Source organism: Papaver somniferum, chromosome 3 (genome assembly GCF_003573695.1).
Source record: "Papaver somniferum cultivar HN1 chromosome 3, ASM357369v1, whole genome shotgun sequence".
In the NCBI taxonomy this organism is placed as follows: domain Eukaryota; kingdom Viridiplantae; phylum Streptophyta; class Magnoliopsida; order Ranunculales; family Papaveraceae; genus Papaver; species Papaver somniferum.
Genome location: NC_039360.1, coordinates 5,551,923 through 5,620,918, shown reverse-complemented (window position 1 = coordinate 5,620,918; position 68,996 = coordinate 5,551,923). Strand labels below are relative to the sequence as shown.

At 34.8% G+C, this 68,996-nt stretch overlaps 4 protein-coding genes across 5 annotated transcripts; 3 read left to right on the top strand and 1 right to left on the bottom strand.

Moving 5' to 3' along the window:
• Nucleotides 1-9,842: 9,842 nt before the first annotated feature.
• Nucleotides 9,843-10,289, bottom strand: LOC113358949 (S-protein homolog 2-like). The gene has a single exon (XM_026602658.1). It carries the CDS (start codon nucleotides 10,287-10,289, stop codon nucleotides 9,843-9,845), a length of 447 nt encoding a protein of 148 aa, XP_026458443.1.
• A 21,081-nt stretch (nucleotides 10,290-31,370) lies between these two features.
• On the top strand, nucleotides 31,371-33,357 carry LOC113355205 (epoxide hydrolase A-like). 2 transcript variants are annotated; one of them, XM_026597997.1, is made up of 5 exons: nucleotides 31,371-31,721; nucleotides 31,812-31,994; nucleotides 32,181-32,416; nucleotides 32,528-32,775; nucleotides 33,080-33,357. In XM_026597997.1, the coding sequence occupies exons 1-4, from the start codon at nucleotides 31,434-31,436 to the stop codon at nucleotides 32,772-32,774; spliced, it is 954 nt and encodes a 317-aa protein (XP_026453782.1). In that variant the 5' UTR covers nucleotides 31,371-31,433; the 3' UTR covers nucleotide 32,775; nucleotides 33,080-33,357. The 2 variants fall into 2 exon arrangements, with proteins under 2 accessions (XP_026453782.1, XP_026453781.1); XM_026597996.1 differs by lacking the exon at nucleotides 33,080-33,357 and having other exon boundaries at nucleotides 32,528-32,935.
• On the top strand, nucleotides 33,318-34,878 carry LOC113355203 (epoxide hydrolase A-like). Its single transcript, XM_026597993.1, has 4 exons — nucleotides 33,318-33,748; nucleotides 33,850-34,032; nucleotides 34,162-34,397; nucleotides 34,493-34,878. Exons 1-4 carry the CDS (start codon nucleotides 33,461-33,463, stop codon nucleotides 34,785-34,787), a joined length of 1,002 nt encoding a protein of 333 aa, XP_026453778.1. The 5' UTR covers nucleotides 33,318-33,460; the 3' UTR covers nucleotides 34,788-34,878.
• A 184-nt stretch (nucleotides 34,879-35,062) lies between these two features.
• On the top strand, nucleotides 35,063-36,601 carry LOC113355204 (epoxide hydrolase A-like). The gene is made up of 4 exons (XM_026597994.1): nucleotides 35,063-35,367; nucleotides 35,468-35,650; nucleotides 35,737-35,972; nucleotides 36,059-36,601. Exons 1-4 carry the CDS (start codon nucleotides 35,080-35,082, stop codon nucleotides 36,351-36,353), a joined length of 1,002 nt encoding a protein of 333 aa, XP_026453779.1. The 5' UTR covers nucleotides 35,063-35,079; the 3' UTR covers nucleotides 36,354-36,601.
• The last annotated feature ends 32,395 nt before the right edge of the window (nucleotides 36,602-68,996 follow it).

The window sequence follows — 68,996 nt, the reverse complement described above, 5'->3', positions numbered from 1 at the left end:
AGCATGGGTCGAGTCTATTTGCATCAGAGGGTGAGTTAATTTTAGTTATTCTCGAAACCCTAATCCTGCTGATTTGGGGATTTTCAATTTAGGGTTTTGTTGTAAACTATAAATAGGAACTGATGTAGGATGTTAAAAGTTGTTATGGGTTAGCCGAGAAACCCCCTAATTGGGTCAATTTAATTCTCAATGTTAATTTAATTCCACTGTTAATTTTTAGGGTTCTTCTTTTGCAATTTTCATTCACTGTTTAGTAGTTTAAATGATCATGTTTAGTTCCATTGTAGTGTTAATTATGTTCTGAGTTCACTGCTGAGGCTCAGATGAAACCTTAGTGCACTAATGAATGATGAATTGCTAGGAAGGCCTGTTTTGCTTGAGTAATGGAAAGTAGTTGGTGCTCTGATATGCCTGTGGGGGCAAATCAGTGAGCAAGATGATTTTCTTCCCATTCTAGTTGGATGCTTAAGTTTTAAATCTAGAATTGCATTGTTTAGCTAGGACACAAGGTGGATTCTAAGCCTTAGCTTAGCCACAACTTCAAACTCCTCCCTGCCCTTGGCTAACAGCCTTGGTTTATTTGGTTTTGTTTCCTGTTAACTGCCACTGTTACCATTTGTTTCATTGCTGCTCCCTTGCCTTAGGCTAACTGCCTTTGTGCCTCATTGCCACTGATTTTTGCTTCTTTCCCATGATCATTGTTAGTTTGTTTCACTACCATCTTCATTGTCATTGTAAATGCCATCCTTGGCCCTGTGTGATTTTGTTTCCTGTCTGCCTAGAGCCTGCTTTACCTTGTCTGCCTGCACAGCTCCTGCTCTCCCTTTCCCTGCTGAGCATCTGCCTTTGCTTCAGCTGCCTTGTTCTCCCCCAGCTGCTACTACTTGCTACTGCTTTTGCTGCTGCTGTGCACTGCTTCTGCTGCTGCTGAAGCCACCACTGCTGCTGCTGCTTCTTCTCCAGCCCAGCCTTGTCTGCTGCTGTTGTGCACTGCTTCTGCTGCTGCTGTGCACTGCTTCTGCTGCTGCTGAAGCCACTACTGCTGCTGCTTCAGGTCCAGTTCACTTCTGGGCTACCAGTTCAGTTCATTTCAAAGACTGCTGAAGCCCAGAGTCATTACAAAAGCCCACTGTATCAGTTCACTACACTGTTACCAAGCCCAAATTCAAAATCAAAGGCCCAGTTCACTGTTACCAAGCCCAGTTCACAATTGAACTGTTAAGCCCAAGTTCACAGTTCATTCCAAAATCATTCAAAGGCCCAAGGCCTAAAGCACTTCACCATTACAAACAAACCCACTAAGCCCAAAGCACAATTAGAAGCCCAATAGCAATTTAGATCCCAAATAGCTAGAAACTCCAAAACACTCCCAATCTCTGTGGATCGACCCGTACTTGCACGAGCTACAACTGACGACCGTGCACTTGAGGTATTACTGTAGGCCCGTTTTCATTTCGCTTCAATTTTATACACTTTCCCGGGCCCACCATAATTCTGCGATTATTCTTTCAGAATTCATAACTTCTCAAAGCTTCTTACTGATAATATCTTTTTAAATACAACCTGTTCCATGGTCTGTCTAATCTATGACCAACATCTCTTTCTTATGGATCCATTAATCTATAAGCTCCTGTTCCAACTATATCCTTAATGATGTAAGGTCTATCCCATTTTTTCGCTAACTTTCCACCATTTTCTCGCTGATATATTGGTGTTTCTCGCAGAACTAAATCTCCTGGTTGAAATTCGCGTACTTTGACACGTTTATTATATTCTCGAGCTAATCTTCGCTGATAATTCTCCATATGTTGTAAAGCTTTTTCTCTTCTTTCTTCTAATTCATCAAGTTTCTTTAGAATTAAGCCCGCACTAAGATTTTTCTCCCAAGCTTCTCTTTTTGTTGTCGGAATAACAACTTCTGTTGGTAACAGCGCTTCAACTCCGTATATTAAACAAAAAGGTGACATTCCAGTAGCTTCTCTTCTAGTTGTATTATAAGCCCATACTGCATTATGTACTTGTTCGCACCATGATCTGTGATTTCCTTCCAATTTTTTCTTTAATATATCTGCAATTGTTTTATTTGTTGCTTCTACTTTCCCATTAGCTTGTGGATACAAAGGAGTGGACTTTCCACATTTTATCTTGAATGCATTAAGTAACATTTCTATATTCGGTCCTTCAAATTGTTTCCCGTTATCAGATACCACTGTGCAGTAATTCCAAATCTGCAAATGATATTTTCGAATATGAATGTAAAGATATATTTGTCGCGAATATGTTGTACTGCCTTCACTTATGTCCATTTTGTGAAATAATCTGTTGCGACTATTAAGTATCTTCTTTGTCCAGTTCCTGGTAAAAATGGCCCCACAATGTCTAAGCCCCATTTTCGAAAGGGCCACACACTGGTTGAAGATGACAATGGTGCTCCTGGTACATGTATTTTCTTTCCATGTCGCTGACAATCTTCGCAACGCCTTGATATTTTTTTTGCATCTTCATGCATGTACGGCCAATAATAACCTTGCATTTTTGCTCTATGTGCCAAAGATCTTCCTCCACTATGATTTCCAGCATCTCCACTATGTAACATTTTCAACACCTTTTCTCCTTCCTCTCGTGTCAAACATCTGAGTGATGGTCCACTAAAGGATTTTCGGTATAGCAACCCATCTCTTAATTTATAATTCGTTCCTCGGATTTTTAACTTGTGTGTTTCTAATCTATTTCTTGGTGTTTCTCCTTTCGCCAGATATGCATGAAGTTCCATTCTCCAGTCTGGGACATTGTTTATTTTCTCTTCTTTTTCATTATCTATTATCATCACATCTACATCTTCATCTTCTTTATTTATTGATGGTGACAGAAGTGTTTGTATTTTTATGCATCTCGCAGTTGGATCTGTCATCATGCTTGAGATAAAAGCAAAAGCGTCTGCGAGTCTATTGTCCTTTCTTGAAATATGCCTCCATTTTATCTTTGGGATTTTCGCTGATAATTCTTCAACCAGCTTCTTGTATTTCTTCAAGGATGGTTCATTTGTAGTATACTCTCCTTTTATTTGGTGAATAACTAGATGTGAATCACTAGTGATCCTGGCATTTTCTAGTTTCATTTCTATTGTGAATTGTAAGGCATGTATCACAGCTTCATATTCTGTTTCATTATTAGTGGATGCAAATTCTAATCTGAATGAAAAAGCCATCTTTATTCCTTCTGGAGAAACTAAAACAATTCCAACTCCATTTCCTTCTCCATTTGATGATCCATCTACCAATATTTCCCATCTATTTGGTTCTGTTAATAAATCTTTTGGATCTCCATGTTCTTCTTCTACATCCATCATTTCTTCTACTGCTTCATCTTCTTCTAAAGGAAATTCTGCCAAGAAATCCGCAACAACTTGTGATTTTGGTGAAGACAAAATTTCATATTTAATATCAAAGTGACCTACTTGTGCATTCCATCTCTCTACCCTTCCTGATCTTTTAGAATTCTTCATCATTGATTTAATTGAAACTTTTGTTAATACCTTTATCTTGTGTGCTTGAAAGTATATGCGGAGCTTAAATGATGCATAGACCAATGCTAAGATTAATTTTTCAATCTTTGAGTAATTCTTCTCAGCAGTATTAAAAGTTTTGCTAATGTAATAAATGGGTTTCTCCACTCCTGCGTCTACTCACAATAACACAACACTTAATGCATGCGACGTTGTCGCAAGGTAAATCTATAATTCTTCTCCTGGTTCTTCCTTTTGTAAAATAGTTGTATTCATAAGATGTTCTTTGATTCCTTGAAAAGCCTTTTCACATTCATCATTCCATTTAAATTTCGCACCCTTCTTGAGTATATCGAAAAAATATTTGCATTTGTCTGATGATCGCGAAATGAATCTCCCCAGCGAAGCTAGAAGCCCATTTAACTTATGTACATCTTTTATTGTTGCTGGTGTTGGCATGTCACGAACTGCTTGCACTTTTTCTGGATCAACCTGTATTCCTTCCTTTGATACAATGTAGCCTAAAAAAATTCCCGATGCAACTCCAATAGTACACTTCTCAGGATTCAATTTAATGTTATACTGCCGCATTTGTTCAAAAATCTCCCTCAAGTATTGTACATGGTCTTTAGATTCTTTACTCTTTACTAACATGTCGTCCACGTATACTTCTAATGTTTTATGTATCCATTTTGCGAACACCTTCTCTACCATTCTTTGATATGTTGCTCCCGCATTTCGCAAACCAAATGGAATTTTCGTGTAACAATATAAACCTCTTGGGTCAAAGAAAGCAGTATGTTCTTGATCTTCTTCAGCGAGAGGAATTTGGTTATACCCTTTGTACCCATCTGAAGATGATACCCTATCATTTCCCGCTGCAGATTCCACCATTTGAGGAATATCGGGTAACAGAAAACTATCTTTGGGGCAAGCTTTGTTCAAACTAGTGAAATCTATGCAAATCCTGATTCCCTTGTTTTTCTTTGGGACAATGACCATATTCGCTATCCATTCTGGGTATTTAGCTTCTCTTATAATTCCTGCCTCCAGCATTTTCTATAATTCTTCTTCTATTGGGAATGGTAAGTTGTTGCGATTTTTCTTATTCTCTGTTTAAACGGACTCACATTTTTGTTAATCTCCAATCTGTGGCAAGCAATTAACGGATCTATTCCTGGTATCTCATCCATGTTTCCTGCGAAAATATATTTATATTCTCGCAACAAGTTGACAGTTCTTTTCTTCTTCTTCTTCTATATCCATTTTAGTTCCAATTCTCAATATTAGAGGCTCCTCCACAGTCCCAACATTTATTTATTTTGTTGGTTCTGTGGCAGTGTAACTGGGTTTAGGTTCTCCCATTGCCGTTGGTTCTTTTATTGCTTTTATGGGTTCTTCCTCTTCTTCCGAGATTTCGCTGGGTATTCCTTTGCCTTCTTTTGCCCTTATCATATATACTCTAAATTCTTCTTCCTTCTTTGCTTCTTTTGCCAATTTTCTGCGAAATTGTTTCTTTTTTGCTTGTTCTTCATAATGTTTTACCTCAATTTGATGACATAATTTAGCATTGTCAATATCTCCTCTGATTTCACCTATTCCATTTGGAGTGGGGAATTTAATACATTGATGCAACGTTGATACCACAACTTTTATCGCATGTATCCATGATCTTCCTAATAACATATTATATGGCGATTCAATATCGACCACGCACAATGTTACATGTGTTTCGATTTCTTCAAGTGGAATTCATACCACTATCTCTCTTTTAGGTTTTGTTGTGGATTTTCCGAAGCCATGAACAAAATATGTTGAATTGGACATTTCTTCATCTTTAAATCCCATTCCCTGGAATGCGTGATAAAATATTATATTAACTGAACTTCCTGTATCAATTAAAGTTCTGTTCAACATCCATTCTCATGTGGATTTTATTGTTGTCTCCTTCTGTTTTCGTGTAACAGGCACTGTAATGACCAACGGAGATGTGTGGTTCAAATTTTCTTTTGGTATATCTTCCGCCATGAATGCAATTTTTTGCTTTTCCCAATCTTTCAAGGGTGATGTTTTTCTACCGCTATAACTTTCTTTCCTTCAAAATTTCGTTTATGTATTCTTTCTTTGATGTTTTCATGGAATTCATTAATCAATTTTTTGTTATCATATTACACTCCAATCTTTTCTCATTTCCATTAATTCTATTCATCTTTCTTCCAACTGATTCACTGATTTATTTAATCACTTTCTTGATTTGAATATTCTCAATCAATAATCTTTAACTTTCGATCTTCAGTCCCTGTTTCTAGCTCCATTATGTAGTTGCAGGAAATCCTACACTACACCCCTGATATGATTTCATTGTTGATCAACTCAATTTTAGGTTTGCACTCTTAATTTTATTGATTAATTTTTGAATGTTCTTACAAGAAAGATAAAGAAGTCAAGAATGATCTCTGCTCTGGACTTTCTCTCTCCTATTTACTTAATTCTTACTCAAAAAGATCTCTCTCTTCTTTACAACTCGAATGACTATTTATAAGGAAATACATAGTGGATGAAAGCTAATCCGTCTTTTATTTTCGGATATGGTTTGCGACATTCTCGCAACCTTACAAATATTAATTTTCGCAAACTCTATAATTTTCGCAGGACTATCATACCTTTCTCGTGTTCTTAGCTGACGTCATTTATTTTATTATTTCTGGAGTTCTTTCGACGCTTAAGTGATGTGTCATTGATAATTTCGCTGAAACATAGTTGTTGCGAGATTCTGATCCTACATTTGATATCAATACAAGTCATTCAAAGCATCACACATATTTTTATAAAATTCTCTAACATTTCATCTCATTTCAAACTTGTACAACTCGCATTAGATTTGAAAGGGTACATGCTTTTATGAGTTAGGTAAGATTACATACATGTTATTGAAAATTTTACCAAGTTTATAAGAAAATATAACATGCTCATATTCATCACTAACTCACTAATTTCTTAAAAAGCACGACAAAATCTCATATTTCAAATATTCAAAATTCAATTTATGTTATGATAAAATTGCAATATTATGCTCAAACGTTTTATCCATAACTATCATGTGTGGTAGTGCAATGATCAAATTCAACAAATTTCTTATCTCACTCTTGTTTATGACAAGATATGAACATCTTGTTATTAACAAGATGAACATCTTGGAAACTAGATACATCTTTAACAGGATTATTCTACCCCAAGTAAACTTTTAGGCTATACCAATACCAAAAATCATAGTGATGTGAGTATATCTCAACGCCACTTTCTTTCAAAACGATTTGGTTCAACTTGCGAATCATAACCTATCAAAACAAATATGGTGTAAAACACCAATCTATATCAACCTCTTACCGTATTCATAGTTCACATTAACTAAGCTTGAAAAGCGTTGTTAATAACATTTGATATCCTTGCAATGACATGCAAGAATAGCAAATAAATTCATAAACAATAGTTTGTTCATTTCTTGGTGAGAGTTGATATTCACATTTGTTTTGACTAGGTTTCTAATTATTTTGGTTTTTGGTTCGTATAAAATTCCATCTCATAAGTTCCAAACTTACATGAGTCACATGTTTATTGTCATATACAATAATTCTCAATATCTTGTTTCCCTAAAATTTATTCTAAGATTGAAAAATCAATTTATTCAATTTAGAATCCCATTATTTGATCACTACAATAACTACAAATAGTTCATCAAACATACCTCAATTGCTTTTAAAGCTCAATTGGTTATAAACCATTGTCCATTCTTTGCGCACCAACAAAGAAATCAGCAACCCCATTGCTCCTCACATCGATTAGTCTCCCGTAATTTTTATTCCATTGGAAAATAAAAACTTGCTCAAGTAAGTGAATTTTTACCTGTCACAATCATGTACATGTGAGCATTTAAAACCAAAAAATAAGTAAGGTATGCACTTATATAATTACTCGAAAATCAAATAATTTAGTACTCCAAGTTTCTCTTAATTGTCAAACAAAGATTCAAAGTTATATAGTCGTATAACATCATACATATACTTATAACTTTCTATTAAGCATATTATCAAACATATGGGGTGCATTAGTTTGATTGCTATCAATGGTATTCTTTTTCGTTACCAAAACAAGAGTATGAAGTATAAAATCAAAACATGATCTTTTTATGTAATTTGTTACATCTGTATTCTCTAAACTCAAGTATCACTTCAAATATTTATACATGCATGCATAACGATTTTGTTATCACCACATCTCTCAAACTAAAACTACAAATGGAAATTTTCAAAAATGTTTCATGTTATATGAATTCAAATTATCCACAAAAACATTTGAAAGAATATATTCAATCAGGATTAAATTTCTGCCCGTCAGAATTTTTCAGATACGTTGTTCAGTTTTCTAAAATACTTTAAAAAATACTTTTCAGATGATCCAAAAATTCTGAAATTTTACGTGGATAATCCTCATGATATCTAATACACCCGGTTAAACTTTCAAGACCTAATTCACTTTTGTGTAGGAGATAAAAATAAAACTCTACAACATGTTATAAATATTCGTTTCACATCAATATTATTTTTCTACGTTAGATATTCATGATATAAAAAATATTATCCATATTACATTCCTAGTCCATCAAGATTAGACATAAAGTTAACTTTAGGTACCAGGTTACCTAAAATCTCAAGCATCATGTTTAATAGCTAAATAAAAAAATTTCCGATTATATTTTATAAAACGAAATAAAACAAAGATACTTATCGCGTTTCAGCAATCGTTTTCATTTTGATTTCCGTGTCAGAATAGAAATTGTTGGAACAATTGCTGAATTATGCCTGTGCAAAAAATAAAAATCAAACGCGAAACAAATAGTATGGCTGAGTCGCGGACTAGGTCGCTTTCTTTAAGACGTTTCGCGGCTCTGCCCAAGATTGTGCAAGCAGTTCTTCAATGTCGCGTCGTCCCCAGGATAAAACGGCCGAATTCAATCTCTTACACAATCACTCTTGAACGATGAGAGGATGTGAAACTTCTACACTTCATTCTTGCTCAGAAACACTTTTAGAAAAATCAAGGATGATCACACACTTGTTTTTCTTTCTCACACAAATTCATTTTCTAATAAACTCAAGAAACATGATAGAAAACTCTCACATAAGAGAAAATACTTTTTACAACTCTCCAAATTCTTTTTTATCAAAAACTGATTTTCAATAACCAAAAAATTAAATAAGACTAAATGACATGCATTATTAAGTTATTAATTAGCACCATTAACCTATTCAATAAAAAACGGTTTTTGGCATTAAAAATGAAATAAATTTATTCTTTAAAAAAAGAATAAAAGTCACACTAAAACCATTTAAATGAGAGACGACTATTCGAAAATTAATTAATGTTTTTAAAACATATATCTCAACATTAACTTTCTTACTAAACAAATTCTCAGTCGTTTAATTAATTATTTGGAAATCAACAATCAACATCTAAAAAAGGCTAGGCTGCCCAACCCAAAAATTAAGACAGGCTTGACAGGCCATGCTTTATGTTTGAGTGCCCGTAATAATTATCAGGTCGGACAACCCTGGCAAAAAAATACTAGTAAGATAATTTGATGCCCAAAGCCAGTCGAAAGCACGTTTTATAAGTGCAGTGTGGGTGCCCCTAATCAATAGTATCCCTTTTTAACCAACAGACTACAGTGGCGTCGTTAGTAATTCGAGTGGCTGTAGAATCATGAAATGAATCATAAGTAGAAATTAACGTTTCAAAGAAAAATACTGATACGCGCTTCGACTCTGGTAATACTTATTAGCCATTTCACAAACGGAAAATTGGTCATTTGTCCAAATATTTTTAAATCACGGTTCAAATGGACGAGTAAAAAATAGTTTGGGTGAAATGGCCAAAATAAAAAATATTAAGTTTCATCCTAGCTTAAATTTGAAAAATAGCAAGGATGAAACTGGATACATCCTATGTAAATTAAAAATAAAAAAAAAAATATTTGAAAATGGACACGATGAAACTGGTTACATCGTGCCTATTTTTAGATTTTTATCCATTTAAACAGTATCAAAATCTAACTGTCCATTTCACCCGAAATTGTTGATTTTGATCTTTTTAACCAATTTTATGTTTCACAAATCAAATCTAACTCATCACAGAAAAGTAAATGCATAATAAATCAAATGTAATGCCAATTTAATTCAAGAATGATTTCATAATATTAATAATTTGTTCCATGGACACTTTATTATGTACTACTAGCTAGCTAAATTAGAAAAATAGAAGAAAAAAAATCTAGACGATTCTATGGAACAACATGCCAATCATCTCTTTTCTGCCAGGCACCTGTATTGTCTTGGTACAAATAAAATCCATCTCGACGAGCAGACCACACACAGTCCGTACCACAAAGCTCATTTTTGTACTTGTCTCTTGGGAATCCGGAACGGTAAACATCAAAAGTGCCACCTAACCAATGATGGTTCAAATTATCGTACCAACGAAAATCACACCAGAAATGTGTTAAACCTTCAATTGCGCGAAAGTCCCAGTGCCATGAGTCACCTTTAAAGAGCGAACGTTGACCTAGATCGTTGTTTTTTGACCGGCAATGCATATCCAACGAAATATTATCATCGTCGATAGCATTCTGTATTTCCACTGTCGTCAATGATAAACATTTGGAAACCAGAACTGAAAACAATAGCAACAACAACAAACTTGTATTGCCATGGCTACTACCAGTACCCATTGTCTCTGATTGAATATGTTTGAAAGTGAAGGTTTTTTCTATAACCCTTTGGAGAGCGTGGGAGATCACATTTATACTAGAACCATGTTACCATTAATTTTTTTTAATTGATCCCGAATATCTTTCATATCCTAAAACAGGCTAAATAATAAGAAAATAAACATAATTAGTCTTGTGCTTTTATATTCCTATCCATATGTAAACATATAAAGGATTATGGAAATGTTAAAAATGAACGATTAAGGGAAAATGGATGGTTGTCATCAATTCTAATCAATTTTAAGAAACAAAATATATACATTATGCTTAATCCGATATTTTCCTTTCATTATCAAAATTGCCATTGTGGAGATATATTGGTCTGGATTTTTAAATTAGACGATATTTTCTACAGATTTGATATCTTTATTAAATATAATATTCGACACCATTTTAATATTCATAGATAATCATAGATTTGTGAAATGAAGCTAGGGGTGTGAATGAGTTCGGATCTTTCTGTGTATCACTAGGCCTAGACCGTATCCTGTTTATAATAGTTGGGTCCGATTCTTAAAGTCGGATCCGGTTCCTTAACTAGTGGACCCAAAATCGGATCCTATAATAATTCCAGAGTGAACACAAGTCTTGAACTCTAGTAGATAAAAAGATCGCTTAACACACACGACTATATTAGTGTAAAGTCTAAAGCCAGCACATTACGACCCTGTGCTTTTATCCCAATTTAATGAATGATCTAGAAAACTGCCCATATTCTCATAGAAAGCGGCCACACTTTCACATTCACATAGGTGAGTTTATCAAGAGTACTCCCGAAAGTACTCCACTCTAAATAGAGATATAAACATCATTAATTGTTTAAAAAATTAAAAAATTAAAACTTAAACTCAACCTCTACTCACTTCAGGATATCATGCCGTGGGATGAATTCTTCAAAAGCATGATTATCGCATCTCCATATTATCTATGACTTGGTGTTCCATTTGAACCTATATTTTGGGATCTCACTCCATAGGTAAGGGTTACCCTTTTGAACCTACTTTTGAGATCTTGAGTTATAGGTTGGTAACCGCATCGTAAATAACTCAATATCAATGATGTTATCATCTATGACTTCGTCTAGTCCCTTTGAACCTATTTCTAGGTTGGGTATCCATCACAAATGACTCAATCTCAATGGGAATCAACCTCATCCCTAAGATGTATTCACATCTTCTTATAAATCCTTTCGTTAAAGTACTAACGAAAACTCTTTTCAGACATTATATAATCCATTTTCAAAATATCAACTCTTATAGTTGTCGTTGCATGCATTCTCAATTCTTGCAATAGCCGTGGTACTATCACATTGGATTTATATGTCTGTTTCTCTATCTATTACAGGATCCAATCGCTTCATCCCTTAAAGGATTCGACTGAAAGTATGTCCAATCAGCTTCACAATATCCTTAAAGGATTGCGGTAACCATTTTGATAGTGTATTTCTAGGCGTAAAATGTGTTTGAAACACCTCAAAACCTTCTCAATATTTTACCAATTTTCCATACTAGGATTGGTAAATCTGAATATAAATTATCCCCCACTATGGAAGCAATATATTACACCCCTACTACAAAAAATACTTAAATATATAATCAATCACGTAGCAAAGAAGCATACTGAGCTACCATACTCATGTCTAGTGCAATCACACACAATCTCAAAATCATTAGCACTAAACCAAATGAGTGAAAATTTGTTTACAGTCAAGATTATATATATTTCTATCTCTTTTAAAATTCTATTTTCATTGAAATGAAATAGATCCAAAGAAAAAAATCTATTTTTAACAATATACACCATCTTCATCCAAGTCTTTCATGTCAAATAGTAAACTAAGCATGTTCTCAATTTCATTTTCATCCTATAAGTTAGAATAAAAAATCAACAAATCACCTATGCATACAAAACAAAGAGTATTGTGCATTTCACTTTCATCAATTCTGAAATCATCCGAATGAATCAAGCAAACAATTTATCTCTTTTAAATTGTTTTAAAGTTGTTTTCAGAATATAAATGATAAATATATAATTTATATGCTTTCTTTTATAGTAGAAGCTACATAGTTTTTCATGCTTGGTTTACATATATTCTCATCTTTGACTTACAAAAAAGTATATATTTCTACTTATGAGTATAAAAAATCATATATCGTAGAAACAACATCAACAACACAAGCATGTAAGTTAATTTAGAGACATGAATGCAAATTTCAACAATTTTATGTTTGTTTGTCTAAAGATGATATGTTCACGACTTTATTTTTCCAAAGATTTAATTTTTAAAGAACAAAGTTACTTTCTATGAGAATTTATCTTTCAAATTATAAGCAACAAAATATTCATGACTAAAATTTAGTCTCACTAAATATGCTTTTCTAGGTTCATTCTTAGTGAATTATTCGTCACCTTCATTTTTCTAGTTCCTCTGATTCAAATCAAATTTTGTAAAACATAGGTTATGGAACCCCCACTATTTTTTGACTCAAACAAGAATTTCGAAACAATATCAAAAGACTCCAAAAATTGTGAAAAACTAGTGAACCAATGATTTAAATCCAAAGCGTTTTACACAAGATAGCGGGTAAAAATTCAAACAATTTTAGTGAAGACAACATCACCTAGTTAACTACTCAAAGTATCATATTTGATGTAGTTGCAGGAAATCCTACACTACACCCCTCATATGATTTCATTGTTGATCAACTCAATTTTAGGTTTACACTCTTAATTTTATTGATTAATTTTTGAATGTTCTTACAAGAAAGATAAAGAAGTCAAGAATGATCTCTGCTCTGGACTTTCTCTCTCCTATTTACTTAATTCTTACTCAAAAAGATCTCTCTCTTCTTTACAACTCGAATGACTATTTATAAGGAAATACATAGTGGATGACAACTACTCTGTCCTTTATTTTTGGATATGGTTTGCGACATTCTCGCAACCTTACAAATATTCATTTTCGCAAACTCTCTAATTTTCGCAGGACTATCATACCTTTCTCGTGTTCTTAGCTGACGTCGTTTATTTTATTATTTATGGAATTGTTTTGCGACGCTTAAGTGCTGTGTCATTGATAATTTCGCTGAAACATAGTTGTTGCGAGATTCTGATCCTACATCTTGCCTCTTCTCATATCTTTTCTGCGAAGTAGAGAATGATGTGTGAAATGCCGCAACTACTTATCTTTTCATATTCTGCATTTATCACACGTATTCTTTCTTCCATTTATTTCTCGACACGTCTTTTGTAACCGTTACTTTTTTAACCGCTTATATCTTCCCGTATTAACCGTGTTTATTTTTTTGAAGAAAAATTCCCTCTATATATATTCCTTTTCACTCTCTTCTTCTTTCCTTTTATTCTCTCTGCAACTTCATCGTTCTTCTGCAAAATCCCTTATTGCAACTTTTCTTCTTTCTTCTTCAACCTTTTTGAGTTCTTCTTCATCTTCATACTAGATCTTCATAATTCTTCTTCATCTTCATAGTTCAAGACAATCTTCCTGCTATTATTTTTCATGGATTCATCAAGGTTAGTCTTCTTTTTTCTTCTTTATGAGTTTTGCTGAAATTAACATATCTGAAATTGATCTTGTGTATTGCCTTATTTGATGTTGTTTATGTTATTGATATGATTCCCATACTCTTGCTATTTCAGCAAAAGCGGCTCCAACACTAGATTTACAGTTCAGAACCCTAACATCCCCAAATCACAGCATAAGGTTGTCGCACATAAAAGAAAGTCTGCGAATGAGAAGGTAGTAAGAAACACTGTATTTTTCTAATAACAATATTGTTGCCTCTGTTTCTTATCTGGATTATAATTCGCAGGGTGATAAAGATCTTAATAAACCTCTCAAGAAATCTCGCCACCTTAAAGCTGTTCCAACTTCTGTTCCCTTACACCTACTCATTTCTTCCAAATCTCCTGCGACATCTTTGCAAGATAAACCTTTATCTCCAATTCGCGAAAATTCTGCATCTGATTTCATTTCTTCCAAATCTCCTGCGATCTCTTCGCAAGATAAACCTTTATCTCCAACTCGTGAAAATGTTTCCCCTGATTTCATTTCTTCAATTGACCTTTCTATGATTGAAACTCCCCTTATGGATCCTTCTGCGACTGAAACCTCTTCTCTTCCCATTGAGAATGTTTCTCAACCTTCTGCCTCTACCAGTTCTTTACCCAAGTCTCTTCCTATGTCGAAAGAAACCATGGAAGGAATAGATATTGCTTTCAAAGTTTTATCTGAAATTCTGGATGACGGAAAGAAGTCTTCTAATGATCCCATAAAATCTAATGTTTGCGAGATTCTGAGCAAGCATTTGGGTTCTGGCAGAGCTGCTTCGCAGACAACTTTAGAAAAAGAATGTAATGCTCTTCGTCTTGAAAATCATAAACTTCAGAATGTTTTGCTGGATCGCAAAAATCTTCGCAAAAAGAATGATAAATTAAGAGGTATGATTTCCTTATCTATGTCTTTAATTTGCCTTTTCGATGGTTTTATCCTTCCCATGTTTAATTATCCTTTAAATCCCTCTTTCAGATGTTAAGCATTAAATCAGAAACGAGTAATGGAGAGATATCAATTTGAATCTGCTGTTGAAGAAGCCCGTGTTGATAAAGAAATCTTAATGGATCAATATAACCAATTAGATAACCTCTATTCATATTCTCTTGATCACATAAATAATCTTACCAATGAAAATACCCAATTAGTTCAAAGACAAGATCTATTAAGTAATGAAGTATCTCGTCTTTCTTATTCTTTAACCAAAGCTAATTTAGGGATGGAAACTTTATCAGATGAGAATAAAACCTTATTTCAAGAGAAGCGAATTTATTTAAACAAGATGGCGATATCTTCGCAACAACTTAATATTCTCCAAAAAGTATGTGCTGACCAAGAGAAATCTATTCGCTCTTTAAGAAATGAACTTAAAGAAGTAACAGAATCATCTATCGCTGAAAGAGATACACTCATTCAAGGTAGAATAGCTTTAAGTGTGAAGGCAAATCAGCTTAAAGAACAATATTCCAAATTAGAAGATTCTTATTCTTCTCTTGCGAAGAAAAATGCCTTCCTTGTTTCTAAAGAGAAAAATCTTCAGTCTCGACTTAAAGGTTTAGTTGGAGATAAATTTGATGACGCAATGGACCATTGGGAGATGATTTTGTCACCCGGAGGACAAGTGTTATTCGGACTCTCGCTTTTGGATAAGGGGTAACCTAATTACTAAGGGGCACCCCCAGGTCACCCCCAAGGCATTTGCTATTTACACTCCACAGACGGTTAGGGGGACACCCTTCTTCACGCTTTGAAAATTCAAAATGGCGGGAAAGTTCATGCAGTTCACGGAAGAAATTTGGGTTCGATCTTATGTGGGCTTTGAGCGAGATTCAATCACTGGATTTTGTTTTGATTGACCTGTTTGGGCTAAACAGGGATTGTATGGTTAATGGATTCGATCCAGTTGGGCTAGAACATCGAGTCTTGGTTAAACAGGGAAGAGAGATTATCACGGGATATTGGATGATACATAACTGCATGGGAGAATATTTTCTTTTTTATTCAACAAGATTCGACCAATCAAGCCAGGATAAACAAGTAAATCCAGCTCAGAACAAACGCGTGAAAGATGAACAGGGAAAGGAAATATTCCCGTGAAAATAAAAATCATTAAGGGAGAATTATTTGCATTTAACTCGGATTATCTCGGTGCTTTTGAGTATAAATATGTCTATGGGGTTGAATAGAATGACTGTCGAGAGTTGGGAGGAGAGAAGGAACGCTGCAGAATCGAGAACCATGATTTCTCTCTGCTGCTGTTGCTGCCATTGATGAAGATGAAGAACACGAAGAACGGACTCGCAGCAGCAGTCGTTTATCAACAGTGTCTAAGACGCACACCCGTGGGTCGTAGTTCGTCGTACAACAGCAGTTATCATTTATTGTTCTTCTTGTAACAGCTGAACAGCGCCTTTGCAACAGTTATTTCTGTTGCGATTTTTCTGTTCAATTGTTTTACACCTTTTCATCATTTGTAAACCACTTTTTGAGCAATAAATAATTATTTTGAGAGCATTTTTACTATGATGAGCTAAAACCCAACACTGGGACGACGGAGGAGGCCAAACTTCATACTTGGGGTAATTTCATTAATTCTTTTTAAGACTTTTGCATTAATTTAAAATTGAAATATGATTTGAATTAATTGGTTGTTATTTAATTTGATGATGTATGCTTGGCTTAGGTGTTTTGATACATCATGCTTAGGACTTACAATCAATGTTTTGAAAATCTACTTCGGCAAAATAAGAGTCCATATAATTTATGTTTTGAGCGATTATTGTTGAGAATAAATTATTGAGCCCTATGTTATGAAAATTGGCCGAATCATTAGTCCCAATACTCTCTACCAATTTGTCAATATTTTTGTATATAATTTTTATAAATCTAAAAATCCATTACCTTCACAAGTCCGAGAGTTTGAACCTTTATTACTACAACCACACGAAAAAATTTATAATCATTTTGGCGCCGCTGCCGGGGAGGATACAATCCAGTTACTGTAAGTCGTGGCCCGAGTCGACAACAACGGTTCATCCCCCGTCTGGTACGGGAGGTAAGTCCATCGAAACACTCGCGAATCTCCTGTAAGCGAGTTACTGTATTCCTTAAGGTGGTTCATTGATTGAGGACGAATTTGGACTGTTTTTAAATTCCTAGTAAAGGGAAAGGCCTGGACAATACAAGATAGGGGTTTGGATTTCATCACCGCTCCCTTCTTGCCCGCCTTAGGAAAACGAAACCTAACGCGAACCCAAGCTTAAAATTTGGAATAGAACGAGACTGATAGGGTAACGAGCTTAATAGGAAACTCGTTCGAAAAATATTGGTTGCTCTTTAAGCACACTCCAAAGTTCATGATGGTTTCTGTGAGTTGAATACGTGTGCGCCGCCTTGTGATAGCGGTGAGGCCTTGGGTATCAAAGCTCCACTGAGCTTCCCTCGCCTCAATTCAACTTACTTTGACTCGGATTGATTCCAGAGGGGTTTGCTCAAATTGGAACGAATTCCCTTTCGAAAGATAGAAGTTGGTCTAGAAACAATCTAAGTGGAGCGATCATGCTTTTTGTTTGCTAGAAATCTTTAGGTTTGTTTTGGTGGAGTCGAGTCAGCCTTGTTTGTGATTGTGTAGAATTCCCTTGCAATTAATAATGTCGAACTGGTATGATAGAAGCCAATACAATGAGTATCGACCTGAATTTGATTATGGACATCATCATTTTATGACCATGGTGGGAATAGTAGTTGGGAACGCCAACCTTTTTAAGGTTATGGTTCATACCATGGTGAGCCCAATTACTATCCACACATGCATCAGTCTTACGAGCAAGAAGATTATAGTGCTAGTTCTTCGTCTCTAGAGGATATAATCAAACTATTGAAAAGTAGTCCTTTTTATGATCCTTCTGATAATTCCTCTTTACTAGAGTCAACACGTAAGTTAGCTGAGTCGACGCGTAAGTTAGCTGATATGAATAGTATAATTATAGACGAAAGAACTACAATAATGAGTGAATCTTCTTTAGAAGACCACCTCAAGCGGATAGCTGAGACGAACGAAAGAATTGCTCGAAATTACTTGAATTGCCAATATAGTGTATCCAATAATACCCTTGAGAATGAAGATAGTTATTTACACAATCAAGAGAACGAGGTTATAATTGGTAACACTACTTATTTAGATAAGGTTCAATCATCTTCGTACTATTATGATGATGAGGATAGTAGTGATGAATAATCTGAAATATGTAGGCATAGTGATCAGGAATCTAGTAATCCAATTGAGCTTTATAGTGATTATATTATTTCTACTTCAAATCCAAATAATTTTTATGATTATTCACCTATTCAAGAGGACGAGGATTTGATTAGGAATACCACCGTTTTAGACGATGTAGTACTTCCTTTTGATTACGAAGCCGATAGTGGTTTAGAGGAACGGGTTTATTCTGAAAATGTTGTTTTAGGGTCTAGCGACTTAGAAACAATAATCTTGAATGAAGAACATAGACTCGTAGAGATGAGTAAAGATGCACTACCTGATAATAAATTAGAAGAATTGATTGACCATTTTCAAGAATCTAATGATCCAGAAATTAGGAAGATTGTAACTAGTCTATCTAGAAACACTAGAAACTCTAAGTTTGGGGGTGATTATCACCTTCATAGTGCCTTACCTTTAACTCTCAGAAAGTCCCTTCACTTAGGACTCGATATCTCTGCCTCAACAATTTTACAAGATTACCTTCATACTCGTTTTCCCGAACCTAATGATGCCCTGAAAAGGTTAAGTCGTTAGAAACCCATCCTCTGGTCGATGTGGTTTGCCCAGGCTATGATACCCAGATTGACTTTGTTTTCCCACCAAATAGTTTTCCTCCAATTATGGGAACGTATAGATTTCAAATGTGTCACTTATTAAGTTCTGAGACTAAGCCTAAGTACTTTAGGAAATTAGAATCGACACATTTCCTTCAGAATGACCACTACTCTGACTGTGGTCAACTTTGTAAGTCATACCTAATCGACTTAGAGGATCCTAAATTATTTAGGTTATTTTGTGACTCCATGTTCTTATCTGGGTTTTTCCAGACTCTAGGACCTAATAATTTGGATCCTACCTATGAGGAAATGCATCCGAGGAAAATAGTTTATTTAGACCCCTTCATAGAACCTGAACCTGAACCGCAATTAGCGATAGTTATCCAGAAACTAGGTAAGGGCACGCTAGTCTTGTTCATTTTCTTGGTTCACTGCAATCTCCTGTTGTCATCTATTTTTGGTTTTAAAGACCCACAGTTATTCCGTCTACTGTTATACGATCCGAGTTGACTGATCCTTTCCTAAGTCTGGCTGAAGACTATAAACTTAGCACTTCTTGGGAGGTAACCCAATCTCATGCAACACGGTAATATCTTTCCTTAACTCTTTCGCTTCAAATGGTAACGGTTTCTCCTTGTTCATGCTTTTAGTTTCATCTTTAGAACATTGAGGACAATGTTAGATTTAAGTTTGGGGGTATGGGAGAAACTTTTTAGTTGCAATAAATAAACTCCAGAGCCTAGAAATTTACGCCTATTAAGGATAGCACTAACCAATCTAAGTGGATGGAAACATTTTTGTTTTAGGAGCTGAGGAACCAATCTGACTAGATGGAAACATCTATAGAGTCTATTCATAAAAGCACAGAGCTCAGGTGTTAGAATTAACATGATAGTTTCGCCATATCTCGTCGAGTCCTTTTCACTTTTTATTTTTAGTTTTCTTTTATTTCAAGTGATTTGGTGGGGCACACGATTCAAGTTGTTACCACTGCTAGGGTAAAATAGAGTGACTGAGTATTGAAAAAAAAAATGAGAAAAAAAAAATGAAAAAAAAAAAATGAAAAAAGAAGAAGAAGAAGTTTTAGACCAGACCATTTGACCAAACGGAATAAAATTCAATAAAGTCGACCACTGGTACCCTTGTATATGCCAGTTGTGTTGTCCAAGAGTTAGGATTATTGACCACTGGTTCCCTTGTATATCCCAGTGTGTTAATATTAGTCAGACCGGTATCTCAGTCATTTAGGTTAGGTTCACCTTGGAAGAGGCCTTCAGACAGATATGGGAAACACCGTTCGCTTTTCAACCATCTACATTTTTCTTTTTCCATCTTCTTAATCTTTCCATGTGATTAGTCTGACTCCGAGTATGATGTCCATCGTGAAACTATCTTAGTAGAGCTCTGTCACTTATATGAATTTTAGTATGCTTGAGTGCAAACTCGTATACAGCAATTGGAATTTCGCGTCAGGGTACTTCCTCCTGTAATTAATAAGTATGCCAACCAAGGAGGTTCTTTAGTGCTTTCCAAGATTTTTCGTAGATAGCTAGGGTCTGGAGTATTGGTTTTTGTGGGTACACCTCTGATAAACCCACCCGAGATTAACTCGGTCACTTTTCAAGAATAAATTTTGCTCGAGGACTAGCAAATAATAAGTTTGGGGGTACTAGTCATGGCGAAGATCAAAGCCGAAATGAAGGAGAAGCTTGCGAGAATGTTGGCGAAGAATTTATGTCATCTCTTGCTACTGATATTAATATTAAAGCTTGAGCTTCCTTTCTAGCTTTGTTTTCTTGAGCTGTCTTATTTTTATCACTTTTTAGAGCTACATTTTTCAATAACTTTGAAGTTAATTTTTCCTTTTAATATTTTGTTGATAAGAAAGATAAGGTTTCTTGTATATCGATTCCCATACTTGCCTCACATTATCTTTCTTGCACAAAATAATTTGTTGTGAATGCTTATCATTAATTTGTTTTATCGTATGGTCTTATTTTTCCCTCCAAATTAAAGGTCTTATTATGCCATCTCTTGTCATTGCGACAAAATCGCAGGACGTCCTTGCATTTTCATACAAAAACCCATTGATTTTGTCTTAACCTTTTCTTTTGTATTATGGACTCTTCAGGAATGTTGCGACAATATGACAGGCCTAAATATTCTTGCGAAAATAAAGCCCCATGACATTGTCGTCTTGCGAGGAAATCGCAGGACGTCTTCACACTTTTATGCAAAAACCCATTGATCTCGTCTTATCTTTTTCTTTTGTATTATTGCCTCTTCAGGATTGTTGCACAAATATGACAAGCCTTAATATCCTTGTGAATAAAAAGCCTCATGACATTTGCGTCTTAAGACACTTATCAGCTCCCTAATGGAGGGTGCCGCCCTTATCTCCCCCCTGGTTGCCCCTTCAAGGAGGCGTACTTCTACCATACATGGTTAGCTCCTCCCATCCAGTCTTAACAACAACCAGTTGTTTTCGCAGCCTCTTATCCCTTTTGCATATATGGCTTATGGTTACAAGACTGCACCCTAAGTGGGGTTTTATTCAGGCCGAGTGCAGTATAAGCCAAGACTTGTCAAGAATGGAACGGACCCTTCAAACACCCCCGACACCCTTGACTCAACCGTGTACCTCTGCGCCTTGATCAGATTCTTCACTCCTTCAGAGAGTCCTTATTACCTTAGTCGCCCAACCTAAGTCACATGCATAAGTTGAGAATCCAAGGTGCCTCTCCCGGATGGGATTTATTGACCCCAAATCTCCATGACTCAGGTTCCGGTGGCGGTGTAGCCTTTCCCTGAGCCATGCAACAGGTACCCCCTAATATGACGTACTTTAGGTCTTACATTTGCCTCTTGCGAAATTGTATTCACGAACTAGGGTGTACTCCATAAAGGTTCGACCCTTTCTTTTATGTCATTGTTCTGTGATTATCTCTGCGACAATTTCGCACATCATGATCTTCTTTTGATATGAGTAATTCTGCGATTATTCTTTCAGAATTCATAACTTCTCAAAGCTTTTGATGTAAGGTCCATCCCATTTTTTCGCTAACTTTCCACCATTTTCTCGCTGATATATTGGTGTTTCTCGCAGAACTAAATCTCCTGGTTGAAATTCGCGTACTTTGACACGTTTATTATATTCTCGAGCTAATCTTCGCTGATAATTCTCCATATGTTGTAAAGCTTTTTCTCTTCTTTCTTCTAATTCATCAAGTTTCTTTAGAATTAAGCCCGCACTAAGATTTTTCTCCCAAGCTTCTCTTTTTGTTGCCGGAATAACAACTTCTGTTGGTAACACCGCTTCAACTCCGTATGTTAAACAAAAAGGTGACATTCCAGTAGCTTCTCTTCTAGTTGTATTATAAGCCCATACTGCATTATGTACTTGTTCGCACCATGATCTGTGATGTCCTTCCAATTTTTTCTTTAATATATCTGCAATTGTTTTATTTGTTGCTTCTACTTGCCCATTAGCTTGTGGATACAAAGGAGTGGACTTTCCACATTTTATCTTGAATGCATTAAGTAACATTTCTATATTCTGTCCTTCAAATTGTTTCCCGTTATCAGATACCAACTGTGCAGGAATTCCAAATCTGCAAATGATATTTTCGAATATGAATGTAAAGATATATTTGTCGCGAATATGTTGTACTGCCTTCACTTCTGTCCATTTTGTGAAATAATCTGTTGCGACTATTAAGTATCTTCTTTGTCCAGTTCCTGGTAAAAATGGCCCCACAATGTCTAAGCCCCATTTTCGAAAGGGCCACACACTGGTTGAAGATGACAATGGTGCTCCTGGTGCATGTATTTTCTTTCCATGTCGCTGACAATCTTCGCAACGCCTTGATATTTTTTTTGCATCTTCATGCATGTACGTCCAATAATAACCTTGCATTTTTGCTCTATGTGCCAAAGATCTTCCTCCACTATGATTGCCAGCATCTCCACTATGTAACATTTTCAACACCTTTTCTCCTTCCTCTCGTGTCAAACATCTGAGTGATGGTCCACTAAAGGATTTTCGGTATAGCAACCCATCTCTTAATTTATAATTCGTTGCTCGGCTTTTTAACTTGTGTGTTTCCAATCTATTTCTTGGTGTTTCTCCTTTCGCCAGATATGCATGAAGTTCCATTCTCCAGTCTGGGACATTGTTTATTTGCTCTTCTTTTTCATTATCTATTATCATCACATCTACATCTTCATCTTCTTTATTTATTGATGGTGACAGAAGTGTTTGTATTTTTATGCATCTCGCAGTTGGATCTGTCATCATGCTTGAGATAAAAGCAAAAGCGTCTGCGAGTCTATTATCCTTTCTTGAAATATGCCTCCATTTTATCTTTGGGATTTTCGCTGATAATTCTTCAACCAGCTTCTTGTATTTCTTCAAGGATGGTTCATTTGTAGTATACCCTCCTTTTATTTGGCGAATAACTAGATGTGAATCACTAGTGATCCTGGCATTTTCTAGTTTCATTTCTATTGTGAATTGTAAGGCATGTATCACAGCTTCATATTCTGTTTCATTATTAGTGGATGCAAATTCTAATCTGAATGAAAAAGCCATCTTTATTCCTTCTTGCGAAATTAAAACAATTCCAACTCCATTTCCTTCTCCATTTGATGATCCATCTACCAATATTTCCCATCTATTTGGTTCTGTTAATAAATCTTTTGGATCTCCATGTTCTTCTTCTACATCCATCATTTCTTCTACTGCTTCATCTTCTTCTAAAGGAAATTCTGCCAAGAAATCCGCAACAACTTGTGATTTTGGTGAAGACAAAATTTCATATTTAATATCAAAGTGGCCTACTTGTGCATTCCATCTCTCTACCCTTCCTGATCTTTTAGAATTCTTCATCACTGATTCAATTGACACTTTTTTTAATACCTTTATCTTGTGTGCTTGAAAGTATATGCGGAGCTTAAATGATGCATAGACTAATGCTAAGATTAATTTTTCAATCTTTGAGTAATTCTTCTCAGCAGTATTAAAAGTTTTGCTAATGTAATAAATGGGTTTCTCCACTCCTGCGTCTACTCACAATAACACAACACTTAATACATGCGACGTTGTCGCAAGGTAAATCAATAATTCTTCTCCTGGTTCTTCCTTTTGTAAAATAGTTGTATTCATAAGATGTTCTTTGATTCCTTGAAAAGCCTTTTCACATTCATCATTCCATTTAAATTTCGCACCCTTCTTGAGTATATCGAAAAAATATTTGCATTTGTCTGATGATCGCGAAATGAATCTCCCCAGCGAAGCTAGAAGCCCATTTAACTTCTGTACATCTTTTATTGTTGCTGGTGTTGGCATGTCACGAACTGCTTGCACTTTTTCTGGATCAACCTGTATTCCTTCCTTTGATACAATGTAGCCTAAAAAAATTCCCGATGCAACTCCAATAGTACACTTCTCAGGATTCAATTGAATGTTATACTGCCGCATTTGTTCAAAAATCTCCCTCAAGTATTGTACATGGTCTTTAGTTTCTTTACTCTTTACTAACATGTCGTCCACGTATACTTCTAATGTTTTATGTATCCATTTTGCGAACACCTTCTCTACCATTCTTTGATATGTTGCTCCCGCATTTCGCAAACCAAATGGAATTTTCGTGTAACAATATAAACCTCTTGGGTCAAAGAAAGCAGTATGTTCTGAATTTGGTTATACCCTTTGTACCCATCTAAAGATGATACCCTATCATTTCCAGCTGCAGATTCCACCATTTGAGGAATATCGGGTAACGGAAAACTATCTTTGGGGCAAGCTTTGTTCAAACTAGTGAAATCTATGCAAATCCTGATTCCCTTGTTTTTCTTTGGGACAATGACCATATTCACTATCCATTCTGGGTATTTAGCTTCTCTTATAATTCCTGCCTCCAGCATTTTCTGTAATTCTTCTTCTATTTGGGAATGGTAAGTTGTTGCGATTTTTCTTATTCTCTGTTTAAACGGACTCAAATTTTTGTTAATCTCCAATTTGTGGCAAGCAATTAACGGATCTATTCCTGGTATCTCATCCATGTTTCCTGCGAAAATATATTTATATTCTCGCAACAAGTTGACAGTTCTTTCTACTTCTTCTATATCCATTTTAGTTCCAATTCTCAATATTAGAGGCTCCTCCGCAGTCCCAACATTTATTTATTTTGTTGGTTCTGCGGCAGTGTAACTGGGTTTAGGTTCTCCCATTGGCGTTGGTTCTTTTATTTCTTTTATGGGTTCTTCCTCTTCTTCTGAGATTTCGCTGGGTATTCCTTTGCCTTCTTTTGCCCTTATCATATATACTCTAAATTCTTCTTCCTTCTTTGCTTCTTTTGCCAATTTTCTGCGAAATTGTTTCTTTTTTGCTTGTTCTTCATAATGTTTTACCTCAATTTGATGACATAATTTAGCATTGTCAATATCTCCTCTGATTTCACCTATTCCATTTGGAGTGGGGAATTTAATACATTGATGCAACGTTGATACCACAGCTTTTATCGCATGTATCCATGATCTTCCTAATAACATATTATATGGCGATTCAATATCGACCACGCACAATTTTACATGTGTTTCGATTTCTTCAAGTGGAATTCGTACCACTATCTCTCTTTTAGGTTTTGTTGGGGATTTTCCGAAGCCGTGAACAAAATATGTTGAATTGGACATTTCTTCATCTTTAAATCCCATTCCCTGGAATGCGTGATAAAATATTATATTAACTGAACTTCCTGTATCAATTAAAGTTCTGTTCAACATCCATTCTCATGTGGATTTTATTGTTGTCTCCTTCTGTTTTCGTGTAACATGCACTGTAATGACCAACGGAGGTGTGTGGTTCAAATTTTCTTTTGGTATATCTTCCGCCATGAATGTAATTTTTTGCTTTTCCCAATCTTTCAAGGGTGATGTTTTTCTACCGCTATAACTTTCTTTCCTTCAAAATTTCGTTTATGTATTCTTTCTTTGATGTTTTGATGCAATTCATTAATCAATCTTTATGTTATCATATTACACTCCAATCTTTTCTCATTTCCATTAATTCTATTCATCTTTCTTCCAACTGATTCACTGATTTATTTAATCACTTTCTTGATTTGAATATTCTCAATCAACAATCTTTAACTTTCGATCTTCAGTCCCTGTTTCTAGCTCCATTATGTAGTTGCAGGAAATCCTACACTACACCCCTCATATGATTTCATTGTTGATCAACTCAATTTTAGATTTACACTCTTAATTTTATTGATTAATTTTTGAATGTTCTTACAAGAAAGATAAAGAAGTCAAGAATGATCTCTGCTCTGGACTTTCTCTCTCCTATTTACTTAATTCTTACTCAAAAAGATCTCTCTCTTCTTTACAACTCGAATGACTATTTATAAGGAAATACATAGTGGATGAAAGCTAATCCGTCTTTTATTTTCGGATATGGTTTGCGACATTCTAGCAACCTTACAAATATTCATTTTCGCAAACTCTATAATTTTCTCAGGACTATCATACCTTTCTCGTGTTCTTAGCTGACGTCGTTTATTTTATTATTTCTGGAGTTCTTTCGACGCTTAAGTGATGTGTCATTGATAATTTCGCTGAAACATAGTTGTTGCGAGATTCTGATCCTACATTTGATATCAATACAAGTCATTCAAAGCATCACACATATTTTTATAAAATTCTCTAACATTTTATCTCATTTCAAACTTGTACAACTCGCATTAGATTTGAAAGGGTACATGCTTTTATGAGTTAGGTAAGATTACATACATGTTATTGAAAATTTTACCAAGTTTATAAGAAAATATAACATGCTCATATTCATCACTAACTCACTAATTTCTTAAAAAGCACGACAAAATCTCATATTTCAAATATTCAAAATTCAATTTATGTTATGATAAAATTGCAATATTATGCTCAAACGTTTTATCCATAACTATCATGTGTAGTAGTGCAATGATCAAATTCAACAAATTTCTTATCTCACTCTTGTTTATGACAAGATATGAACATCTTGTTATTAACAAGATGAACATCTTGGAAACTAGATACATCTTTAACAGGATTATTCTACCCCAAGTAAACTTTTAGGCTATACCAATACCGAAAATCATAGTGATGTGAGTATATCTCAACGCCACTTTCTTTCAAAACGATTTGGTTCAAATTTCGAATCATAACCTATCAAAACAAATATGGTGTAAAACACCAATCTATATCAACCTCTTACCGTATTCATAGTTCACATTAACTAAGCTTGAAAAGCGTTGTTAATAACATTTGATATCCTTGCAATGACATGCAAGAATAGCAAATAAATTCATAAACAATAGTTTGTTCATTTTTTGGTGAGAGTTTATATTCACATTTGTTTTGACTAGGTTTCTAATTATTTTGGTTTTTGGTTCGTATAAAATTCCATCTCATAAGTTCCAAACTTACATGAGTCACATGTTTATTGTCATATACAATAATTCTCAATATCTTGTTTCCCTAAACTTTATTCTAAGATTGAAAAATCAATTTATTCAATTTAGAATCCCATTATTTGATCACTACAATAACTACAAATAGTTCATCAAACATACCTCAATTGCTTTTAAAGCTCAATTGGTTATAAACCATTGTCCATTCTTTGCGCACCAACAAAGAAATCAGCAACCCATTGCTCCTCACATCGATTAGTCTCCCGTAATTTTTATTCCATTGGAAAATAAAAACTTTCTCAAGTAAGTGAATTTTTACCTGTCACAATCATGTACATGTGAGCATTTAAAACCAAAAAATAAGTAAGGTATGCACTTACATAATTACTCTAAAATCAAATAATTTAGTACTCCAAGTTTCTCTTAATTGTCAAACAAAGATTCAAAGTTATATAGTCGTATAACATCATACATATACTTATAACTTTCTATTAAGCATATTATCAAACATATGGGGTGCATTAGTTTGATTGCTATCAATGGTATTCTTTTTCGGTACCAAAACAAGAGTATGAAGTATAAAATCAAAACATGATTTTTTTATGTAATTTGTTACATCTGTATTCTCTAAAATCAAGTATCACTTCAAATATTTAGACATGCATGCATAACGATTTTGTTATCACCACATCTCTCAAACTAAAACTACAAATGGAAATTTGCAAAAATGTTTCATGTTATATGAATTTAAATTATCCACAAAAACATTTGAAAAAACATATTCAATCAGGGTTAAATTTCTGCCCGTCAGAATTTTTCAGATACGTTGTTCAGTTTTCTAAAATACTTTAAAAAATACTTTTCAGATGATCCAAAAATTCTGAAATTTTACGTGGATAATCCTCATGATATCTAATAAACCCGGTTAAACTTTCAAGACCTAATTCACTTTTGTGTAGGAGATAAAAATAAAACTCTACAACATGTTATAAATATTCATTTCACATCAATATTATTTTTCTACGTTAGATATTCATGATATAAAAAATGTTATCCATATTACATTCCTAGTCCATCAAGATTAGACATAAAGTTAACTTTAGGTACCAGGTTACCTAAAATCTCAAGCATCATGTTTAATAGCTAAATAAAAAAATTTCCGATTATATTTTATAAAACGAAATAAAACAAAGATACTTATCGCGTTTCAGCAATCGTTTTCATTTTGATTTCCGTGTCAGAATAGAAATTGTTGGAACAATTGCTGAATTATGCCTGTGCAAAAAATAAAAATCAAACGCGAAACAAATAGTATGGCTGAGTCGCGGACAAGGTCGCTTTCTTTAAGACGTTTCGCGGCTCTGCCCAAGATTGTGCAAGCAGTTCTTCAATGTCGCGTCGTCCCCAGGATAAAACGGCCGAATTCAATCTCTTACACAATCACTCTTGAACGATGAGAGGATGTGAAACTTCTACACTTCATTCTTGCTCAGAAACACTTTTAGAAAAATCAAGGATGATCACACACTTGTTTTTCTTTCTCACACAAATACATTTTCTAATAAACTCAAGAAACATGATAGAAAACTTTCACATAAGAGAAAATACTTTTTACAACTCTCCAAATTCTTTTTTATCAAAAACTGATTTTCAATAACCAAAAAATTAAATAAGATTAAATGACATGCATTATTAAGTTCTTAATTAGCACCATTAACCTATTCAACAAAAAACGGTTTTTGGCATTAAAAATGAAATAAATTTATTCTTTAAAAAAAGAATAAAAGTCACACTAAAACCATTTAAACGAGAGACAACTATTCGAAAATTAATTAATGTTTTTAAAATATATATCTCAACATTAACTTTCTTACTAAACAAATTCACAGTCGTTTAATTAATTATTTGGAAATCAACAATCAACATCTAAAAAAGGTTAGACTGCCCAACCCAAAAATTAAGACAGGCTTGACAGGCCATGCTTTATGTTTGAGTGCCCGTAATAATTATCAGGTCGGACAACCCTGGCAAAAAAACTAGTAAGATAATTTGATGCCCAAAGCCAGTCGAAAGCACGTTTTATAAGTGCAGTGTGGGTGCCCCTGATCAATAGTATCCCTTTTTAACCAACAGACTACAGTGGCGTCGTTAGTAATTCGAGTGGCTGTAGAATCATGAAATGAATCATAAGTAGAAATTAACGTTTCAAAGAAAAATACTGATACACGCTTCGACTTGAAACTTTTACCTTTGCTGTATTATTAATTGCACAACGGAAAAAATGGGTCATTTGTCCAAATATTTTTAAATCACGGTTCAATGGACGAGTAAAAAATAATTTGGGTGAAATGGCCAAATAAAAATATAAGTTTCATCCTAGCTTAAATTTGAAAAATAGCAAGGATGAAACTGGATACATCCTATGTAAATTAAAAATAAAAAAAAATATTTGAAAATGGACACGATGAAACTGGTTACATCGTGCCTATTTTTAGATTTTTGTCCATTTAAACAGTATCAAAATCTAACTGTCCATTTCACCCGAAATTGTTTTTTGATCTTTTTAACCAATTTTATGTTTCACAAATCAAATCTAACTCATCACAGAAAAGTAAATGCATAATAAATCAAATGTAATGCCAATTTAATTCAAGAATGATTTCATAATATTAATAATTTGTTCCATGGACACTTTATTATGTACTACTAGCTAGCTAAATTAGAAAAATAGAAGAAAAAAAATCTAGACGATTCTATGGAACAACATGCCAATCATCTCTTTTCTGCCAGGCACCTGTATTGTCTTGGTACAAATAAAATCCATCTCGACGAGCAGACCACACACAGTCCGTACCACAAAGCTCATTTTTGTACTTGTCTCTTGGGAATCCGGAACGGTAAACATCAAAAGTGCCACCTAACCAATGATGGTTCAAATTATCGTACCAACGAAAATCACACCAGAAATGTGTTAAACCTTCAATTGCGCGAAAGTCCCAGTGCCATGAGTCACCTTTAAAGAGCGAACGTTGACCTAGATCGTTGTTTTTTTGACCGGCAATGCATATCCAACGAAATATTATCATCGTCGATAGCATTCTGTATTTCCACTGTCGTCAATGATAAACATTTGGAAACCAGAACTGAAAACAATAGCAACAACAACAAACTTGTATTGCCATGGCTACTACCAGTACCCATTGTCTCTGATTGAATATGTTTGAAAGTGAAGGTTTTTTCTATAACCCTTTGGAGAGCGTGGGAGATCACATTTATACTAGAACCATGTTACCATTAATTTTTTTTAATTGATCCCGAATATCTTTCATATCCTAAAACAGGCTAAATAATAAGAAAATAAACATAATTAGTCTTGTGCTTTTATATTCCTATCCATATGTAAACATATAAAGGATTATGGAAATGTTAAAAATGAACGATTAAGGGAAAATGGATGGTTGTCATCAATTCTAATCAATTTTAAGAAACAAAATATATACATTATGCTTAATCCGATATTTTCCTTTCATTATCAAAATCGCCATTGTGGAGATATATTGGTCTGGATTTTTAAATTAGACGATATTTTCTACAGATTTGATATCTTTATTAAATATAATATTCGACACCATTTTAATATTCATAGATAATCATAGATTTGTGAAATGAAGCTAGGGCTGTGAATGAGTTCGGATCTTTCCGTGTATCACTAGGCATAGACTGTATCCTGTTTATAATAGTTGGGTCCGATTCTTAAAGTCGGATCTGGTTCCTTAACTAGTGGACCCAAAATCGGATCCTATAATAACCCCAGATATTCATCGGTTCCAGATATCCGTTGGATATTATCAAACTATCAGAAAAATCTCAAACAATTAAATATAATGATCAAAATGAAAAACGAAAAAAAATCAAAGCTGGAACTATCAAAATACATAGAATTTTGCAAAAATGATGAATTAAAGAGTGAAAACCGGATACCCGCCGGGTATTACCCGATTTGACCCGAAATTTTAACAGGTCACAACCGATAATACCGGTCGGGTCATAAATTGCTAATGGTTCGAATTTTAGGACCGGAACCGGACCCTAATCTACCAGGTCCGGTTCCGGGTAAATGGGTACCCAGCCCTAAATGAAGCACAGTCTTTATGTATCAAAGATATTTCTCAGGTAATAATATGTTGATAGAATCATGAAATGAATTAAAATGCAAAATCGCATAAGCTAGATCTACAGAGAGAAACCAGTGTTGTCAAGATGGAGGATATGGGGATACACCATAGAATGGTTGATGTAAATGGAATAAAAATGCATATAGCAGAGAAAGGACAAGGTCCAGTGGTACTACTGGTTCATGGATTTCCATCACTCTGGTATTCATGGAGGCATCAAATTCTCTCGTTAGCTGCTTCTGGTTACAGAGCTGTAGCTCCTGATTTACGCGGCTACGGCGATACTGATGCACCCACTTCTCCACACTCTTATACATGTTTTCACATAGTTGGTGATCTTGTTGCACTTATTGATACCCTTGGTCAAGACAAGGTTTGGGGATTTCAGTTATTGAAGATAATTGTTGATTTTGTAATGGAATTTGAAGAAAAATTTGATTTTTTTGTTGTTGTTGTGTTGCAGGTGTTTGTAGTTGGGCATGACTGGGGAGCGATTATGAGTTGGTATCTTTGTTTGTTTAGACCAGATAAGGTTAAAGCTTTGGTGAATTTAAGTGTTGCATTTACTCCTAGAAACCCTAAGTATAAGCCAATTGAGACCATGAGAGCTGCTTATGGTGATGATTACTACATGATTAGATTTCAGGTACTAAACGGATTTCAGATTTGTTCTTTCTTTTTGCTTGCTGAATTTTTGAGTTATTTCCTTTGAGTTGTTGAAAATGAAATAAATTTCAGTATCAAAATTGCAGTACCCTGACAATCATTTCCTTCCTATTCTTTGTGTTGTGTACTCTGATTCATGTCTTCGAAAAAAAAATTGTGTTCGTAGGAGCCTGGAGAGATGGAAGCTGAGTGTGCTAGTAGTGGGACGGAAACTGTCCTCACAAAGATACTTAGTTACACTAATCCAGCTCCACTTATGGTACCTAAAGACAAAGGGTTCACGTCTGATCATCCAGCTACCTTGCCGCCGTGGTTAACGTTGGAAGACATTTGTTATTACACTAGTAAATTTGAAAAATCAGGCTTCACAGGACCATTCAACTATTACAGAAATATGAATGTGTATGTGCACCTACAATGCTGCAATTTTCATCTTTGAATGATTTTTTTTACAGGTTTAATTTGCTCTCTTTTGAACTAATCTTTCCTGTGCTTTGGTTTTGTTAAATTCAGAAACTGGGAATTGACTGCACCTTGGACAAGGGTACAGGTGAAGGTACCAGTCAAGTTTATGGTAGGAGACCAAGATTTGAGCTATCATATTCCGGTTGTGAAGGAATATATACACAGCGGTAGAATGAGAAAAGATGTACCATTTCTGCAAGAAGTAGTTGTACTTGAAGGGGTTGGCCATTTCATAATGGAGGAAAGGGCAGAAGAAATCAGCAGCCATATCATCGATTTCTTACAGAGATTTTGAGGTTTGCAGCTTTCATCTTGTCGAATTGAGTTCTGTTATGCCAATAATCAAGAATTTGTCCATGTTACCTCTATTTCGTTCTAGTGTAGTATGAATCAGTGTTATGTGTAATACCACACTATGATCATATACAATATATAAAGGGACAAAGATTTCGGAAATTATCTTGTGGAAACTATATCCTATTATTTTTCTCTTACTATACCTCTACAGAGAAATAGAGGAAGAACAAATAACTTCATTGGTTGCTTTTTCTTTACGTATTGAAATACAGCTTAATCATTCATGCTATTTCATGTGGCCAGAAAGAGATTTGGAAAACGTTATATTCTATCTGTCTACCCCATAAGAGATGTCAAGTCCACATCTTTGTGTCCATTACTTCATCATCCAGTACAAGTATCTATACTTTCAAACCTCAATCCCCACCACTTAATTGTGTGTCAGTGAGGGAGAAGAGAGAGAGCATAAAGCAGAAAAAGAAACATGGACATGCTTAAGACTCACAAGAATTCTCTCTGAGTCATTTTAAAGAAACGAACTCTATGTGAGGGTGTGTTTCGTGAAAAACACCACCCTGAATACTTCCTTGTTACAAAAGACATCGGAATTCTGTATTATATAGAACATAGCGCAACTCATTCAACAACACAGGGAGATCCAGAGGGAAATTAGAGTTTCAGAAAATGGAGGATATGGAGATAAACCACAGAACAGTTGATGTAAATGGAATCAAGATGCATATAGCAGAGAAAGGGCAAGGTCCAGTAGTATTGCTGGTTCATGGATTCCCTTCGCTTTGGTATTCATGGAGACATCAAATTCTCTCTTTAGCTGCTTCTGGTTACAGAGCTATAGCTCCTGATTTACGTGGTTACGGTGATACTGATGCACCTACTTCTCCACAGTCTTATACATGTTTTCACATAGTTGGTGATCTTGTTGCTCTGATCGACACCCTGGGTCAAGAAAAGGTCAAGATTTAAAATAACTGTACATTTTTCCCCTTAAAATTATTCGCTTTTTCGTTGTGCCATTTATCAGATTGTTTTTTTTAATGTTTTCTTTGTTGCAGGTGTTTGTAGTAGGACATGATTGGGGTGCCATTATGAGTTGGTACCTTTGCTTGTTTCGGCCAGACAGAGTTGAGGCGCTGGTGAACCTAAGTGTCGCGTTTACTCCTCGAAGCCCTTTGCATAGACCAATTGAAACTTTACGAGCTATCTATGGTGATGACTACTATATAATCCGTTTTCAGGTTCTATTCTATTTTCTCAACTTGCTCCAAATCAGTTATCACAGTAATTGTGGTTGAATTTTATTCGAAAACTTGAAAGCTGTGTTGCATGCTATATTTTGCTTATTTTCATTCCCTTTTATGTCTTAGGAGCCTGGAGAGATGGAAAAAGAATTCGCCCATGTTGGCACTGAAACTGTCCTTAGGAAATTTCTAAGCTACCATAGTCCAGCTCCTGTTAAGATACCTAGAGACAAAGGGTTCACACCTGAAGGTCCAGTTACCTTGCCTTCATGGTTATCAGAAGAAGACATTCATTACTACACTACTAAATACGAAAAGTCAGGCTTCACTGGAGGAATTAACTATTACAGAAATCTGAATGTGTATGTACCAACAAGCTTAAGCCATTCTGACTGCCAACTTTAGTTTGGTTTTGTTTCAATTAATCTTAAAATTTTCTTCGCGCGTTAATTGGCAGAAACTGGGAACTGACGGCACCATGGACAGGAGCACAAGTAAAAGTACCAGTTAAATTTATTGTGGGAGACCAGGATCTAAGCTATCATATTCCAGGTGTGAAGGAATATGTGCAGAGTGGTTTAATGAAAAAAAATGTACCATTTCTGCAAGAAACAGTCGTACTTAAAGGAGTTGGTCACTTCATCATGGAAGAACGGGCAGACGAAATTAGCGGCCATATTATCGATTTCTTAAAGAAATTCAAAAAATGTGCAGTTCTGTCTAATCCAGTCGGTTCCTGTTCTCTACTATAATTTCACTCCTGATGCTGTAAGAAACACAATAAATATGTAAGAGTTCTTGATGAATTGTATTATTGTTAAATGTTATTGATTACATCGAAAACGTCTGCTGTTTTTACAATGAACTTGCTGAAAACAACAAAATGAGAAGAAACAGAAAATGCAGTGAATATGTCAGAAAAAACAGAATAGAGTACGATTACAAATTTATCCTTTTTTAACTGGATATCAATCCCTTCAACCACATGAACAATCACACAGAACAAAGACTTGGATCTAGAGAAGGAAGAGTGTATGTCTGAAGATGGAGGATATGGGGATAAGCCATAGAATGGTTGCTGTAAATGGAATCAGAATGCACATAGCAGAGAAAGGTGAAGGTCCAGTGGTACTACTAGTTCATGGATTTCCATCACTTTGGTATTCATGGAGACATCAAATTCTATCTTTAGCTGCTTCTGGTTACAAAGCTGTAGCTCCTGATTTACGCGGTTTCGGCGATACTGATGCACCCACTTCTCCACAAACTTATACCTGTTTTCACATAGTTGAGGATCTTGTTGCTCTCATTGACACACTGGGTCAAGATAAGGTTAGGATTTTGATAAGTACCTACACGATTTTTTTCCTGAAATTACAAATTCATGAATTTAGAGGATTTTTTTTTGATGATTTCTCTTGTTGCTGCACAGGTGTTTCTGGTAGGACATGACTGGGGTGCAGTTATGAGTTGGTACCTGTGCTTGTTTAGACCAGACAAGGTTGAGGCACTAGTGAACTTGAGTGTCGCCTTTACTCCCCGAATCCCTTTTGTCAGACCACTTACGGTCTTACGAGCTATATATGGTGATGAGTACTATATGATCCGGTTTCAGGTTCTTTTCTTCAGTTTCCTAAATCTGATTCTGCTACCCAGAAACTTTATTTTGTGTACTATGTTTCACTTGCTTTCATGTCTTAGGAGCCTGGAGAGATGGAAGCTGAATTCGCGCGTGTTGGCACTGAAACAGTACTCAGGAAGTTTTTGAGCTACCACACTCCAGCTCCTCTTAAGATACCTAGAGACAAAGGTTTCGCACCCGAAGGCCAAATTACATTGCCTTCATGGTTATCTGAGGAAGACATTCAGTATTACACTAGTAAATACGAAAAGTCAGGCTTCACTGGAGGATTCAATTATTACAGAAACATAAATGTGTACGTACTGACAAAGTTCAGACATTCTTGATTGTGACATCAAATCTAAATAGACTAATTGTTTTTCTCGGCTTGTGAATTGGCAGAAACTGGGAATTGACAGCGCAATGGACAGGTTCACAGGTAAAGGTACCTGTTAAATTTATGGTGGGAGACCAGGATTTGTGTTATTATATGGCAGGTGCTAAAGCATATATCCACAGTGGTTTAATGAAGAGAGATGTACCATTTCTGCAAGAAGTAGTCGTTCTTAAGGGAGTTGGTCACTTCATCATGGAAGAACGAGCAGACGACATCAGCTGCCACATTATCCATTTCTTTGAAAATTTCCAAAATTTTGCTGTTCCAACTGGCCGAGTCGGGTTGTGTACTATATTCTAATTATAATCCCGACTCATATAGTCAAAGTGCTTTCTGTTAGTGGTTTGTAAGATATTCTCATTTCTGTTAGTACATGTATGCTATAAAAATTGTGAGATTTCAGTAGGCGATGGCCATGGATTTTATTTCTGCTCAGATTTTTGGTGCTGTGATATGTCGTAATCGGTTTTCTAAATTTCCTTTGTTGTTCAAAGCTGTTGTGTACAAGAAGGGGCTGATTAAATATCATTTACATCATGTTTGTTTATTCCTGACTCATCTGAGTCGTCTGGATCTGAGTGGAATCACCTGACTCATCTGGATCTGACTCAATATGTTTGTTTCGAGTCAGATCTGACTCATCTGACTCAAAAATTTCTGAGTCAGGAGTTTGGTCCCATAATTCAGGAGTATTTTGTTACCTGACTCAAATGGATCCGAATCATGAATTATGTCTGAGTCAGAGGTCGAGTCAGATCTGACTCAAAATGGAAAACAAACAGTCTAACTGCTGACTCGGTCCGAGTCAGGAGTTGACTCAGATCCAGACGCCGAGTCAGTTGCAAACAAACAAGTTGTTAGTTACTGATGGCAGTCCGAAACCGGTGTGCTGAACACTGATGGGTGCCAGCCGCTATTTGATGCAGCAGTACTCACAAAGGACTGGATATAACAGCTAACATATATCTTGAAATTCATCAAAATGCAATAAAGAAAATTTTCAAATCAAGAGACTCCGCACAAGAGATTGTGTGTCTTCAACTTTCGGCTGCAGTTTCCCAGCAGTGGACGTTTATGGAGAAAATTGTGAAAATGGCCGCCAGAAGCGCTCGAGGCTGTACATCCAGAGAGTGGCTTTACAGTATTGCACATGGCTACCATATATGCGCAAATTAAACTTGTCAAGGCGTTGGTAAAGAAAAACGCAAGATTGACACAAATATTCAGCCGATGCGAGAGGGTGGGTTTGCCGTTGAATTACGCTATCAGGGATGAGTATACAGATGGACAAAGAGAAGTGATGGAGTATCTTGCCTCTGTAACTAAAGATGAGTGGGCTGATAGTGATGATGATAGTGACTAGTTAATGTCAGTTAGGCACTTGTGCTAAATCGGTTGTATTTTCAATTTTACTTCAACTTCAATGGATGTGTTTTTGCTATTACTTCGAATCCACTACATCAAATTGCTAGTAGTCTTCCGGAAAGCTTCATGACTAATTTATCTAGTTTAAAAGTGTCTCTTATCACTCCACTGCTCAAATGTTTCATTGTTATTTCTTATTTAGATGGAACAAATATCTGCCTTCCCAAGTGGGGAGCCACATGGAAAGGTGAGTGTGCAATTACTTACCCTTGGTTCCTGAATTCCTCCAGCAGGTATCAGTTATTTTAAGTGCCAAATTAAATTTTAGACACTTTTATACCTCCAATAGAAACCCCATGCATCCACATAAAACTCATCATAGCTACATTATGAGAATTCTGTATTCTGATAATCAAGATTAAAGAATTGAAAAACATAGAAAAGAGAATAACTGTGAAGGAAGTATTATTACAGTTAGAAAAGAGAAACGTTACATAACTAGAGTCTCTCAGATATCTTTTATACATAAAAAGACAGCTACACCAAAAGGCTCAAGTTGTCAGTTCCATAGAACTGATAGTATACAAGACTAAAATCAATATACTTTGTCTATCCTTAATGTCAGTTAGGCACTTGCGCTTGTTAGAGCACTGCTCGGTCGAACTCGCAAGCGTTGCTATCTCAAGCTTGTTTGTCAATGTTAGTGATCAAAACTATAAGTCTTGATTTCTAGTCTACTTATAGATGTCTCGGACTAGGATAGATTGTGTAGTTGAGCATTAGACTTCACGGCGTTCATCATTGAAGACGAATAACTACTAAGGAGAGCTTGTGGAAATTCATCAACAAAAAGGTATGTGGAGACTGAAACTCATTTATCACTTGAAAAGTTTATTTCTACTGTATCTCCTAAATTGAGACATAAGTCATGTTACTATATAGTTTTCTATTATGCACATTTGAGATTTCGAGCTGAGTTTAACTCGATTACATTATTTGTCGAAATATGTGCTGGCAAGCTTTCGCTTCAATCAAGTTCATCTTGATCATGTGAAAATCACCGAATAACATCTTACATGGTTTGTGTGATACAATCATTTGGTGTAGACTTGGAATGTTTCGTTATGATTATTTCAATAACTTGAAAATTTCTTTGATGTTAATAGTATGTGAAAACGGCTATTGTCATCCTCTAAGAAAGTTTCAATGATTGAAATAAAGAGTTTACAACACTTAACCATTATTGGATTGTGACGTGTTGTGTACTCTTGCACATATGTTGTCCATGCCCGGGAAGCATAGTATGTGTACCAGTGTGCGTACCTGTTGGTTTGAGAATTCCAGGAACCTAAGTATGTGCACCCGTACTCGTACTGGCGTAAGGTTCATGTCCGAGATTTTCTGCTGGGATTGGTGGTATGTGTACCTGTTCGCGTACTGGCGAAACCCAATTTCAGTCCACGTATTTCAAGTATGCGTACTTGTTCGCGTACTTGAAGGTTAAACTTCTAAAATCGTTTGTGTACATGAACTAGTACATTTATATATATTAAGGAATGCATTCTTTGCAAACCGTGGCTATAATGTTGATGAATTGATTCGAGTGAATCAAAACTATTTTTCTTCAATTGTGTTCTTGTATACTTGTATGAGAATATAGCAATTGAACAACTCTTTAACTAGTTTCATTTGAGTCATTTGAACTAGTTATGGTTAAGATGAATAAGGTTGATATGAGAGTATTCATATGGCTACCCTTGGTTAACTATTTTTGAGCCAACATGGTGTACACGTTTAGCTACGGCTACATAAACCTAAATGAAGCTACATTTATTTGTAACAAGCTAAGTTCGATCTAACGGTTGAAAGATATTAGCTTGAATCCAATCAGGTTTTCATCTAACAATGAATATTGAATGCTTTGTTACCAAGGTAACTTAGATTGCAAACCCTGATTTGAAAACTATATAAAGGAGAACTCTAAAAAATGGGAAACCTAATCCCCACACCTCCTGTGTGATACTAGTTGTATAAGCTAGAGTCCATTCTCCTTTAACCTTAGGTTTTTCACGAAATCCTGTAGGTTAACGACTAAAGACTTCATTGGGATTGTGAAGCCAGACCCAACTATTTGTTTTGTAGTTGCGTGATCTGGTCTTGCATATTCTATCGTGTTTGGGTACGATCTTCTTTAAGATTGGCTCGAGATTTATTCCCCGATAGGCAAGATAAAAAATAGTCACAAATATCTTCGTCTCATCGTTTGTGATTCCAAAATATCTTATTTCGCTACCATACGATTAATATTATTGTGAGGTGATTTATATTTCTAGGCAGTTTATCGGGAATATAAGTCTGGTATATCAATTTCTTCCTGTTCACCTTGATTTATCAAAAGACGGAACAAAAATCGTAGGTATTTCTGTGGGATACAGATTTATCTATTCCCATAGACTTTTCTATGTGAGACATATTTGTTTGTCAAGTCTTCGACTTTGGGTCGTAGCAACTCTTGGTTGTGGATGAGATCATCTAAGCGAATCAAGTGTGTAATATCCTGCTGGGATCAGAGACGTAAAGAGCGCAATTGTACCTTGAATCAGTGTGAAATTAATTAGGGTTCAATTACAGTTCATTCCTAAGTTCATTGGTAGTAGGCGACGTAATACAATATGGTGTTCAAATCTGGATTAGGTCCCGGGGTTTTTCTGCACTTGCGGTTTCCTCGTTAACAAAACTTCTGATTCTGTGTTATTTCTTTTCCGCATTATATTTTGGTATATAATTGAAATATCACAGGTTGTGCGTTGAATCGATCAATTGGGAAATCCAACCTTTTGCTTGTTGATTGAAATTGATTGATCCTTGAACATTGGTCTTTGGTACTGTTCAAGTTATTTCTATTATATTCAATCGGGCTCACAAATTCCTATTTGCTGATTGCAGATTGAATTGAGAGATAAAGATACAAAACACTTTGATATACTTTTCTCTAGATTGAGTCTAACTGTCTAATTGATTCTCTTGAAAGTATATTGGAGTTTGTCTATTCAGATTGCCAAACGAATTGTTGGGTATGGTTGTTGTACCCCCGATTTTTCAGTACTAAATCATTGTGTTTGTCTTTTACACATGTTCTTTTCTCGTGTGCAGGGATTTGTAGTTCTAGAGTGTTGTGTCACTTGTGTGCATATTTTTTAATTTCAAATTATCCTACTCATTTGTGTTTCATATCTTGGTCATTGTCCTATTATCATGGTATATTTGAGTTAATTTTACTTAACGGTTTTCTTTCCAATCTTTCCATGTTCTCTATTTTTCACCATTCTCTATTTTTCATCTAATATTTTTGTTCTTTGGTTTGGATGTAATTTTTCGAGTTGTTTTTCGAACTTTTGATCTTTATTCTTTTTTTTTTCCTTTCAAATTTGTCAGTTCTATTTTCAATTTTACTTCAACTTCAATGAATGTCTTTCTGCTATTACTTTTGTTATTACTTCGAATCCACTAAATCAAATTGCTAGTATTCTTCCTGTTAGAGCATAGCTCGGTTGAACCCACCAAGCGTTGGTATGTCAAGTTTGGTTGTCATATTTTAGTGAAACAAAACTCATTTTAAAAGTCGCTTGATTATGTACTAGAGTCAACTTCGTATTGGTAAGTTTGAAAATATTAGGATATGAGACATTACAAGTATTGCAAAGACTTAAAGAACTAAAGAAGTAAGAATCTACAATGACAACATCATCCTTCCATTTGAGGTTAGTGATATTTGACTTGAACAGTTTCATTCCCTAACGTATCTTTCAAGTCGTGCATATTGAAAACGAAATTGCGAAGCATGAACACTCTAGATAGACATAGTATTAAGGAATACAATATGAAGTTTATTGCTTATGTTAGAGAATTGCTCGGTTGAACCCACCAAGCGTTGGTATGTCAAGTTTGGTTGTCATATTTTAGTGAATAGAAACTCATGTTAAGAGTTACTTGATTATGTACTAGAGTCAACTTCGTATAGGTTAGCTTGAAAGTATTAGGATATGAGACATTACAAGTATTCGAAGTCTTGAAGATGTGAAGAAGCAAGGAGATACAACGACAACAATCATCCTTCCACTTTAGGTTAGTGATATTTGACTTGAACTGTTTCATTCCCTAATGTATATTTCAAGTCGTGCATATTGAAAACGAAACTGTGAAGCATGAACGCTCTAGATAGACATAATATTAAGGAATACAATATGAAGTTTATTGCTTATGTTAGAGCATTGCTCGGTTGAACCCACCAAGCGTTGGTATGTCAAGTTTGGTTGTCATATTTTAGTGAATCAAAACTCATGTTAAGAGTCGCTTAATTATGTACTAGAGTCAACTTCGTATAAGTTAGCTTGAAAGTATTAGGATATGAGACATTACAAGTATTGCGAAGTCTTGCATATGTGAAGAATCAATGAGCTACAACGACAACAATCATCCTTCCACTTGAGGTTAGTGATATTTGACTTGAACTGTTTCATTCCCTAACATATCTTTCAAGTCGTTCATATTGAAAAACGTAATTGCGAAGCATATTTGAACTCTAGATAGACATAGTATTACTAAGGAAGTAAGTTAATAAACTTGTTTGTGGACCGAAAAGGAAACACAAAATTGGTTAAAAAGACCAAAATCTACAATTCATGGGTGAAATGTACAGTTAGATTTTGATACTGTTTAAATGGCCAAAAATATAAAAATAGGCAGGATGTAATTTTTTCTTATTTTTAATTTAAGGAAAATTTGTTGGTTGGTCCTGGGACCATATAGTTATTTATAGTAGGGTCCAACCGGAATTTTCTTTTATCTGGAGGTCCAAAATTAATTGAAAACATTGAAACCATAATACCCTCTACTACCAAACGTGTGCGTGTCTACACCCTTATTATATTGAGTACATATTTGCTGCATTGCTTACAAATTTGAGTACATATCTTATATACTTATAAATTCGAGTACATATCTTCTGCACTGCTTACAAATTTGAATATGTATCTTCTATACTACACTACTTATAAATTCGAGTACATATCTGCTACACTGCTTACAAATTTGAGTACATATCTTCTATACTACACTACTTACAAATTCGACAATATATCTGTTGCTTATAAATTCGAGTACATATTTGTTCCACTGCTTACAACCTTATTATATCGAGTACATATCTGCTACATTGCTTCGAGTACATGTCTGTTGCACTGCTTACATAAATTGAGTACATATATGTTATATTGCTTACAGAATTTGAGTACATATCAGTTTAACCTCACACTCAGGCGATCCAATGTCACTGGATTTTAACATTCAACATCAGTTTCACTGCATTCAAATAGGCGTTCATACTGATATCAACACCTGCAACAATTCAATGAATTCATAAGTCAGTACTCGATGTATGTACTGCTAGATGATAACTTTAAGTGAATACAACAAAATCAAATCAGTTGTTTCAGTACTCCATATATGTACTGGTGATAAACAAAGAAAAAAGCTATACAAAACTAGCACATATTTCAGTATTTCGCATACGTACTCATGGATCAAACAAAAAAAGTGGCAAAACTCTGAATAAAACAGAATCAGAAGAAGTTCTATCAGTACGTCATATACTTACTGCGTATTCATGAACTAAAAATCAACTGCATGTAAAGAAAAATAGATGAATCGATGAATATAACATAATCAAAGCACATATTTCGGTATTACATATACGTATTAATGGATCAAACCCAAAACCAGTGGAAAAACTCTGGATATAACCGAATCAAAACACATATTTCAGTATAATTTAATGAATCAACGAAAAAAATATAATCAAAACACTTTTATTTTAGTATCCCATATATATACTTCTGGATCAAACAAAAAAAAGTGATGAAAACATAAATAATAACAAAATTGATTCAGCAGTTTTCAGTACGACACATATGTACTGTTGAATCATACAAATTAAGTGATGAATCCATGAGTAAAACAAAATCAAATCCGATCTAAAACCTTAATAAATTAATAAAAAACTGTAAATCATCAAAATCAGTTGGGAATACATCTATAACGATTACCAAAAAGTGATGAAAATATAACTAATAACAAAATTGATTCAGCAGTTTTCAGTACGACATATATGTACTGCTGAATCATACAAATTAAATGATGAATCCATGAGTAAAACAAAACCAAAGACGATCTAAAACACTAATAAATTAATAAAAAAACTGTAAATCATCAAAATCAGTTGGGAATACATCTATAACGATTACCAAAAAGGAAAAAAAATATAAAACATCATGAAAATCGATTTGATCCTCATGATTCGGTTGAAAAACAAATTAAAAAAAAAACTAACAAAGAATCAAATAAGATGATTAGAAAACATAGCTGGAACAAACAATCTTCAAAAACCATGTCGAGATTTCGAAACTGCATCGAGAGGAAAGAGAGAAAAAAATGGATCTGAAAAAATGAGCTCGAGTAGAAATATGAAACTGATTATAAACCTCATAGAGAAGGGGTATTTCGGTGATTTTAAAAATGCACAGAAAAGGTCCCGCACGTGTATGGACCAGGGACTAAAAATTTGGGTCCAATTTTATTGTTTTCTTTTTATTATGGACCTCCAGTTACTGGGCTTTAGTGGGTGGACCTGCCACTAACTAAGAACACCATAATAGTACCTATAGGTAATTCCTACTTAATTTAAACAGGATGTATCCAGTTTCATCCTTGCTATTTTTTAAATTTAAGCTAGGATGAAACCAGTTTCATCCTTACTATTTTTTTTGGCCATTTCACCCAAACTATTTTTTACCCGTCCATTTGAACAGTGATTTAAAAATATTTGGACAAATGACCCATTTTCCGTTTACACAAAATTGGTTAAAAAGACCAAAATGAACAATTCCTGGGTGAAATGTACAGTTAGATTTTGATACTGTTTAAATGGCCAAAAATATAAAAATAGGCAGGATGTAACCAGTTTCATCGTGCCCATTTTCAAATATTTTTTCTTATTTTTAATTTACACAGGATGTATCCAGTTTCATCCTTGCTATTTTTTAAATTTAAGCTAGGATGAAACCAGTTTCATCCTTACTATTGTTTTTTGCCCATTTCACCCAAACTATTTTTTACTCGTCCATTTGAACTGTGATCTAAAAATATTTGGAAAAATGACCCATTTTCCGGATTCACAAAATTGGTTAAAAAGACCAAAATCAACAATTCGTGGGTGAAATGGACAGTTAGATTTTGATACTGTTTAAATGGACAAAAATGTAAAAATAGGCAGGATGTAACCAGTTTCATCGTGCCCTTTTTCAAATATTTTTTCTTATTTTTAATTTACACAGGATGTATCCAGTTTTATCCTTGCTATTTTTTAAATTTAAGCTATTTTTTTACTATTTTTTGGCCATTTCACCCAAACTATTTTTTACTCGTCCATTTGAACCGTGATTTAAAAATATTTGGACAAAGGACCCATTTTCCGTTTAGGTAAAAGATATCTATTTATTTTTATTTTTTCTGGGTGAAATATCCAAACAATATCTTTTTGATTCCTGTCCATATAAACAATATCAAAATTTACCAGTCCATTTCACCCATGAATTATGGATTTTGGTCTTTTTAACCAATTTTGTGTAATCTATTTTCTTTCTATGATATGGCCCTTTTACTTCAGAGGGTTGACTTAATGTACACCTAGGGCCGCCGTTTTATACCTTATTGTCTTTATCACTACCTATCTGCATGTAGTCAAGGTATGATTTTCCGTATACATGCAAAAAATTTCCTCAAATAATCCTCACATCCAATTGTTCTGAACAAGGAAGGTGGTGTCTCTGGTGTGATCATGCCAAGTATCAGACCTATATCCGGCTTCTATTTAGGGTTAACAAATATTGCAGCTGAGAGCCTCGCTTTTATTGAGTTTATTGTTACTCTCTGATGCGCTAGTCTGATGCAAGTGACCGAGACTTAAAGTTTCAAGCTCACCAGGCAAATGCACATTGATTTTGCATTGCAAACATGGTTTGAGAGCATGATTCCTTAACCGTAGCTTCCACATTTTCCCAATGTACCCTTGTCCAAATGGCTTCACAATAGTGTATCCGTCTCTAATAATTGTTGGCGCATCTTATCCAATAGCTACAAGTTTCCATGTCTCAAGGTCACGGGTTTCTAAAAAGGAACGCAAACAATTTTCTCCCATAAGTAATTTCTGCCATCAAATGCTGGCGTACATTTATCGAGATTGCACTCATGTCCATAGAGTCAGACTACTTCAAACACAGACGTGTTAGGTCTTAACGTGTTTGCATTCTCTGATACCAATTGAAAACACGCGTGTACTAAAATACACCACCAACTTTTTCTTAGGTAATCTGTATGGACAAACTCAATACGATTCCGAGAGTTAAACTCTATCAAGGAATAGTATCTAGAGTTATATCTCTCTATCTTGAGATTAAAACGTTTACATAAACAAATTTGTGAACCTAATCACAAAGAGATTACTTGGACAGTACCAAAGACCAATGTCCAAGAATCAATCAAGTCGTATCCAACAAATTAGGTCGGATGCACTAAATTGATTGATTAACATACAACCTGTGATATTTTAATTATAAATATAAAAAATATAATGCGGAAAATGAAATAACATAGACACAAGAAATTTTGTTAACGAGGAAAACGTAAACGCAGAAAAACCCCGAGACCTAGTCCAGATTGAACACCAAACTGTATTAAGACGCTAAAGATACTAGCCTATTACCAATTAACTTTGGAATGGAATGTACGTAGTTGAGCCCTAAAAGGTATCCCACCGATTAAGGCACATTTACGCTCCTTACTCCTCTTGAATCCCAGCAAGACTCTGCGTAATTGATTCCCTTAGCTGATGTCACACCAACTAAGAGTTTTTTTAACTCAATTGAAGACTTTAAACCAAATCTGCCTCCCATAGATTAAGTTTATATATGGTTTCCTTTTACAGTCAACTAGTTTGATCAAAGGTGATGGATATCGATAGCAACAGACAAAGTCTTGCTAACCTCAAAATATGGACTTATGCAACCCGAAGTGCAGCATAGATTATTATTCACCTCACAAATATAAAACTTGTGGAATCAACAAAGTTTGAGACGAAGAGAACTTGGATGATTTCTATCTATCTTGACCGAGTGAGCATCTCAACAATCGATCAAGATCAGGATACTCGAGTTATTAAGAAAAGATAACTGGACCCGGCTTCACTAATCCCTATGAAATCTTTGTAGTCTCTAAACCCTAAGGGTTGGGAAGATGACGACTCAATTTACAACTAGGACACCAAAAAGTTGTATAAGGATTCAAAAATCCCAGTTGCTTGAAGTTCCCCTTTTATAGTCATTCAAAGCATATATAGGTTGCTTTAGGTTTTAGCTAAGACAGATTTGGAACCAAGCAATCAATATCTACTGTTAGATGAAACTTTGAATCTGCTTTACATAAACAAGATAAAAATGTAGGTGAAACTGTAACTGAACCGTGTATATATACCATGTTAAAGGTGGTTAGCCGAAACTAGCCGATTTGAACTTAAAAGATTAATATTCATTTTCATGAACACTAAAGACATTAACCTTGAGCTACGATAATGTGATCAAATAAGTTTAATGTGTTTAGAAAATTAATCAAATGCTAATTATCTCGTAGAAATAATTTAATTGCACTTCAAAATAATCGAAATAGTTAGTAGGTGTAAAAGGTACAAATACCATTTTCGTTCGTAAGTCGGTTCAGTCACATTATGTGTACTAGTTTGTAAGCTAATGATCCAAACCAAGTTCCAGAGTTAACAGAAGCATTTATGTATGCGTACCCGGTATGGATACCTTAAGACTGTCACCTGTTTCGGAGTCCACATAAGTATTTTGGTTTGCGTACCGGTTTGGATACACAACCGAGTTCGGGAACACATAACTATTTTGGTACGTTTACCGGTTTGGATACTAACCCGGTTCCATGACCACGGTTCCTAAATGGTTTTCATACGAGTATGCGTACCAATACGATTCACGAGTTGAACATATTTTTACAGGGTGCATAAGAATATGCGTACCACAAATCTGCGAGTCGATATATAGCTACTCTACTACGTGTACGAGTACATGTAATAAGGGTTCAGGATTATAATAGTTTTCCCAATTTAGACTTAGAACACAATGATGACTGTCGTGATCCACTGTTTCTCAACTACATTTTTATCCTAGTCCGAGACAACTAATTGTAGACTAGAAATCAAGATTTTTCCAACTAAATTTGACAACAAACTTGAGATAGCAACACTTATGAGTTCGACCGAGCAATTCTCTAACAACATACATGTACTAACAGAAATGAGAGTGTCTTACAAATTAACCACCTACAAAAAAGCATTAACTACCAACAAAAATATACATGACAACCAAATACCAGCTAAATGCTAACGAACAGTTGTTTAACCAAATATGATGATCATTAAAGCATTATGGATATAAGATTTCATACCTACCATATGGTAACAAAAATCATGCTCTCCCACCATAAACTTAACAGGTACATTTTCCTGTGCCCCTATCCATTGTCCGGTCAATTCCCAGTTTCAAATAATTAAGAAATGGAGGAAATTGATTAGTCTAATTAGATCTAAACGTTATGGTTGGATGTCACAATCAAGAATGGGTAATAAGATGGAAGACCCAGCTTCTGTCTTTAACTGAAATACAAATCTTTTTACTTTTCTCACCAAAGAATTAAATCTTCTACGTCTTCTGGTTGCTTCTACGTATCAATTCAATATGATCTGCTATTCAATTTTTCAGCTGGTAATGATTACTTAGAATCCACTAAATATATATGTTAGCATAGATGGGCATGAGAAAATCGACCATTTAATAGCTTCCCTGCGCAGATTTTGTCTTTAAGACCAGATATGAGCAGGTTAATGTTAGTTGTTCTTATATTTCTAGTTTTTGATTTAGTGTTGTAATCTTAGATTTTAAAAGTTGCATCTTTATATCTAGGTTTATTTTGGTTCATATGGGGATAGTTTCCATCCTTAGCTTAACGATGTTGTGTTTTTCTTCTTCATCTTTGTTTGCCTTCATTTTTAGTTAAAACCTTGATGTGTTGTTCTTCTTCATCTTTGTTTGCCTTCATTTCTAGTTAAAACCTTGTATAAATCTATCCTAACTCTTCTAGTACGGTTTCAATGATGGTTCATCATTGTGAAATTTGAAGATGGTGGTGCAGATCATGGTGAAGGAATCTCAAAGTTGCAGCTTCATTCAACATGAGTTCATCTTGTAGGCGTTAATGGGGTGATGTTTAATGGTGTTCTTTTTGGACTAAACAATCCATCCCGTAAACCTTTTCTTTCGTTAAGCCATAAATAATTCATACAAACCAAATAAATCAATTTGCAAAATTATTCACCTCAACCAGAAGCAATTGAATCAACATAAGCATTAAAACACCGCAATTGCACCGAAATTTTGTAAGCCTAAACAATTGATCATACCATAGAATAAAGCAAGATAACAATAGTTTTTCTTTCCCGGAACCAATTGAATCACACACACATCCATATACACATAATGGAATAAAACATCAATTGTACCGAAATTTTGTTAAGCAAAAGCAAAATATATATGAAATAAAAATCAGGCTTTTCTTAAACAGGAAAACAATTAACTAACAAGATTGTTACCTCAAATTTTGCATCCACTTCTCCAATATGTTTGCATCTTCTTCCAGGGAGAATCGATATCGAAATATCATTATGTTGTCATCCTTATGCAAACAAAAGAATAACAACAACCAACCTTTACAGAGAAAGGTTGAAAACCGGTTTTAACAATTGCAAGCAAAAGTTGAAAACCGTCGAAACACATATGCTTTTATGCTAAATCAAAACCGATTCAATATATTGTGACTTTTTCACATATTATTTCTACCAGAACCCCTCATGATCCTTTGATAAAGCCTACCAACATGGGTTAGAACTTAATCCTGTTAAATCAAAAAGTCACCCAAACCATAAAGGGTTCACAACATTATGAGATCGAATATCAAGGTAATAAAACCGAAATCAAACATCCCATAAACATCCATAGAAAAAATAAATCATTCAAGCACAGACTATGTAAATCAAAAACCATCACAAGAAAAATTATAAATCAAATAATTTTATTCATAATAGTTTTTATTGATAATAGATGTAATACAACCATTGAAAGAAATCAAAAATTGATGTATATTTTCTTAGATTAAGTATTACACCAAATAACTTAATCTCTAGTGGTGCTCTTGTTGTTCACTGAAGTTTCATCAGTATTCACACTATTAATGTATGTCTCAAGGATTTTGTTGGCAACCACTTTCTGTTTTCCAAGGTTTTCAATTTGAAGCTTTAAATCGGCTAGCTCACGTTTTGCTTCATCCATTCTATCTTTCAGACTGTCTCGATCTTGTATCAAAGAAAAGAGATTTCCAATGAGTTCTTCAAACCCTTGCATAGCTTCATGCATACCATCTGTGGGAAACCAATTGGTAAAATCTGAATCATCGATCGCAAAGAGACTTACTTCATCTTGAGATCTATCAGAGTTGTGATCAAAAACGATTCTTGAGACAATCTTTCTGGGTTTTCGTTTTGATAGAAAACCTGGACAGTTTCTAACTATTCGAGCTTCCCTTTCATTACTCCTTGTAACACTTCGAGTAATAGGAGACATGATTTAGTTCAAGACTTTCCAGGGAAGACCTAATTCTTAAGAGAAGATTTCTTATAAAATAAGAACATATTCGGTTTGCGAAAATAGGGTTTCCGACAGTGAGCTATTTTACCGAACTTCTCTTTATATTAAAGGACCCCTTATTACCGATCAAACAAATCAATACCCACTTATTCTCTTGATTTTTATGTGTTTTTCTCATCCAGGGTTACGAGCACAAAACAGATGAGTTAACACAATATCCTTTCAACTAGGTTGAGAAGGAGTAAGCCATTTCCGGCTTACATTGAATACCAGAAACATAATTCATGTTTCTCTTAGGGAATTTCTACCCAAAATATTTTCTCCCAAGACAATGATCTTTTCTAAGTCTAGAGATATGATCATGTGGAGAAACTGTACTGATGTGAGAATTTTCAGAGATGGCTAAATCTCTCTTAGTTCTTTTAATGAGATTTTCGTCAGATTTTCTCATTTTAAGTACTTCCTTATGATTCACATCAGTGTGATTATCTGAAACAATTATTGGAAACTCCTGATTGTTTCTTTTGGCAGAGATTCTCTCTTTCCCTTCCTTCTAGAGTCGTTCTTTATCAAAACAAGGATTTTTTCGATATAGATGAGGAGGAACCTTTTTCCAAAAGAGATTATAAATTCTTTCCTCAGATTATTTTGAGTTGATCTTATCGGGTAGTGGTATAATCTGTCTTTCTACCGAGGAATGGTCTTTTGGTTTTTTAAGACAAGAAACTTCCTTCAAATTTTTTACCACCGTATGTTGAAGAAGTATAATTTTCATGTCAAGTGACTGAAAATTGTATTCCTTAAGATCATTCTCACAGAATCGGTTTAAAGTTTCCTTTGTACAAGATTTCGCTTGATCATCAGTAGATATAGAAGCTGGTTTTTCATCCTCTTCTGACTTGATGTAGTTAGGCAGACTTTCATCATTTTGATCTGTTTTAGATGTGACTAAACCGGTTTTATCAGAGTATGTAAAAGTCGAGCAAGGACTTTTAGTTTCCTCAGTATCAGAAGAAATCACAACATAATCATTCATCAGAGTCATATGATGTGTCTCTTTAACAGTAAGAGATTTACCAAGAGCTTCTAGCTTGACAGTGAAACCCATATTCTCTTTGTCCAGATAATTCAGTTGAATATCTTTATCTCTGATCTCCTGTTTAAGAAGATTTGTCTATTTCTTTAATAACACCACTTTAGAAGACATATATTTTATGGGCTTTAGGAGTTTGACCAACTCTTTATCAGCATCTTCCTTTCCATCAGAGATGAACACAGATGTTTTCGCAACTCCTAGATCATGAGTCAACGAAGTAGTAACATCTTCAATTTTGAGTATTCAAACTCTTGCATAACATTAACTTAATCAGACAAAGATTCAATTTCTTATAGGTTGGATCGCACCAAACACTGATTGTTAAATATTTTCGTGTTTGCCTGCTCTGATACCAATTGAAAAGGCGAGGGTATCCAAATATACCTCAAGCTAAAACTTTTCCTACCTATAAGTCCTTTCTCCGAAAGTGATTGTCTATGGACTGAGTCGAGACAATGCAACTAATCGGTTCACACTTCGTGTGATCTTCTATGGATAAGAGATCGAGACAATACAACAACGAAGTATGTTTACTTGATAAAAAGGTTCGGACTTAACCAAATACAATAGGATTTTTTTATCAAGTAAATAGGAATTAATGTTTGTGTAATTTACTTTAACTATAATAAAACAATTATAATGCGGAAAAATAAAGTAAATGACACAACAAGATTTTGTTAACGAGGAAACCGCAAATGCAGAAATACCCCGGGACCTTGTCCAGAATTGAATACTCTCAGTATTAAGCCGCTACACAAAATTAAACCTAACTTCGTATATTTGAGACCAAGTAATTAAACCAATAGTTCACCTAGTTTCGTCTGTATTCCCACGCCTCCAACTTATAAATAAGTCACGTACTTGGAACAATTCCTTTGGTTCGTATTCCAAACAGTAAAGGAACAATAAATCTGTTTGGTATCAACTCTATTCAACCAAGTGATGTGAGTCGGACAAAGGCTCTTCTGTTTATCTTAACATAAACTCTTTTGTCAAGTTCTTAGATCTATCTTATGTTCAATCACCAAAGGTAATTGTTAAGATTTTGCAATCAATACTTTAATCACAAAGAATTTTATGGATACCGATCTACACAACTAATCAATCCAATATACCACAAGGACAAACCAATTATAGTTGGATCCTCTTATACCTAAACAAGTATTGTGCACACCAAATATTATGAACCCCAAATCAGAAATCTTCAATATCTTCTTTGTTTTCGAATCTTCTTAGATCTTCAATAAACACCTGCACACAACAACTTAAATCTCTTGTGATCAATTACGCACAGAACGAAGTCTGTTAACAATGGATTATCACAAGATCGTCTTTAGAACTAACAACAGTCTAAAGATCCCTGTCGAAACTTCGATCTAGTTTGAGTGAATCTTATATCATAAGAGAAGATTCTCAAGCATAAACAAACTAGGTGCATTCAAAGTTAAAGCACTGTTAGTCAATCAAATCAATTGAAAACACATGATAAACCGTAATTATCTAGTTTCCCACCAATGATACTCGTAGAGATTCTCAATCCCAAAGAAGACTTTAAACTGAGCGTTTGTAAGAGATTTCTCCTAATTAGGTTACTCTCCTCTCCGAATAGGCGGCTACACCAGTAACAACACAACCGAGGAAGTTTGTTGTCATGAAGGATTAGTTTGCTAGAAATGCAAACTTCAAGTATTTATAGACAAGGAAGTTTGGACACCAAGGAATTTCCAAAACCGAAAATATTCTCAAAGATATTCAATATATTCTAAATTCGGTTTTCATAATTCGTGGAAATGCTTTATCCAAAATAATGACCGAAAATCTCTTTGAAAATTCTCAACTAGTAAATGCATATTACTAATTCTCATTTTCTTAAAATAAAATTAACAACCTTAATTAAAAGATTCTTAACTTATTTATATTTCGATCCTGGGATTTTCTTCTTGTAGCTATTAAGGAATAACTTTGAACGATAAAAGATAAACATTATTGTACGTGTTCAAAGTATATCGACATGCTTACTTTGTAAGTCCTTTTTCATACTTACAACCTTGAAAACAATTTTCCACACTTCCAAAAAAGTTTAGAATTGGTTTATCTGACTTTCAAGAACAATGCGATTGATTAAGAAAAACTCAATCACAAATCATGGGTTTAACGGTTCTACCAAAACAAGTTTTGGTTCTACCTCCATGTGAGTACTGTGCACAGTCACACTAACTTTCCAGAATTCGGTTGACTAGGTACTAAGATCGGTTCCCCACATATATATGGTATCTAACTCATATGTGTTGCACATGTCCATAGGATCGGCTCCCCTTTGCCTAAAAACTTGTTGCACATGTCCATATGATCGGTTCCCCTTTCTTCTACAAACTTGTCGCACCTCATACAAGGATCGATTCCCCGTTGTGATGTGTTGCACCTCTTCGTAGGATCGGTTCCCTTTACCCAGATTTGGTTCAATAAATCACAAACTCGATCATACCATCTCAGGTGATTACTTAAGATCGGTTTCACTAATAAAATTCATACCAATACATAAATCAGGCATTTGTGAATAGTTTAACCAAGAAAACAAACAAGTCGTTAGCGGTTATACTAAATCACACATATTGGATGTTCACAAGATATTCAATGAATCACAATCCCAACAACGCCTGAAGATTTCCTTTTCTATTCATAAACAAGATTATGAAATTACTTCCTAAAAACACATGTAAAACATTGTTTCCTAGGATGAAATCCTCACCTCATAACCATACACAATCACGACAACATTTAAACGATTATGTCGATGTCTTATCTACAGAGTTTAATGGTTAAGATAAAAAGGCGAGGGTACCCAAATATACCTCAATCTAAAACTTTTCCTACCTATAAGTCCTTTCTCCGAAAGTGATTGTCTATGGACTGATTCGAGACAATACAACTAATCGGTTCACACTTTGTGTGATCGTCTATGGATGCGAGATCCACACAATACAACAACGAAGTATGTTTACTTGATACAAGGGTTCAGACTTAACCAAACACAATAGAATTTCTTATCAAGTAAATAGGAATTAAAGTTTGTGTAATTTACTTTAATTATAATAAAACAATTATAATGCAGAAAATAAAAGTAAATGACACATCATGATTTTGTTAACGAGGAAATAGCAAATGCAGAAAAACCTCGGACCTTGTCCAGAATTGAATACTCTCGGGATTAAGCCGCTACACAAAATTACACCTAACTTCGTATAGTTGAGACCAAGTAACTAACCCTATAGTTCACCTAGTTTCGCCTGTCTTCCCACGCCTCCGACTTATAAATAAGTCACGTACTTGGAACAATTTGTTTGGTTCCTATTCCAAACAGTAAGCGAACAACAAATCTGTTTGGTATCAACTCTATTCAACCAAGTGATATGAGTCGGACAAAGGCTCTTCCATTTATCTTAACATAAACTCCTTCGTCAGGTCCTTAGATCTATCTTATGTTCAATTACCGAAGTAATCGATTCAGATTAAGCCAACAACACCTTTAATCTGAAGAACCGTGTTGATACCGATCTACTCAATTAATCAATCCAATCTACGACAAGGATAAACCGATTATTAATTGGATCCTCTTTTACCGAAACAAGTATTGTGCACACCAAAGATTATAAAACCCAAGTCAGATCTTCAATATCTTCTTTGTCTTCAAATCTTCTTAAATCTTCAATAATAACCTGCACACAATCACTTGAATCTCTTGTGATCAATCACGCACAAATCGGAGTCTGTTAACAATGGATTATCACAAGATCGTCTTTAAAACTAACAACAGTCTAAAGATCCCTGTCGAAACTCTGAACTAGTTTGATTGAATCTTATATCAGAAGATAAGATTATCAAGAATAAACAAACTAGGTGCAATCATATTTCAACGACCGTTAGTCAATCAAATCAATCGAAAGCAAAAGATAAACCGCAATTATCTAGTTTCCCACCAACACTACACGCTAGAGCTTCTCAATCCCAAAGAAGACTTTAAACTGAGTGGTCGTAAGAGATTTCTCCTAATTAGGTTACTATCCTCTCCGAATAGGCGGCTACACCAGTAACAACAACAAAAGAGGAAGTCTTTTGTTACGAAGGATTAGTTTGCTAGAAAGGAAAACTTCGAGTATTTATAGACAAGGAAGTTTGGACACCAAGGAATTTCCAAAACCGAAAATATTCTCAAGATATTCATTAAAGCACAAATTCGGTTTTCATAATTCCTGGAAATGCTCTGTCCAAAAATAACGATCGAAATCTCTCGGAAAATCTAATTAGTAAATGCACATTACTAATTCTGGAATTTCCCTACAAAATGAAATTAATAACCTTAATTAAGAGATTCTTAACTTACTTATGTTTCGATCCTGGGATTCTCTTCCCTTAGCCGTTAAGGAATATCTTTGAACAATTAAAGAAATAAACATTCACAACACGTGTTCAAAGTTTGTCGACATGTTTACTTTGTAAGTTCTCTTTCATACTTACATCCTTGAAACCGATTTTCCACACTTCCAAACAAGTTTAGAATTAGTTCATCTGACTTTCAAGATCTATGTGATTGATCAAACCAACATTGAATCACAATCATGGGTTTAACGGTTCTACCAAAACAAGTTTCGGTTCTACCTCCATGTGACTACTGTGCATAGTCACACTAGCTTTCCAAAATTCGGTTGACTAGATACTAGGATCGGTTCCCCACATATATATGGTATCTAACTTATATGTATTGCACATGTACATAGAATCGTCTCCCCTTTCTGCTATAAACCTTGCTGCACCCCATACAGGATCGGTTCCCCTTGTGATGTACTGCACCTCTTACTAGGACCGGTTCCCCTCTCCCATTTTGGTCAGACACAAACCCGATCATACCACGGGTGATTACTTAAGATCGGTTTTACTAATAAAATTTATACTAATACATAAGTCAGGCCTTTGTGAATAGTTCAACCAAGAACACAACAAGTTGTGAGCGGTTATACTCAATCACACATATTGGTTGTTCATAAGATATGCAATGAATAACAAAACCAATAACACCTGGAAATTTCCTTTTCGGTTCACAAACAATTTTATGAACTTACTTCCTTAGAACACATGTAAACATTGTTCCCTAGGATGAAATCCTCACCTCATACCCATACATAATCACAATAGCATTCGAATGATTATGGCGATGTCTTATCTACAAAGTTTAATGGTTAAGAAATAAACCTCGTATTGTATTCCTTAATACTATGTCTATCTAGAGTTCAAATATGCTTCACAGTTATGTTTTTCAATATGCACGACTTGAAAGATACGTTAGGGAATGAAACAGTTCAAGTCAAATATCACTAACCTCAAGTGGAAGGATGATTCTTGTCGTTGTATCTCCTTGCTTCTTCACATCTTCAAGACTTTGCAATACTTGTAATGTCTCATATCCTAATACTTTAAAGCTAACCTATACGAAGTTGACTCTAGTACATAATCAAGCGACTCTTAACATGAGTTTTGATTCACTAAAATATGACAACCAAAATTGACATACCAACGCTTGGTGGGTTCAACTGAGCAATGCTCTAACAATCTCCCCCTTTGTCAATTTTAGTGACAAAACTCTTACATCATATGGATAAACAAATTACAAGAATTCATTACACATCCGCTTGATTCCCGATTCGATAGCACAGTAAAACTACTTACATTCAGTCCTTGAAAATGCCGCTGTTGACATTATAATAACAAAGAAAAAGAGTATTATCTTTGTTAAACCGCACGTCTTTGTTATACCAATTTATATGACATGTTACTCCCCCTTAGTCTGTGCTTTCACTCTTTCGTTAGATAAACGTTCAAGCACCAATGTTCTTTTCCCTAGCGATACCAATCAATATAAAATCAATCCCAGTATCACATGTTTACTCCATATCCCTTTTTGTCACAAAAATGTCAAAGAAACGAAAAAATAAAGGACAACACGAAAAGAATCTTACAAATCTCAGAATATACTTGCAAATCTGTTGAGTTAGGAACGAGGGTTCCACACATCATGTTTTGATAACCACAATTAAAATTGAAAGTACAAGTAGTTTTATTTTGATATGTTACCAAGGAAACAATTGTCCAAAACGATTTGTCCAATTTAGTTTAGCAAACCAAAAACAACTAAGCACCTTAGTCCCTTTGCTAAACCTATTGTTCAAAAACAACTGCTTAATTCGATAAGACCAAAATAAAGATAAGTTGTATTTTTCTCATCAGGTTATAATTATCCATAAACTTAGACCTTATTTTAAACAAGACAAGTACTAGGTTAGTTAACTAGCATTTCTTGTTAAGGCATTCGATTAGACTTGAATAACCGAAACCTCACTTCGTTAAGTCTAACTAAGATCAGAATTAACTTAGTTTCTCTTATCCAGAATCGAATTGGACTAAACAACTCATCCCGTACGCTTTTTATTTCGTTAAGCCATAAATAATTCATACAAACCAAAATAAATCAACTTGCATAATTATTCACCTCAACCGGAAGAAATTAAAACAACATAGACATTAAAAGCGCCGCAATTGCACCAAAATTTTGTAAGCCTAAACGATTGATACCATACAAGAGCAAGATAACAATAGTTTTTCTTAACCGGGACCAATTGAATCACACACAACATCAATTGTACCGAAATTTTGTAAGCCTAAACAATTGATACCACACAATAAAGTAAGATAACAGTGGTTTTTCTTAACCGGAACCAATTGAATCACACATCCACACACACATCATGTAATAAACATCAATTGAGCCGAAATTTTGTTAAGCAAAAGCAACAAATATATATAATATAAACTCAGGCTTTTCTTAAACATGAAAACAATTAACTAACAAGGTTGTTACCTCAAATTTCGCATCCACTTCTCCAATATGATTGCATCTTCGTCCAGGGGGAATCGATATCGAAATATCATCATGTTGTCATCCTTATGCATAAACAAAAGAATAACAACAACCCTCAACCTTTACCAGAGAAAAGTTGAAAACCGATTTTAACAATTTCAAGCAAAAGTTGAAAACCGTCGAAACACATGTGCTTTTATGCTAAACCAAAACCGATTCAACATATTGTGACTTTTTCACATATTGTTTCTACCAGAACCCCTCGTGATCATTTGATAAAGCCTACCAACATGGGCTAGAACTTAATCCTGCTAATCAAAAAGTCACCCAAACCATAAGGGTTCACAATATATGAGATCGAATATTAAGGTAGTAAAACCGAAATCAAACATCCCATAAACATACATAGTAATAAGATAAAATCATTTAAGCACATGTTATGTAAAATCGAAAACTATCACAAGAAAAATTACTAATCAAATAATTTTATTCATAATAGTTTTATTCATAATAGAGTTTACACAAAGTAGCCTAGTTTCAAATAAGAATCTAATCTCTTCTTTGCATTGCATGCCTTACTGGAGAATTCCTTTAGAAGAATCTCAATTTTGGTTTCTTCTTCTTTAGAGTACTCTAAATTTCTTCTAAATTCTCCAAGTTCTTCAGGCCGTCTATATTTTGCAATAGATTCTTTGTATCCAACGATACTTGTCTTAGGATAAAGAAGATCATCCTTGAGAAGATCTATTCTTCCAATGAGTTCCATTGTTCCCTCAAAGAAATTTTGAGCAAAAATTGTTGGGAGAGTAGTCTTGATTGGAAAAGAACAATAATCAGAACAGATTCCATATATTATTTTCTCATAATATGTGCAGCTAGACTCAAGAGTTATTTCGATATTTTCCACACAAAAATCACAAACACCATCATATCATTCTTTTCCTTCAACCATGAAAGGAATCATGTAAAGAATTTTTGAACGAGGTAAGGTAATAAAAGAGTTAATTATTTCTGAAACTTCTTCTGTCAAGTCTTCCTTACTTTCTTCAAATAGTGAAAGCATTGTAAACTATATTACAAGGTGACCATAATCGGACTTATTTATAATCCTTATTTTAGACTAAAAAGGAAAGATTTTTCTAATAGATTCCGAAGAACAACTCTTTCCTTACAGAAGTGAGGAAACGATTTTTATGGTTTGAGAGGTTCTAGAACCCTGTTCGGCTCCTCCATTGTTTTTCTACTTTGTAGTAAATCATCAAAAGATGTTTTCACATTGATATCACTGGATATCTCTAGATCCTGTTTGAGTCTATGTGCTAGACTTTCATAGACTTCTTTGTTTCGGATTAAAACATGATTTTTCTTTTTAGACTTTGTTCTAGACGACTTTCTTTTTGATACCCTCTCAGATTTTGGTATCAATTTGTAGGTAGACTTTGAATGAAGGTTCTTCATTTCTAGAGACATTGCATATTTCCACCTTGAAACATCAGATCTCATATCCTTATTGAAAGAGGTATTACCCTTTACATTATTTCTCCTTTTAGGTTTGTTTCCTTTTGGATATGATTTTGAATTTGTGTAAAAATTCGTTTGTCTCATTGGACAATGGTGATCTGAGAGTTTTTCACAAAGAAGTTATCCAACTCTTTTGAGACATATGATAGAGCATTCTGCATCTTTCAAATCTTATACTCCCTTTGCATATGACCTTTTTCTCTACAATAAAAACACTGCTTATTGAAAGGAATATAATTTTTAGACTTACCTTTATGAGAATTTCGGTCAAGATACTGCTTATTAATTGGACTCTTTTTATGTTTGTATTCGGAGACCTTTTCTGATGAACTTTCACTTGAGCACTTGGGTGAATCATGTAAGCATACTTGTATCGGTGGATCTTCAGGAGTGGGCAAATAAACAGCCTTTACGAATTTTACTTCTTTGTTGATCGATGAAGTACCAATCCCATCATATTTTAATCCTCGTTTGTCGCCATGACATCTACCTGCGTCTAACATGGAAGATAATTTAATTGTGCTATCATTAAGTCTTCTCAGCCTCACAACTTCTTCATCTAGCACCTTGATTTTTTCAAGAGCCTCAGATAGTTATTTTTCAAGAGTATTTTCTTTCACAGAATCAAACTCATGTTGAACGTTGCTTGTTGAATGTTGAGAGGAGCCAGAAAAAACTTTTCTTAGTTTTCGGTTTTCTCTGCTGAGAGGAACAAGAAGTCCAACCACATCTGAGGAAGATAGTTTCTTTGTAGAGACAGCTTCTAGTAGTGAAGAGTATTCAGATAGATTATCTTCAACATCTTGATCAATTTCTGAATCACCATCTTCAGAAATTTCATCAAGTTGTTTTTGAAGGCAAGTTTGCCAATCACCAGAGTCTACATAGTAGGGATCAGCATGATCAGTAGATTCACACAAGGTGTTATCTTCAAGACCGGATTTATCATCTTGGCTTACGTTAACTGAATCATCCTTTGGATTCTTTCTTATAGGTTGGATCCCACCAAACACAGATTGTTAGATCCTTTTGTATTTTCCTGCTCTGATACCAATTGAAAAGGCGAGGGTACCCAAATATACCTCAAGCTAAAACTTTTCCTACCTATAAGTCCTTTCTCCGAAAGTGATTGTCTATGGACTGAGTCGAGACAATACTGAAAAAGAGGGGGTACCACAACCACACCCAATAATTCGATTTACAATCTGTATGGACAAACTCCAATGTACTTTCTAGATAATCAACTAGACACTCAGACTCAATCTAGAGAAAAGTATATCAAAGAGTTTATATCTCAATCTCTCAATTTGATCTTTACTCAAGAAAATAGAATCTGCGAGTCTTTATCAAAGAGAGATAACTTGGATGGTACCAAAGACCAATATCCAAGTGTCAATCAATTTAAATCAATAACCAAAAGGTCGGATATTCTAATTGATTGAACAACGCACAACCTGTGATATTTCAATTATATAAACAAATATAATGTGGAATAGAAATAACACAGACACCAGAATTTTGTTAACGAGGAAACCGCAAATGCAGAAAAACCCCGGGACCTAGTCCAGATTGAACACACACTGTATTAAGCCGTTACAGACACTATCCCACTCCAAACTAACTTCGGTCTGGACTGCAGTTGAACCCCAATCAATCTCACACTGATCCAAGGTACAGTTATTCTCATACACCTCTGATCCCAGCAGGATGCTACGTACTTGATTCCCTTAGCTGATCTCACCCACAACTAAGAGTTCCTACGAGCCAAAGTCGAAGACTTCAGTAAACAAATATGTATCACACAGAAAAGTCTACGGTAATAGATAAATCCGTCTCCCACGAATATACCTACGAGTTTTGTTCCGTCTTTTGATAAATCAAGGTGAACATGAACCAATTTATAACCCGGACTTATATTCCCGAAGAACAGCCTAGTATTACCAATCAAATCGCAATAATCTTAATCGACGCAGCGAAAAAAGATATTACAGAATCACTAACGATGAGACGAAGATGTTTGTGATTACTTTTCTATTTGCCTGTCGGAGATATAAATCTCAAGCCAATCATTACGACCGTACTCAAAATGATAGAATCAGCAAGATCATATCACACAACTACAAGAAAAGTAGTATCGGTCTGGCTTCACAATCCCAATGAAGTCTTTAAGTCGTTAACCTGGTTTAGAGAAGAAAACCCAAGGTTAAAGAAGAATCGACTCTAGCTTATGCAACTAGTATCACACGTAAGGTGTGGGGATTAGGTTTCCCAATTGCTAGAGTTCTCCCTTATATAGTCTTTCAAATAAGGGTATGCAATCAATGTTAGATTGGTAACAAAGCATTCAATATTCACCGTTAGATGAAAACCTGATTAGATTCAAGCTAATATTTCTCAACCGTTGTATCGAAAACTTAGCTTGTTACACACAAATAAAATGTACAATTTTGGGTTTATGTAACCGTTCCCAAACATTAACATTTGTTGGTTCAACAATAGTTAACCAAATGGTTAGCCAAATGATCACTTTCATATCCACCATATTCTTCTTCACCATAACTAGTTCAAATGACTCAAATGAACTAGTTAGAGAGTTGTTCAATTGCTTAGATCTTATGTAACTACACAAGACATAATCGAAGTAAAAACGATTTGATTCACTCGAATCGGTTCATGAACTTTATATCCAAGGTTTGCAAAAGCATTCCTTGGTTTATATAAACATGAGTTCAAGAACAACCGATTTTAGATATAACCTACTCAAGTTCGCGGACTGGGTTCGCGGACTTAAGCTCACGGAAGGAGTTCACAAACTCCAGCATAAATTCTCGGGCCGATAACTTCCGCCAGTTCGCGGACTGAGTTCACGGACTTGGATCACGCCACATTCTGTTTCTCTTGATCAAAAAAGTTCGCAAACTTTGGTTCAAGGAATAAGGACTTATAAATATATGTGTTTCCACAACAATGTTTATATCCTACCAATGGTTGTGTACTCTAAACTCTCATTTCAATCATTGAAACATTCTCAGAGGACGTTATATAGCCGTTATTCGCAGACCATTTCTCGTTAGCAATTTTCAAAGTGATTGAAGCATAACATGACATTCGTCACTAGGTAAAGATGAATTTGTCTAAAGAGAAAGATTACCAACACATATTTCGAGAAATAGATAGGCGAGATAAACTCGGCTCGAAATAGCAAATGTGTATAATCAAAGTCTATATATCAAAACGACTTTTGTCTCAAGAGTAGGAGATAAAGTAAATAGAATTTTCAGTGACAGATAATTTCAATTCTCCATATACCTTTTAGTCGATGAAGTTCCACCAGTTCCTTGAGTAGTCCTTCGTCTTGTATGATGATTGCCATGGAGTCTTGAGCTCAACTACACTTTCTATCCTAGTCCGAGACCTTTAGCTATATAGGCTAGAAATCAAGACTTATAGTTTTGATCACTAACATTTACAAACATGTTTGAGATAGCAACGCATGCGAGTTCGACCGAGCAATGCTCTAACAATCTCCCCCTTTGTCAATTTTAGTGACAAAACTATTAATACATATGGAATACAAAAAATAAATAAATTAACTTTTGTAGCTCCTATTCCACATGTCTAATCTTCAACATTACTCGAAATCTTCATCACTTCCAAGTACTCCAATGATCCCAAAGGTTTTAAGTTTAGCATCATCGTTGTTGAAAATCCGTAACTATAACAATGAGAAAACAAGAGTTCTCAATCATTGTTATACAGTGTCATAGTATCATTATATAGTATCAAAGTTCAATTGCATCATAACTTCGACAACAATACTATGGTGATATGTATCACTCCCCCTTAGTCAATACTCCATCTCACATGAAAACCACTCCCCCTTACATAATGATCCGAAAACCATATGTATTTGTAGTGTGAACTACATATTAATTCTCCCCCTTTTTGTCAATAAAATTGGCAAAGGTACAAGAACGGGATCCTAATGAAATTTCCGAAAGAGACATTTCATGACCAAAAGAAAGAAACACATATCATCTTATTTATATGCAATCATAAATACGAAGTTAAATGCATTCATCAAGGATTTTAAAGATACAAGATAACCCCTATAATATTCCACAGCCGCACTCCCCACAAAGATTTGGCAATTAAGCGCAAGTTCAAAAAGAACTCTCCCCCATAATATGTCATTCCCGAAAGAACAACAAGAGCGACCTTAATTTTGAAATAAAAGAAGGGTTTCTTTGGACATAACAAATCACATACAAGTATGAATTTGAACCCAAAATACTCAATTAAATTAACCACAAGAAATTCATGATTAGTTCAATCGGATATGCTCAGCATAAGTGAACTTATGGAGACTCAAAAACACTCAATTAGATTAATCACAAGATAACCCATAATTAATCTAATCGAAATACACAACAAAACTAATCACAAAAACTAATCAATTTAATTGGTCATACTCGACATAAGATAATCTATGGAGCAATGTCTAAGTTAATCATGAAAATAATCAACCCAGTCTAAATGCTCAAACACAAAAACTTACGGAGTCATAACTAAATAACCAAACAAGATGGTTAATTTAGTTCAAGAATGATCGACATAAAGTACCTTACGGAACTACAACAAAGCTAATCATAAAAACAATCAACTTGGTTGTTTAGTGCTCAACATAAGACACATTACGGAGACTCACAGTACTACATAGAATATGGATCAAGGAGATCAATTACTGCGGAATACACAAGGATTCATTCTATTTTCCATCACAATTTGCACCATGATATACAATAGACATAATCCTTGGAAACAAAAGATTTTAACCTATCTTCCATCAATAATTGACAATATAGGCTTAACTTTTGTATCTGTTAAAAGTCCATTCATTCTTTTATCAATACATGCATATCGACATACGAAAGACTTTACTTTTGAAAAAATATGGGACAATCAAAGTTCACGGACGTAAACACACATATCCCATGACAATATTGCAATATATAAAACCGTAAAGATTAATATTGAAAAATCATCTTTCAAGCAAATTTAGAATTTAAACCAATAAATATAAAAATATGAAGATGAAAACGTTGGACATAGCTATGTGTAATCACAATAATGGCTATTACAAACTCTAGTTATTCTTCTAAAAAAACAGAAAAAATAGAAGATTTACTAGGCAAACTTAAATCAAAAACAGACTTTTATGCCAATGTCGGACACGAACTGAAGTCATATAGACGGTTCTGGATCCTCATGAGTCTTGAGATCATTGAACTTGTGATCGACATCATCTACTGCATCTTTAGAAAATATATCTTCATTGAGAAGATCTTTAATTTGTGCTTTAATTAAACCAAGGTCAGACGTAACATTTTCCAACTCAGTTCTTAACACATCAAGACTTTTCAAGGTATCAACAAGCTGCAGTTTTTCTTCCTTGTAATATTTAAGAAAGTCATGAACCACTTCAGCAGAGATCATCTCCTCTTTCTCAACATCCTCAGGTGTATAGACAAAGTAACATGAGGCATTGGGATGACCATCTTCAACAAGAGTTCTTTTCTTCCTCCCTTTGGACTCAAAACCAATAGCCTTAGCAAGAAAGCCTCTAGCAAAACCACAAGTTCGTGAAGATGAAGAAATTCTTGATAAATCACAAAAACCACGAGTATGCAAACGCGACTCGAAGGTTTTGGTATTTAAAGATTTCTTAGGGAAGAAGGTTTTTAGGGTTTTCAAACTGTTGACTCGTGATGGTAATGCGTGTACTCATACGAATACACATGACCCACAAATTGCAATGACTTGCATAAAATAAAAGAAGAGAAACGATAATAAACACTACAAATACCTTTTTTGGAAATATTGTCTGCAGACACTAGTTTAGCTATAAACGATAAGAGGATAACTCAACTAAGCAGAACTCAAAAATGCCACAGTATACCTGAATCTTACACATCTTGCTCAACAGGATTTTTATGAGCAAGTTCTTAACCCTTGTGATTAATTAGCACAAGTATGAGCTCTTAGATCATTAAAAGAACTGTGTTTATGATCAAGTCTATTTTTCCTTCTGAATCTAGAGAGGGATCCCCTTTTATGTGAGAAATTATCATAAAACTTACTATCATAAAAATACGAAACATAGTTAGAGTTGTTACCAGAAGAATTTTGACTTGAGGAGGAAGACAACCTGTCGACAATTTGTTTATATCCTTCAACTATCTCCATCGGGTTATCTCTCATATCGTCAACTTTCCTTCTTTCTTCTGGATTTCATTCACATCAAGGGTAAAGTTGTGTCCATAGGAATTAACTTGATCCTCTCTTAGACGATTCTTGTTAAGACTTCTATTCTGTTTCAGGACATTTGAGGAACTCATTGAACTGACCTTCCTGGTAACATACACAGGGTAAGTACGGAAACCAACTGGTTTAGACATACGAATGTCAGTTACACCTTTAAGAATTAAGTACAAGGTGTGTTGAAGTTGAACCAAGGAGGTTTTATTCAACCTAAAGTTTCTCTTTTGTTTAGCAGAGCCTTTTGCATCGCAAAAGAGGCATAATTTCTGATCACAAGAGTGATTAGACAAAGTAGTATTAACAACCTTGTTAGAAGATTTCTTCATTCCATGTGATGTGGAACATCCCTGATCAATGGGAAATTCAGACACATCCTTTTTGACAGGAAGGGATTCCGATTTTACTTCTGGAGCTGTAACGTTTTTAGTCGTAGTAGAAGTACTTGGTATTTTAGACTGCTTAGAGCATCCTTGAATAGAGAGTTTCTTCAAGCGATGTTCTATTTCCGCGACATCCTTTTTGAGTCTTGCCTCGAGAACCATACGTAAGGAGTGATCCTTAGTATTTTGTTTGAAATTGCGGTCCCTTATTACACCAAGAACAGTATTAACATGATGTTTTAACCGATTAAATCTATCAGCTTGGATTCTAGCAAGATTTAGAATCAAATCACTCTCTTCAGCTATTTCCCGTTTATTTAGAGAGATAGACTCTTTTGAAGGGTAATCGGAAAAGCACATGTAAAAGCCTGTCTGTCTTGTTTGAACACAAGGTTCGTCTATATTTGAGATTGAAGAATATTTCTCTTTGATAGAAGCAGACGAGACAGAACTTTCATTTCTGGTGACGCATTTATCGGAGATAATATCGTCCATCCTCAGATCGCTACAAACACAGACTTGTGAGGTCTTGAACGTGTTTTCCTGCTCTGATACCAACTGAAAAAGTGGGGGTACAACAACCACACCCAATAGTTCGATTAGCAATCTGTATGGACAAACTCCAATATACTTTCAAGAGAATCAACTAGACAATCAGACTCAATCTAGAGAAAAATATATCAAAGAGTTTATATCTTAATCTCTCAATTTGATCGTTACTCAATCAAATAGAAATATGCGAGTCTTTATCAAAGAGAGATAACTTGGAAGGTACCAAAGACCAATATCCAAGTGTCAATCAATTTAAATCAACAACCAAAAGGTCGGATATTATAATTAATTGAACAACGCACAACCTGTGATATTTCAATTATATAAACAAATATAATGCGGAATAGAAATAACACAGATACCAGAATTTTGTTAACGAGGAAACCGCAAATGCAGAAAAACCCCGGGACCTAGTCCAGATTGAACACACACTGTATTAAGCCGCTACAGACACTAGCCTACTCCAAACTAACTTCGGTCTGGAATGTAGTTGAACCCCAATCAATCTCACACTGATCCAAGGTACAATTATGATTATACGCTATGATCCCAGCAAGATGCTACGAACTTGATTCCCTCAGTAGATCTCACCCACAACTAAGAGTTGCTACGACCCAAAGTCAAAGACTTTAATAAACAAATATGTATCACACAGAAAAGTCTACGGTAATAGATAAATCCGTCTCCCATGAATATACCTACAATTTTTGTTCCATATTTTGATAAATCAAGGTGAACAGGAACTAATTGATAACCCGGACTTATATTCCCGAAGAACAACCTAGTATTATCAATCACCTCATAATAATCTTAATCGATGCAACGAAAATAGATATTGCGAAATCACAAACGATGAGATGAAGATGTTTGTGATTACTTTTCTATCTTGCCTATCGGAGATATAAATCTCAAGCCAATCGTTACGATCGTACTCAAAATGATAGTATCAACAAGATCATATCACACAACTACAAGAAAAATAGTATCAGTCTGGCTTCACAATACCAATGAAGTCTTTAAGTCGTTAACCTGGTTTAGAGAAGAAAACCCAAGGTTAAAGGAGAATCGACTCTAGCTTATGCAACTAGTATCACACGTAAGGTGTGGGGATTAGGTTTCCCAGTTGCTAGAGTTCTCCCTTATATAGTCTTTCAAATCAGGGTTTGCAATCAATGTTAGCTTGGTAACAAAGCATTCAATATTCACTGTTATATGAAAACCTGATTAGATTCAAGCTAATATTTCTCAACCGTTGGATCGAAAACTTAGCGTGTTACACACAAATGAAATGCCCAATTTTGCGTTTATGTAACCGTTCCCAAACATTAACATTTGTTGGTTCAACAATAGATAACCAAATGGTTTATCCATATGATCACTTTCATATCCACCATATTCTTCTTCACCATAACTAGTTCAAATAACTCAAATGAACTAATTAGAGAGTTGTTCAATTTCTTAGATCTTATGCAACTACACAAGACACAATTGAAGCAAAAACTGTCTGATCCACTCGAATCGGTTCATGAACTTTATAGCCACGATTTTTAAAAGCATTCCTTAGTTTATATAAACATGAGTTCAAGAAGAACCGATTTTAGATATAACCTACTCAAGTTCGCGGACTTAAGCTCACGGAAGGATTTCACAATCTCCAGCGAAAATTCTCGGGTCGAGAACTCCCGCCCGTTCGCGGACTGAGTTCGCGCACTTGGCTCACGCCACATTCCCTTTCTCTTGATCAACAAAGTTCGCAAACTTTGATTCAAGGTATAAGTACTTATACATATATGTGTTTCCACAACAATCATTGAAACATTCTCAAAGGACGTTATATAGTTGTTATTCACACACTACACCAAATTCCTGGAATAGTAACAGGGATTCGTAACGGCTTATGGGCCGTTACAAATTTCCTATTACAAATGGCCGTTACAAAAATTTCGTAACAGGCTAGAGCCGTTACTAAAT

Coding starts and splice junctions, on each gene's coding strand:
- LOC113355204 (XM_026597994.1), top strand. CDS start 35,080: ATGGAGGATATGGGGATAAGCCATAGAATGGTTGCTGTAAATGGAATC. Junction 35,651..35,736: donor ACTATATGATCCGGTTTCAG/GTTCTTTTCTTC, acceptor TTCATGTCTTAG/GAGCCTGGAGAGATGGAAGC. Junction 35,973..36,058: donor TATTACAGAAACATAAATGT/GTACGTACTGAC, acceptor GTGAATTGGCAG/AAACTGGGAATTGACAGCGC.
- LOC113355205 (XM_026597997.1), top strand. CDS start 31,434: ATGGAGGATATGGGGATACACCATAGAATGGTTGATGTAAATGGAATA. Junction 31,722..31,811: donor ATACCCTTGGTCAAGACAAG/GTTTGGGGATTT, acceptor GTTGTGTTGCAG/GTGTTTGTAGTTGGGCATGA. Junction 31,995..32,180: donor ACTACATGATTAGATTTCAG/GTACTAAACGGA, acceptor TTGTGTTCGTAG/GAGCCTGGAGAGATGGAAGC.
- LOC113358949 (XM_026602658.1), bottom strand. CDS start 10,289: ATGGGTACTGGTAGTAGCCATGGCAATACAAGTTTGTTGTTGTTGCTA.
- LOC113355203 (XM_026597993.1), top strand. CDS start 33,461: ATGGAGGATATGGAGATAAACCACAGAACAGTTGATGTAAATGGAATC. Junction 33,749..33,849: donor ACACCCTGGGTCAAGAAAAG/GTCAAGATTTAA, acceptor TCTTTGTTGCAG/GTGTTTGTAGTAGGACATGA. Junction 34,398..34,492: donor TATTACAGAAATCTGAATGT/GTATGTACCAAC, acceptor GTTAATTGGCAG/AAACTGGGAACTGACGGCAC.